The 72,089-nt window shown below is 40.0% G+C and overlaps 1 pseudogene; it reads right to left on the bottom strand.

Annotated features, from left to right (window-relative positions):
* Positions 1–32,382: 32,382 nt before the first annotated feature.
* LOC133758269 (heterogeneous nuclear ribonucleoprotein F-like) lies at positions 32,383–33,602 on the bottom strand (annotated as a pseudogene).
* Positions 33,603–72,089: the final 38,487 nt, after the last annotated feature.

Genomic DNA, 72,089 nt, shown 5'->3' with positions numbered 1-72,089 from the left:
TTAACCCTGTTGTCTCTAAGCTTGCTCTTCTTCTCTGTTTGAATTTTACATGGAAAACTTGGTATACATCAGAAAATAACTCCACCAACCAATGATTGATGGGTTCTTTCCTCCGAGGGTGTAACTAGACTTTAAGAAATCAATACACAAATATCTGTTTAAATATAGTGAGAAATTTCTTTAATAGGAAATGGAGGGTGGTCTGATAAAATATAGCTGAAGGACTCCACCTAACTGAAAGTTCAGGGGAAAATATCTTGAGTAATTATAAACAAATGATCTATGACACTCCAAAATGCAGCTTTGCTTTTTTCCATTTTACTTATATATAGTATATAGTGTATATAGTATGCAGTGTATTTATTATATATAGTACATTTATATACCTATATTATATACATATAGTATGAGGCAACACATTTATCAATCTATTTGTGAATGATTGTTATAGCATGATTAAAATAAGTACACACCAGGTACATTGGACACCATCACAGGGGTGTACACTCACACACCTCCTATGCTCATGTTGCCTATTTGCGTGCGGCGCAGTAGCAATTGATTTTGATCACTCCACATTATTTCTGTAATTCCCCACATCCTTGAAATGAAGAGTAGATCTCTGTTTAGTCATCTAAGTTTCTCCCATGCATTCCTCTAATTCGCAAGACAAAACATCATTGTCCTCCCACTTTTGCTTCAAGAAAGCACCCCCTCCTCTCAGCTCATATATGTCATTGCTCCTGGTGGCTCCTCAACAATAGGTTATGTTCAATAGGTTGTTTCATTATTAATTTTTAGACTCATTTAAAATAAAAATGTGGTTTATTTGCATTGCTATCTCTACCAAGTATCATGGTGGCAGGAACTTTATTCTCAGTTTAACTTTAACCTTGACATCAAGTACAGGATCTTGTACTTAGCAGGTTCCCAGTTAACATTTCATCGATGAATAATTAGACCTTACACTAGTAGGTTTGGGGCTTAGCTGGGTGCCAAATGGGAAGGATAATTTTAAGTCTTTCTTTAGGGCTTCTTTATTTTCCTAACTCAAGTCATATTCTATCATTCCTAGATGCCATCCTTTGCATTCTGTTTATTAGATAACTCTATCAAAATCAGCGGGAAAGAAACTTGTTCTTTTTGAATTTGTTGAGAGTCTGCTTTCCATAATTCATCCCACAAAGATGACTATCTTGCTTTTTCATACTCCCTGTCCTCACACAAGCTTCTTTTTTGGAGGGAAAGGCAAGAAAACAAAATGTGTTGATTAGATTTTCTAGGGGTTGCACAGGGTGTTCTCAACACATATTTTTCCACTAAGTCCACAGCAATTCACAGGTTAGGTATTTTTATTCCTGTTTCAAAGTCAAGAGGATGAAAATGAAATGGTTGTGCTGTTGAGCTCGGAGCTGCTGAGCTAGGGCATGGCAAGGCTGCGGACGTGTTCACTCACAGGGCTTTAAAATCCTTGCTGCTTTACCTTATCCTGACATCTCTCAAACATATTCCTTTGAGGAAGACCTTAGTAACTGTCTTCTTTTTTGTACAGGAGAAAGCTGAGTTACAGGAATGGGAAATTCCTTTGCCTTTTCATAGGTCTTCCCTTGCCTTGTTGAAAAATAGACTCATGGGCTGGCGCCATGGCTCACTAGGCTAATCCTCTAGTCCTGGTTCTAGTCCTGGTCGGGGCACCGGGTTCTGTACTGGTTGCTCCTCTTCCAGTCCAGTTCTCTGCTGTGGTCCTGGAAGGCAGTGGAGGATGGCCCAGGTCGTTGGGCCTTGCATCCGCATGGGAGACCAGAAGGAAGCACCTGGCTCCTGGCTTCAGATCGTGCAGCACGCCAGCCGCAACGCACTTGCCACAGTGGCCACTTAGGGGATGAACCAACGGAAAAAGGAAGACCTTTCTCTCTGTCTCTCTCTCTCTCACTGTCTAACTCTGCCTCTAAAAAAAAGGAAGGAAGGAAGGAAGGAAGGAAGGAAGGAAGGAAGGAAGGAAGGAAGGAAGGAAAAGAAAAGAAAAGAAAAGAAAAGAAAAGAAAAGAAAAGAAAAGAAAAGAAAAGAAAAGAAAAGAAAAGAAAAGAGAAAGAAAGAAAGAAAGAAAGAAAGAAAGAAAGGAAAATAGACTCATGGTGCTTGGGTAGCTAACCCAGTAGAACAGAGGGCTATAGAAAATAATCCCTGAGGTGGCTGACTTAATTTGGTATTTATTTCAAATACAGAAATTTGATGTTAAGAAGGTTCATTCTCTAATCCCAGCCCTATCACTTCTCAGTGGTGAGAAAGGAGTTAAATATATTGAGTACAAATCTCCCCTAAGATTATTATAAAAATTAAATTCAGTAACATATACAACATTTAGTATTTTGTTTGGAACTTGTTTTGCACATCGTATAAGAATACTATTATCTTTATAACTAGGTTTATTAATTGCAGAAGTGTGTGCTATCATTTATAGTAAATACCATAGCTTTGTTCTTGCTTTGCCCCCTATTTCCTGTTGTGTAAATATGTTACCACCGTTCAAATTCCCACGTTCCTATCTAACACTCCATGTAGGTGAGAATTTATAATTCCTACATTCTTGGTATTTCTGAAAATTCCAGTCTTTTCAAAACTGTGCTTTGGAAAAAGAAGCCTTTCTGTTCTTAGGTGCCACTAGCTTCTGACCAAGAGGCTTTATTCTTTTCACTCATAAAATCTAGAACTTATGGGAATATTACCATGGAGAAAATCATGATGTCATTTGTAATAGAAGTGCTTTGAGGTCACACACGTGATCAAGACATTGGCTTTAAGAGTTTCAAGTTGCTAGAATTACTTAGAGTTTCATAAAGGAGACCTATGATCTTAAATGACAGTTTGCCTGTTGAAATACATTATCTCAAGCTGTTGCAAGTATAGTAGTGCAAAAATCTCAGGATCTTTGGAGTCAGGAATACCAGATTTTAAACCCCAGAATTATCACTTATAAGCATGACTTTGGAAAGATAAGCCCTCTACCTTTCAGATTTTTATTCCTAAAAGAGAGATTTTAATAGCACCTTTGCAATATTGTTATGAGTATAACTGTAAGTCAAATATCCAGGGTCTCTCACATGGAGTGAACCTATAAATTATAATTCTGTCTTTCATTATTTGAAGCCAGAGTCCCCTGTGTCTGATCCCAGCTCCACTACTGGGTACCTACGTGCCCAAGTCACTTTACTTATTTGGACTTTAGTATTCTGTATGTAACATGGAGGTAATAATACCTACATTATGAGTCTGACATGCACTTGAAATTAATGATTTTAGGAATAATGTCCAGCATAGGGTAGTGATTCCATGAATGTCTTCTTACCTCTTTCCCTTTCTTTTTAGTTCCTTTTCCCCTTCCCTCTTGACGGCTCCATTTTACCCAGGGATAACTATTAATGTACTGGGATACTGTCTCAAGCATAAGGATGCCTAACTGCAGTAGTGCAGTTACCTCATGTCCCCTTTTCCTAGAATCATAGTCGCCAGAAGCCTGACTTCTCTCCTTCATCTCCATGAACTAAGGTTGTGCTTCCAATAAGAGGAGCATGACATGCCATCAGTTGTCTCCATTGCCATGTCTCTCTCTATGAGAAACCTGAGGGTCTAGGGCCAGTGACTCACTGTCAGCAATGCATTTTCATGAAGTTTCAGATTTGCTGCACTCTGATGGACCTAGGACCATAGGACCTGAGACCTCCTAGGACCTAGGACTTCTTTTACCAGAGTGGCTACAATAGACAAGCATGAACTCGCCATGCTCTGAATCTGACTTGCTAACCACTAATCCACTGCATTCCAGGTGCATCAGAGAGAAATGTTGCTGAATGTGGTCTAGCTTGATTGTATTCTTGTAGTTCATACATTTATTCAAGCATTACTTACAGTGCATCTTCAGTGCTATACACTGGAGTTACAGCAATCAATAACATGACCAATAATCTACACCACAATTGGGTGTGCAGTTGAAGAGTGGAAGAGGGACAGACAATGCACAAGTAAAATTTAAAAAGCAAAACCATCATGAAGTATTATTGGCTCCTACTTGGACTCATGTCATTTAAATCACATAGGATCAGATGGACTTTGTTTCAAAAATCAAATCCTCTATTATTTGCTGTGTGGTTTAGACCTCTCTGAATCTCAATTATCTTGTCTCTAAAACAAGGATTGCTGTCAGGTTTAAACAAAATGCAATATACAGTTTCCTAATATGTGTTTGATGCATTCTTTTAATGTTTTAGGAAACTGAGAGGGCTAATTTTGAATCTCAGTTTTATAAACACACACACACACACACACGTACACGTACACACACATGCACACATACACACACACTTATAGGTAAAGACATAGATATTCATGCTTGCCCTATTCTACCACTAACTCACCACCCATATTCTCCTCATTCTTATTATTTTGCCTTTCTTTGCTTGTAACATTTCTTTTTCCACTTACTAGTCATATGACTTCATGTGTCTTCATTTTCCTTTCAGTTACTCCATATGTAAAATAATACTTCACACAGCTGTAGTAAAGATTAAGTAGCGATACATGCAAGGTACCTGCCCCAATACTGGAAGCATACCAAATGTTGATTTTCTTCTTTTCTCTTTAAGAAATGCCTGCTGCAGTGTTTGTGAAAAATAAATCAACAGAAATCCTATAAGAGTGTAAAAGAGCACTTAGACTATCTCAGAAGAGTATTCACAGTATTCTGTGCCATTATCTTCCAAACTCAAGGTCAACTACTTTCCTCCTAGGACCAAATGCTGAATCAATGACCACTTAAATATTTGATGACACCATTTGAAGTAGTTGTGTTAGTAGAATTCCTGCATGTTTATTAAGTACATGCTGAGGGCAAGGACTCCCAGGAGGGAAACTGAGCTCTGTAAAATCTCTGGCATGAAACTATCATGGTGGACTTTTATGATAATGGAGGTATTATCATATCTGAACAAATTTGCAGTACTAATTTGGCTAAAATATTAGGCAAACAAGCATAAGAGTTATATAACAATCTTTAAAGTACTATTGTTTAAAAATTAATAAGGTTAATATTAAAGGGCTAGAATGTATTTTTCACCATTCATATATTGTTCACAGTTCCCATTTTCTCTAAAAGTAATATAAGCTTTCTTAAATACACCAAATTCTCTAGCATTTTTCATAACTGACAATCGATACTTCCATTTTTAAAATTGGGCTTCCCCCCCCATAACTTCCCTCCCACCTGCAACCCTCCCCTCTCCCGCTCCCTCTCCCCTTCCATTCACATCAAGATTCATTTTCAATTCTCTTTATATACAGAAGATCAATTTAGTATAAAGATTTCAACGGTTTGCATCCACATAGAAACACAAAGTGAAACATACTGTTTGAGTACTAGTTATAGCATCAAATCACAATGTACAGCACATTAAGGACAGAGATCCCACATGAGGAGCAAGTGCACAGTGGCTCCTGTTGTTGACCCAACAAATTGACACTCTAGTTTATGGCGCCAGTAACCACCCTAGGCTGTCGTCATGAGTTGCCAAGGCTATGGAAGCCTTCCAAGTTTGCCGACTCTGATCATATTTAGACAAGGTCATAAAAGACAGAGTGAGGATAGTAACCAATGATCCTAAGAGTGGCATTTACCAGGTTTGAACAATTATACAGCATTAAGTGGGGAAGAGGACCATCAGTACACACAGGTTGGGAGTAGAGCCATTGGTGGTAGAGCAGAGGTTATGATTACACAGGAATGAGGCCCAAGTGCACTAGACAGGGCCTAGAACAAAGGACAGAGTCATTATTAGAGGAGCTAAGAAAGGTGCTGTCTAAGCTACAATTAAGTTTTCTGATTGAGAGGCAAATAGAACCTGACAGAAGGGGCTTGATAATAATCTGTTGGGTTTTAGGCCTTGTAAGTGAAGAGGCCCAGACCTATCTATCTCTTCACATGGGGTATATCCTAAGGGAGGTGTGAACCTCCTAGGGGAAGGCACTCTGTTGACTTTCATTACTTGGCTGGCCTGGGAGGAGAGCTGGCCAGGTAAAGGCAGGGGGCATCTCTAACAAGAAATTTACAGTTCTGCCTTCAATGTTGCTGACCCTACTTGACCATCCCCTCAGCTGCAGTGGTCACTTTGGAAGTTGGGCTTCGTTCCTATTCCGCCACCTTGCCCTAAAATTGGATGCTATTTTCAAAGGAAGGTAATTGGTAGATGTCATTCATTTGCCGTTGAATTATTGACTTCTAGTGGTTTGCAGATGAATGTGTAACAATCATCTTTCATTTCAGTTGGGGAGCTCAGATGCGTAGTGTTTATCAATTTCTGTGGTAAATATATTACCTTTATGCCCAACATTAAGATAACAACTGACCTGCAAAATTGTTTATCTGGTTCCAGTCCACCACTGACTCTGCATGACGTGCTCTGGTAAGTAGTAGGGATGTGGATGTACATGAAGCATTAAGTTCATTCACATTTTTAGTATATTCAGTGAGCTTTTCAGAATATATAAAACACTGAATTTGAAATGGAAAAATCTAGATTTGGTTCTTGCTAATTTTCCTAAATATTATTAACAGTAATAGATATGCATAATCCCAAGTGTTGCAAAAATAATGTTGATATGGTTAATTTCCATTATGTTCAGATTTTTCACATTTTTTAAGGGAAAGGGTTTATTGGGGAACACCTTACAGACCGGAGTGAAGGGGTGGTGAAGGAAAAAGAGAAGGAGACTGTAAGAGAGACAGACAGAGAAGAGGGAGAAGAGAGGAGAGGTGGAGAGAAACCAAGAGAGGCCAAGAGAGCAGGGAGCAGGCCCTTTTAAAACTTTGCCTGAGGGCAGGCAGGGAAGCAGGAGCAAGGAATCTCATTAGGATGGGGGTGGAGCCTGGCTCAGGTAGCTGGGCCATGCGGCCACCTGGCTAAAACTGTGCCAGTTTCCCAACATTCCCCCCTTTTGCTCTTTATAAAGCAGGATTTGTATGGGATTATATTAGTCCCAAAAGTCCAGGAAGGGTAGAGGGACGATGATCTGTCTTTAGAGCTACTTCCTGCTGACACGGAGCGACGAGGTACTCTTCGCTGGCATGGGGTGATGTCTCAAGTCGCTGTCTCCTGGGTGGGGAGCCTATAAATCCTTGTAGCAGCATTTGGTGGACTGCCTGGTTGTTGAAGGCCTTTGTTCGTTCCATTATCACCTGCTATAAACACTTAAACAGACACTGCAGTATAAGAGACAGGGTTCAGAATAGTAACCAATGATCCTAAGAGTAACATTAACCATTTCATATAGGAGAGGAAATGGGGGGTCTCTGGGCCCTTGTGGGGACAGTTTGATGGATGTGGCTTAAAGCTGGTCCCAGCCAAGACTGGGAGAAAAAGGCCACTTAGCTTTTGCAGGTAACTGGGCTTTTCTGTAGAGAAATTCTGAACAATCATACAACATTAAGTGGGGAAGAGGACCATCAGTACACACAGGTTGGGAGTAGAGCCATTGGTGGTAGAGTAGAGGTTATGATTATGAAGGAATGAGGCCCAAGTGCGCTAGACAGGGTCTAGAACAAAGGACGGAGTCATTATTAGAGGAGCTATGAAAGGTGCTAAGCTACAGATAAGTTTTTGATCGAGAGGCAGATAGAACCTGACTGAAGGGGCTTGATAATAATCAGGTGGGCTTTAAAACCTTGTAAATTATGAGGCTCAGACTCATCTATCTCTTCATATAGCCTACATCTTAAGGGAGGTGCGAATCTCCTTGGGGAAGGCGCCCAGGTCAGAGCCACAGATCTTATTGGCTCTAAGCTGAAAAGCCCGTCACTCAGCCCAGCTTCCAAAGTGACCACTGCAACTGAGGAAATATCCAAATAGGGTCAGTAACTTTGCAGGCAGAACTGTATATTTCCTGCTGGAGTTGCCACCTGCCTCTACCTGGCCAGCTCTCCTCCCAGGCCAGGTAGGTAATGGAAGTCAACAGGGTGCCTTCCCCAAGGAGATTCTCGCCTCCCTTAGGATGTAGATTTTTCACATGTTTAAGAATAGGACTGACAAGTTCCAAGATCTTAACACATATGAGTTAAGATAGAACTGTTAAGTACACATAAGAGTAGCTGGAAGTACATTTTTAAGAATATCTATTTGGATCAAAAAAAGTAAATATTTGGATTTTGGTTTCTGAACAAAGAAAACAAAATCAGTCAAGAAAGAGTGATCCAGCTTGTCATGTTTTTTTTAAAATATTTATTTGAAAGAGTTAATGGAGAGAGAGAGAGAGTTTTTCCACCCACTGGCTCACTCCCCAGATGGTCACAGTGGCCAAAGCCAAGCCAAGCTGAATCCAGGAGCCAGGAGCTTCATCCAGGTCCCATGCATGGATGGCAGAGGCCCATATACTTGGGTCAACTTCCGTAGCTTTCCCAAGTCCATAAGCAGGGATTTGAATCTCAAAGGGAAACAGCCAGGACTTGAACCAGTGTCCAGATGGAATGTCAGTGCTGCAGCAGACAACAGCTTAGTCTACTGCATCACAGCACTGGTTATCCATCTTCTTATGATTAAATATTTTACGTGTATCATTCCAATTTTAGTGCATGTGCTGCTAAAGTAAGCATATGGTTAAATATTTTCAACTCAAAAGTAAATATGAATGATGTAGTGATAGGGAATAGGATATTTGTGTGTGGCTATGTGTATCTATTAAAAAATGTAAAACCAAAGTAAATTTTTATTCATCTCCATTCATAAACATAGTACATGAGTATGAAAAGAAAATTTCCAGATACATCCAAAGTACACAGGGAAAAATTGTAAATTATCCATATTCCCAACATCAAGAGATATGACTAAGCATGTTGTTAGCACACAAGGGGCGTTCAACATTCATGTCAAATTCACATTTTGAAAAAGTTATGTATAGTTTTCAAAAATTTTGTATGAAAATAAAATGATCTTAAATTATTAAAAGGGAATACATTGCATGAAAATGTAACCCAAGTGATAGAGTATGAAGTTATTAAACAATGGAAAAAACCCAAATACAGAGAAAGCCTTCCATCAAAAGGAGAAATTAACATACAGATGCTCCTCAGATTTTTTTTTTAAGATTTATTTTATTTATTTGAAAGACAGTGTTACAGAGAGAGATAGAGACAGAGAGAATCTTCCATCCGCTGGTTTATTCCCCAGATGGCTGCAATGGCCAGAGCTGCCCCCATCCGAAGCCAGGAGTCAGGAGCTTCTTCCGGGCCTCCCATGCAGGTGCAGGGACCCAAGGAGTTGGGCGATCTTCCACTGCTATCCCAGGTCACAGCAGAGAGCCGGATCAAAAGAGGAGCAGCTGGGACTAGAACCGGCGCCCATGTGGGATGCCGGCGCTTCATGCCAGGGCGTTAACCCACTGCACCACAGTGCTGGCCCCGCTCCTCAGATTTGGATGGGATGATGTCCCAATAAACTTACCATAGGTTAAAATGTTGTGAGCTAAAAATGCACTGGATACATCTCACCTACCAGACACCACAGCTCAGCATCACAGCATCCTGTGGAGAGTCTATTGTTTCCCTGGAGATGGAGGGACCCTCAGAAGTGACTATAGTAATACAGATCATTAGCCTTCCGGGGGAAATCAACACTTAAAAGAATGGTTTCTGGTGAAAACATATTGCCTAAGTACCATAGTGAAGTTGAAAAATCTCAAGCCTAACCGTCATTGAATTGGAGACCATCTGTACAGATTTAGAGAGAATAAACCCAAGTGAGGCTACAAACACAGGCTGAATGTTTGGATTAAAGAGGACAATTGCAGCATAATTAATATAAACTAATCTTCTGGTGCTTACTGCACACATGAATATTGTTTTACTTCAATTACCTTATTTAACCCCCAGACAATCCATCAAAATGGCAATTAAAAGTTCAACTAAATCGTTTCCTGTTTTGATCCATTTTCTAGATTCAGTAAATTTTCAATAAGAAAATGAAACACTATGTCAACAATGAGTTTTAGAATCTGAAGCTGCTTCTTCTTCTTTTTTTTTTTTTTTAAATTCACAGGCTTTTATTGAGATTCTGCTCCCGGGCGAGGTTCCACGGCCCCAACTGAGCAACAGAGCGGGGGCCGGGGAAGTCGCGCGTCAGAGATTGGGAGAGCTCCTTTTATTAGAATCTGAAGCTTCTTCTAAAGAAGAGAGATTACCCCACTTCTAATCTGAATTTCAACATCCTCCCAAATACTTGGAACACATTAACACCTTAGAAACATTTTCTCACAGTATTTTCTACTTCATTCCTAACACATCAGTTGTTTGGAATGAACTCTGTAAGTTCCTGATTTCTTTCACTTGACTTATTAATGTGCTGAGGATCTGTTAAAATGAGTGTATGCTCAAAATATCTGCCAACCTTAAGTCTTGCTAATTGCTTGGTTTTCAGTTTTATGGTAATAATATTTCAATATATATAAATCAAATTTCATTTAATTAGCATTATAACCTTTTCAGTTCCTCATCTAGTCTATCCTCTCTACTCAGCTCCCATATGTATATCATTAACTTTCTAGTTTTACCTTGTCAGCCTAAACCTTGAAAGTTTAAACTCTGTAGTCTACAGAATTAGTTAGAAAAATTGTCAGGCACAAGTAATCCTATGCATTCAGGTTCTAGTTTCCTTTTCCAACTTTATTCTTCATAACAGACACCCACACACACACACAAACATATGTGCACATATATTCGCTTATGTACATAAAATTATAGGCACAAACACTAGACACACACAAACTTATCTACTTTTGAGCCTTCATACTCTGATCCAATTCCCTATGTTCTCCCCCTTCCTGTGCTCCCACACAAATGGTCATCAAAAATTCATGGAAAATGCATATTATGAAAAATTTATACATGGATTCACTTTTGGAAGAAAAATAAACTTATCTCCTTTTACTAAACATCTCTTAATTCTATTTCCCTTGAACATTTTGGAACACCCTCATAGGTTTTTACTCATTGCACTCCTCACTACAGGAATCACCCTCCATCTCACATTGCCATATTAATCCCATTAATTTAGATTCAGCTCTGAAGTAATCTCAAGCAAGAAGCCTGTTTAGAACTTCCCTCTACCACGGGGCCATCAAAGAAGGAGATACCCTTCTCCGAAGGGAGGAGAGAACCTCCACTTTGACTATGACCCTATCGGAATAAGACCAAAGTCAGCGAACTCTAAAGGCTTCCATAGCCCTGGCAACTCATGACTAGAGCCTAGGGAGATTACTGACGCCATGAACAGGAGTGTCAAATTGTTAAGTCAGCAACAGGAGTCACTGTGTACTTACACCCCATGCGGGATCTGTCCCTAATGTGTCATCTAAAGCCAAGTGATGCTATGACTGGTACTGAAACAGTATTTTTATACTTTGCGTTTCTGTGTGGGCGCAGACTGATGAGGTCTTTGCTAATTATATACTGAATTGATCTTCTGTATATAAAGAGAATTGGAAATGGAAAAAAAAAAAAACAACCTGGTGTCAAAATGGAAATGGCATAGAAAATTAATTATTTTGAAAAAAAAAATTATGTAGGATCTCTGTCTTTAATGTGCTGTACATTGCTATTTAATGCTATAATTAGTAATCCAATGGTAGTTTTTTCACTCGATGTTGCTATATGGGCAAAATGTTGAAACCTTTACCTAATATATACTAAATTGATCTTCTGTATACAAAGAGAATTGAAAATGAATCTTTACATGAATGGAAGGGGAAAGGGAGCGGGAGGGGGGAGGGTTGCGGGCGGGAGGGAAGTTATGGGAGGGGGGAAGCCATTGTAACCCACAAGCTATACTTTGGAAATTTATATTCATTAAATAAAAGTTTAATAAAAAAAAAAAAAAAAAAAAAGAACTTCCCTCTACCACAACATGGACACTGTCACTTTTTCTCCCTCTGAGCTACATTAGCATTTTATCTGAGGTTAACATTGAGCAGATTTCTCATTTGCATTAATTAATTATGGTATGCTGCTGGTATCTATCCCAAACATTCTTCAGGAGAATATTCCATATATAAGTCAATTTTTCACTCACAAAGTGCCTTGTAGATTTCTTGGGAATACAGGTGCACATGTATACACACACAAACACATATATACACCATATGTACATGCATGTATATGCATATGCATGAGCACAAACTTCCCAAAAGTTCTTAGTTAGCCAGTTTTTCTAGTCACAAATTTTCTGTCAAAGTCAAGAACTTCCTTTGGGAAATCTGCAAAGAATTTTTCCTATCTTTTTTTTTTTAAATCACAACTGATGCCTTGAATCAAAATGAAAGTGACAATATGGGATGGTAAATAATAAATAGATGTTTAAAGGACTATAGACTCAAGGCAGGCAGCGGACAGTGACTCAGCTTCTGCTGAGGGAAAAAGGGGTGCTGAGGAAGGCTTTACTTTGGGAATTGGAGGTTGATGTGCCAGACAGTGAGGTGTGGAGAGGGATGAGAAAGAGTGAGAAGCAAAGAGAATTCCAAGAAGATTGGAGAGATGAACTTAAGGCATAAGGAGAGAGTGTTAGAGACTTATTGAGGGTACTCACAGAATTACTTACACACAGTGGTAAGTGCTTCAATTTTAATAGGTTTATGACAATGACGGTTTCCTAATTCTGTGATAAATTCATTACTATGTCAAAACCAGTCAGGAAATTTGAGCAGCATGTCACTAAAAAGTCATTCTGTTGGATTCTGAGTCTCCAGCCCACTTCTGTAACTATTTGCCTTTTACCCAGAGTTGACACTGGCGTTTCTTGAGTGGTAGGTTGTGCACTGAACTCAGCACATTGCATGAATCATTAAAATGAAAGTAAAAGGGGCCAGTGCTGTGGCATAGCAGGTAAAGCTCCCGCCTGCAGTGCTAGCATTCTATAGGGGCACCAGATTGATTAATAATCCTATGATATCAATATAATCAATGCCTTCCCATTGTACAGAATGGAAAAATTAAGGTTAAAAGGGAGCCTGAAATGTGTCTAAACCTCACAGTTAGTGATCTGCAGAACCAGACAACTTCCTTCCTGAAATTGCATTCTACATACTAAACTAATTCCAGGGAAAGCTATAAACGGCTTAAAAATGGATGTGAATTAATAAATATTTGCTCCATGGATGGATGAGTAGATTCTTACTACTGAAGAAAGATGTATAAGCAAAGTCAGGAGCAAGCACAGGAATCATGGGATCTGGTATCAGACACTTACAGAGCTAGTACAAGGGAGGCCGAGCTTCAAAGTGCTGGTAACAAATAAGTCAGACCACATTGCTATTCCACACTGCTGCCAACAGTGTGTAAACTCCATAAGAGCACAGAGGAAGGAGCCACAGAGAAACATAATTGCTGATTTTTTTTTTTAGTTTTGGAGCTCTAAATGTCCACTCACCCTCTATTTTTCTTGTTAAATCTGTTCAAGTGGAAATCTCTTGACAGGTGTAATTAAGATCATTTCAAGAGCAAATAAACACTTGCTTATTTCAAACTCACTTGCTCTGTAGTGTCTCTAGACATTTGCCAAGCTGCATCTCCCCTCTCCCCCCGGCCTCACGTGAGCCCTAAAAGCTACACCAAGTAGCTAGCAGATTATAAATGAATGTATAGTTCTCATGGGGCCAAAACTTGTCACCCTAAGCTCAATGCAGCTTGTGAAGTTAGGGTTGGAGATTGCTCAGAGGTAGGCAAACACCCTCTGTGTATGCTGTTCCCAGCCTACCAAATGTGATGATTTTTACGAAAATAAAACATTGGTGGAGAGGTCAGGACATACTATCTCAGGCACTAGCTTGCCAAGTGACTTGTAGTTAAGACACTTCTCCTATCCAGAAACCAGTTTTCTCATTTGTAATGCACCATAGTTGCTTAAATCGGGGGCTTGAAATAATTTTCATAACCTGAGTTGTCTGGAAGCTGAGATGGTTCAGGCCTCTGTGTTGTGATACATGGGAAGGATAGTAAGAAGGTGGACAGTAGTCTGCTACGGTGAGTTTAGTGTCAAGGAGAAAAAGAGCTTTCAGCTCTGCCACTGACTAGCTGGACTGTTTTGGGCAAGGTCTCTGAGCATCCAGTCCATAAAAGAAAACAGTGTTACCGACATGAAAATAGTGTCATCTATGTGACTGAGCACCGGTAATGAAGAATTAGTAAGTAGATTCAGCTTCTAGCAGTCTCTGGCTAGATGCATGATGCATACCAAGGCATTCCCATCCTTCTTCTCAATAAAATACCAGGAAACAAGCTGCCCCCTCAATTTCTTCAGCAGAGGGTTTCCCAGGGCATCTACTCTCCTCAGCAAGGAAATGTCCCAGGGACCCACTGTGCTTAGAAAAATGGTTGAAAAGGAGAAATAATTTTTAAGAATGGCTCAGAAACCACCACTCAGACTTTCCTTTGTCCCAACCAGGTGGAATCTTTATACTCTTCCACCGAACTTACAGAAGACTTTCTCCTAGAAGTGAGAGAAAAGAAACTTATCATGACAAAGAGTTTATCTCAGAGGAGATTGGGAAGGTTTCCTTAATGAGGTACATTAGATATGACTTCTAGTGTGTAGAGAAATGGAAATTAATGAGCTCAAGTTTCACAAGGTACACGTTGGCCATCAAGCCTTATAATAGAGGATGCCCAGGAGATGAGTAATATTCCGCATGTTGCCTAGTGCAGAAATTTCTAAGGACTCAGATCTATGGACCATGCCAGTAGTACAGGTGATATCCTTGCAGGAGCCTGTTAATCACTCTTCTGTGCTGGGGCAACAGAGGGAAAGGATGACATATGACATAGGCCAGAGAATTGTTGTTTGGAAGTACAAGTGAGGTTCTCCAGGAGAACTTCTGAATTTGCTCATATGAGAGTTAGATGATGAGAGAGACACAGAAACTTAACTCTTTGGAAACAGAAATGAACTTATCCTTTTTTTTCAACCTAATTGTATATGTCTCTCCTACCATCTCCAATATAAGCAAGTCATGATAGCCTAGAAAATACTGAAATTGGCCTATAGGGCTGGTGCTGTAGCACAGTGGGTTAAAGACCCAGCCTGCAGTGCCAGCATCCCATATGGGCACCAGTTTGAGTCCCAGCTGCTCTTCTTCTGATCTAGCTCTCTGCTGCAGCCTGAGAAAGCAGTAGAAGATGGCCCAAGTGCTTGGGTCCCTTCACCCACGTGGGAAACCTGGAGGAAGCTCCTGGCTCCTGGCTTAGTATCAGCTCAACTCTGCCCATTGCGGTCATTTGGGGAGTGAACCAACGGAATGGAAGACCTCTTTCTCTGGCTCTACCTCTCTCTGTATCTTGTCTTTAAAATAAAATAATTCTTAAAAAAAAAAAAGAAATTGGCCTTTAAGCAAAATCTAGGGGAGGATGTAAAAATGATCAATGTGTATCACACAGAAATGGTGGTCAGTGCAAACGCCCTGGGGTCAGGTGGGCCTAGGAAAAGAGGAGGAGTCAGTGGCATCAGCAAGAGAAAGAATTGTGAAACATGATGTCAGACTATGTAGGGTTTCATAAAAAAGCAAAAGCCAATAATAATTTGGGATCTTACTCCTCAAGAATAACTAAAATTTCCTTAGGTAGAATCAAAGTAATTTTATTCTTTTCTAGTTATGTGAACATTCTTTACAGTGATTTTACATGATTTATCTCTATCCTAACATTGTATCTACATGATACAAAGAACATGGTGATGTGTATAGGAATACAGAGACAGAGAGTAATAAATCACAATGTAAACATTAATCAAATACACTACTGTGAAGTCTTTCTTTTTTTCTTTCAAATTTTAGGCTTGGAAACAAAGTGCTTTTATCCTGCGATAATTGAGTGAATGTTTGTATTGCATGATGTTAACATTTATTCTCTGATCCATAGAATCAATGGCCAACATGGATGCTAATTTCAATTCTACCCTTTGTTAGGTGTGTGATGTTGGACACCTTAGACAACTCTGTTAGTCTAATTTTTCATCTTTGAAATGTGAATGTTATGCTCACTTTGAGGCAATATTGTGAGAATTTATTTAATTTTTTTGAAAAGTAATGAGAGAGAAACAGAGAAACAGAGACAAAGAGATAGAAATCCTATCTGCTGGTTCACTGCCCACAGTGGCTGGCATTGGGCCAGGCTAAAGGTCAAAGTCAGAAACTCAATTCAAGTTTCCTACCCACATGTGACAGGGGCCCAAGTACTTGAGCCATCAACTGCTCCTTCCCAGGGTGTGCATGAGCGTAAAGCTAGAGTTAGATGCTGAATTGGACCTTCAAACCCAGGCATTCTGCTATTAGATGCAGATATCCCACGTGCCATCTTAACCTCTATGCAACTCATTTCGTGAGGATTAAGTCTAATAATCAGGTCAAGTGCTTACACAGTTGTGGGTAGCTCCATTTATAGTTTATGTGAGTCTCACTATCACTGTTATTGTAGTAGTAGTCAGGACCCTTAGATTTCTCATGATAGAAAATCAGGTCAAACTGCATAAGCAACAAAAACACCACCATCACCATGTATCATCACAAATGTTCTTCAGACTGTAGAGGATAGGAACACACCTGGGTGAAATGAGAAATCAAAACCAGAGACTTGGTTGGTAGTAGGACTCTTGATAAATTGTCTTTTTCCTCTGTATAAATCTTGTCTAATTGCGCTCTGTTTTTAAGCTAGGTGTCATCTACCCTAAACCTTATCCCATTTCTCGGTTCACACATGCAAGAAAATGGCAAATGGCGGTTTCCAAAATAGTCTCAAGTTAGTGTTTCTGGCACGTCTGTCCTTTACAAGTCCAAAATTCCCAGAACGGCACACATTGGCCCAATCTCTGGGCCACCCAAATGTATCCGGAGAGTGGACTTGCATACAGAAGCTGCAAGGTACGGTAGCTGCTTCAAGAGTATTGATGTGAATGGAAGGTGAGAGGGAGTGGGAGAGGGGAGGGTTGCAGGTGGGAGGGAAGTTATGGGAGGGGGAAGCCATTGTAATCCATAAGCTGTACATTGGAAATTTATATTCATTAAATAAAAGTTTAAAAAAAAGAATATAACAAATGGGAAGGGAAGTAGCCACAAGGGACCAGCAGGAGCAAAGATATCCTTTGAAGAAGGCATACTTATCATAAAATAATAATTGGGGTTGGTGTTGTGACGTAGTTGATTAAGCATCTGCCTGTGGCACTGGCATCCCCTATGACCTCCAGTTTGAGTCCCTACTGCTCCACTTTCCATCCAGCTCCCTGTTGATCACCTGGGGAGGCTATAGAAAGTGGCCCAAGTTCTTGGGCTCCTTCCTGTGCCCACGTGAGAGACCCAGAAGAAGCTCCTGGCTCCTAGCTTTGGATAGGCCCAGCTCTGGCCATTGCAGCCATTTGGGGAGTGAACCAGCAGATGGAATACCTCTATCTCTGTCTCTCCCTCTCTCTGTCTGTATTTATGCCTCTTAAGTAAATAAACAAATCTTAAAAAATAGCAGTTGCTGACTGTAATCACCATGCTTATTTTTACTATCATAATTATCACAATTCTGAAGAGTTTTCTAGTATTTATAGAGTTCTAGGCTCTTAAAAGTTCTAGATTAGAAGGGATTTTTTTAAAAACAAGTGCTGTGTACAATCTGGCACAGAACTATTGCTCGTTGTTCTCAAGAGGCGGATGAATGTGCTTTGTGATGACTTTGTCATGTGCTCATGGTCTGACCAACCACCGCATACTTTGATGACAGGATGCTCTGCCTTTTCTCCATTTGTGCATTTCATGGTAGGTTCCCTGGGAGTTTTATTTAAAGATGACAAGAAATAGCTGCCCATCATCTTTAGTATAATGGTGCTTGATGTGTCTGAAGACTGCTATCAAGTCAATATCTTTGCTTCACTATGACTAAAGAAATTCAGTCATTTCAGATTTCCCTCTAAGTTGAATCATTGCAATTTCTACCCGTCTAACCGCTCTAGTTTCTCCTCTTGGTGATATAAAAGCCTGCCTTGGCCACTACCCCTGATGAAGTCCAAGGCCAAGTTTGACATTTCATTGTTTTTTCAAGGACAGTTCATTCCTAGAATGTTGAAGGGAGGAGAGTTAATAGTGCATAAAGAATTATGAACTCTGCAGCCCCAAACAGCTATTACTGGGCTGACATTGTGTACTGGACACAAATGAAAGTTTCACAGAAATAATTGAAATCTTTATTCTATCATTTTTTATCATGGGCAAGTGATTCAATTCTCTGCCTAATTTCCTTCATCCATGCTGTGGAGATTAGTGTACTAATGGTATTTAGAGGATTAAATGGGGTGATTCATGTAAAGTGCCCAATGAAGTGTCAGATACCAACTAGTTGCCCAATAGAATCTTAGTGCTCTTTCTTTTCTCCTTATCTTAATGGGCTTTATAGGAAACCAAAAGTGATAGCAGTCAGATTAATTAACATGGAATTTCATGTTCTAGTCCCAACCCTCTTTAGTACTTGGAAAAGTTAGCTTATTGTGGCACACTCATCACTAACTTAGGAAAGCTGGAAATAGAAATGACGTTTATTCCCAAAGCCGGTAACATCTCTAAAAATATGTTATATTGCTGACATGAGTACAGTTTGGCAGCTTTCAAAGAGTTAAGAGTTATACATTAGTTATAAAAGCATCACTGAACGGAAGTGGGGATTACCTTGGCAGTTGAGACGCTCATGTCCCACATTGGAGTGCTTGAGTTGGATACACGGATTTGGCTCTTGACTCCAGCTTCTTGCTAATACAGACCTTAGTAGGCAGCAGTGAGGGCCTGGGTAATTGGATTCTTGCAACTCATCTGGGGAACTTGGACGAAGTTCTCAGCTCCCATCTGCAGCCTGGACTAGCTCTGGCCATTGGCGGCATTTAGGGAGTGAAGAAAGGAGATGAACATGCTCTCTTTCTTTCTCTTTCTCTGTCTGTCAAATAATTTAAAAATTAAAAAGAAACCAACATTGAACATAATAGTTTTTTTTTTTTTTTTTTGACAGGCAGAGTGGACAGTGAGAGAGAGAGATAGAGAGAAAGGTCTTCCTTTTGCCGTTGGTTCACCCTCCAATGGCTGCCGCGGTAGCGCGCTGCGGCCGGCGCACCGCGCTGTTCCGATGGCAGGAGCCAGGTGCTTATCCTGGTCTCCCATGGGGTGCAGGGCCCAAGCACTTGGGCCATCCTCCACTGCACTCCCTGGCCACAGCAGAGAGCTGGCCTGGAAGAGGGGCAACTGGGACAGGATCGGTGCCCCGACCGGGACTAGAACCCGCATAATAGTTTTTTTTAAAAAAAAGATTTATTTATTTATTTGAAAGGCAGAGTTACAGGGAGACAGAGGCAGAGAGAGAGAGAGAGAGATATTCCATCTTCTGGTTCACTCCCCAAATGATCACAATGGCCAGAGCTGAGCCAATCTGAAGCCAGGAGCCAGGTGCTTCTTCCTGGTCTCCCACATAAGTGCAAGAACCCAGGCACTTGGGCCATCTTTTACTGCCTTCCCAGGCCATAGGAGAGAGCTGGATCAGAAGTGGAACAGTCAGGGCTCGAACTGGCACCCATAAGGGAAGCCGGCACTGCAGGCAGCGGCTTTATCCACTACACCACAGTGCCAGCCCCTGAACATAATAATTTTAATTCACAGAGTAACGTTTGCTGCATCTTTGGTTGTGTTAAACATGTCTTCCAAAGCAACTCAGCTTTAGGTTTTCAGTTTTTTTTTCTTTTGCTATTTTTAAACTAATATAAAGAGAACAATTTCATGTATTTCAAAGATGCACTTCTAAGAACATAAGGTTACTTCCCTCCTTCTTTCTCTCCTTCCTTCCTTCTTTTTTTCTTTTAATTTTTGTGATGACATACTTTAAGTTTACTTTATAATTGCAGGCTTAATATTCCACTCAATATGATGTTCAACAAGTAAAAATGTAGAAAGATTACTGTTCCACAGGAATATAGTCCAGGGCTCTAAGCATAATGGTCTCTAGTTTCTGTTTGTTTCTTGTGCTCTGTTGAGGGACAGAGGTGGGGACTGAGAAAAGAGTGGGAACTGAGTCACAAATATGAGGAGGTTGCCTTCAGTTCTGGGAAAGAGATGTCAAAGCTGAGTGCCCCAGTGAACATTGCTAATGAGAACACTCGGGCCAAGATTCAGAACCTTAGGCAGGGCAACATAATAGAAGCAGAAAGCCCTGAGATTAACTGTCAGAGCTGGAGTGTCTAACAAATCTGGCTCAGAATTCTGTCTGTGTTATTACTTCTAAAATGGAGATGATAACTCTTATATAGAAGTGCTGTGAAAGCATTAAATAAGATAATGCATGAAAATATCTAAGATAAGGTTATTACGCTGTCAACTGTGGCTTGTATTATTGTCAGAATCAATAGCAGGAGCTCGGTAGGATGATACTTAAAGAAAACCACGAGATATATACTGCATACCCCACCCTCCTCCGGTTCCTTCCTATTGGAGGAGGTTCTTGACGTCAATAAGCTAAGTGATCTATGTCATTGTTTTGAGTATAGACAAAAGAAACTTTACTATATTTGCTTTTTAGGAGGAATTTAATGGATGATTATTTTGGCAGCACAGTTGGTCCTCGACTGATACAAACTGGCCGTTTAACTTAGCAGTATTACTAAATGAGCTTGCCTTCCTCAAACATATGCCAAAACTGGAAGACAGAGACAGTCTTGAAGTCTGGGGTTAAGATTTTGTCACAGACAATCTGTGAAATTGAAAAAGAACAGTGAGATATTCAAGCATTCATGAAATCAGCCTATTTAACTATATAAGAATTAAAAACTTCCATTAAGTGACAAAATAAGAACAAATAAGATAAATGACAAGTTCCGAAAACTATATTCAATAAAAACTTGGAACTTTTGAACTAACAATTAAAAAAGCAACACCAAATTCTAAGATCCCAATAGATGCTTAGGCAGAGCACATGAAGAAATGCGACCCAGCTAAGAAAACATAGGAGAAAATATACTCTTGGAAATATTTATGGGAGATATGAAACATAAAACCACAGTGCTGCTTTAGCTATTACTTACCACCTCATCCCCAAAATAATTGTGCTCGATGCTAATGACAGAGAGGTGAGCATAATGGCCTCAAACTTTGTGGGTAGTCTTTTGCATTTCTACAAGTATGGGGAAAAGCCAGTGTGTCTCAGGAGCTGCAGCTGGAACACAGACCTATACAAAGAATCCAAAATTCAAAAAAAAAGAAAAATATCCATTTTTAAAAATGTGTGTGTTTGTATGTATTTTTTTAAAGCAGAATTATAGAGAGATTTATTTCATCTGCTGATTTACTCCTCAAATGGTTACAACCGCCAGGGCTGAGCCAGGCAGGAAACAGGAGAGCCTGGAACACCATCCAGGCCTCCCACACGGGGGACAGGAGCCCAGGTATTCGAAATTTTTTCTTTTCTCATATTCCTTGATTTTTCAGAGTTTTTTGATAAAATTGATCATCATCTCCTTTCTGGATTCTTTTGGATTCCCTTGACACCACTCTGAAATTTCTCCTGCCCTGCTGACCATTCTCAAGTTTTTTGCTAGCTCATTTTCATTTCTTTGACCTCAGAATACTGGAGTACTGCAGACATAAGTCTCTGGAACCTATTGTCTTTGCTTTTTGTGATTTCTCCTAAAATGGGATCACACAGTAAAATGGCTTGAGATGTCATCTTTACATTTGAAGTCCCGCCTTTCCACCGAGCTCCAGACTTGGATATCTACTTATTCGCCATCTTCACATGCATATTCAGCATGCATCCCAAACACAAGATGACTCAATCAAAATGTTCTTTTCAGATATTTTGTTGCCGCCTACTTCTGTTATGGAAAAGCTATTAACTCTAAACAATGCATAATCAAGACACTTCTTTATTTACTGAGTGCTTTCACAACTATTTTCATTCGATCTTCACAAAAATCATATACGCAGGACAGGTATCAATATGTACATTCTAGTAGACAGAAGTCATACACTTATGTAAAGGCTGATCAAAACTAAGCATCATACTTCCCAATAAGCTGGTCTAGATACACATTCATGGAGACAAAGACATGTGGATTTCATGAGTAGGTATTTCGGTTTTCTCAGGATGTTTATTGTCTACTCTGGCTAGTCCTACCAAATATTGCTACTCACTTTCCTCTTCCCCGATTTTATCAATTGTTGTCTTCCCTTTTTTGGAAAGTGCACCCCTAACCACTTCCTTGCTCAAGTTGGAGACTCAGAGTGTTTTTCCCTCCATCTGCAGGTTCTGTCATCTTTAGCCTCCTGAATAAGTGTGATTCTCCTGTCTCTGTATAATCACATTAATACATACTATTACAATTTCTTTCCAGAACCACTGCTGTAACATTGAAATGCTCTTTCTACTTCCACTTTTGCCCATCTCAGGCATTGCTGAGTTCTTTATAAGCAATGTGATTTTATTTAAAAAATTGTTTTGGGGCTGGCGCCGTGGCACACTAGGTTAATCCTCCATCTGCGGTGCCGGCATCCCATTTGGGCACTGGATTCTAGTCCTGGTTGCTCCTCTTCCAGTCCAGCTCTCTGCTATGGCCGGGGAAGGCAGTGGAGGATGGCCCAAGTGGTTGGGCCCCTGCCCCCACGTGGGAGACCAGGAGGAAGCACCTGGCTCCTGGCTTTGGATCAGCGCAGCTCTGGCAGTTGCAGCCATTTGGGGAGTGAACCAACGGAAGGAAGACCTTTCTCTTTGTCTCTCCGTCACTGTCTGTAACTCTACCTGTCAAATAAATAAATAAAATCTTTAAAACATTGTTTTGATCCTGTTACTCTATTTTAAGGTTCTACAATGACCTTCCATTGGCTTTTAGGGTCAATCACAAGTGTGATGCAAGGATAACTTGGCTTTCTTGACTGAACTTATCTTTCACTAGCTTTCCTCTTGACATCCATTGTTCTGCACTGCAGGCTCCAGACTGAGCTCATTCAAACCATACAATCTTGGTGCTGCTGCTTTTCCACTGGGGACACTTCAGTTCTAAACTGAGTGATCCTAAAATCTCTGTGATCTATATCAAGGTTCAATTACCATCTTTTTAATTATGCCCTTCCTGACACTCCCTCAACTTGTTTTTTTCTCTCACTAGATCAATTTCTTTGTTATCATCCCATTTACATCTCACTTTCTGCAGTCATTGATTATTTTTGTTGAGTTGTTTATTGTCTTCCTACATACCTCAAGAATGCAAACCATGTGGACGCGAGTTCTTTTGATCATCACTATGTCCTCAACATCTCAATGAGTGCTCCACACACAGTAGAGTCAGTATTCAATAGGTTGTAACTGCTCAATGGCTCTATATTGCATAACTATGGGATTTTCCTCCAAACTTCTCATTATTTGTATGCTAATTTTAGAGTTAAAAATAAACTTCCATGTATAGATTAAAAATGTGTAAGTATAACAAAATATTTTAAAATTTTATTAAAGAAGGCATTGCCACCACATTATTTAGCTGATCCCTACTCTTGTGTGTCTGAATTATTTAAGTTCCTTGCAACTCAGTTATCAATCTGCAAAATTTGGCTAGTAATTTCATTAGCTTTGTATACATTTATGAATTGTCATTGAGAGTCAAATGAAAAAATGTGCATAAATTTCATATTGAGTTGTTCAAAGCTTCAGAAATAACTCAAGTTTTTTGTGTTTTTTTAACCTTTATTATTTTGTTTCGTTTTTTCTAGTCTCCATTCTTCCAGAGGGCATATAAATTAGGGAAATTCCTGAGAGTCCTCAGACTGAACTAAGGTGGGTGGGAAAGTTGGAGAGACTGGCTACAATTATAAAATCAAATGCTATTCAATTTTCAAATGGCCCATCTCCTTTATCTGAGGTTATCTTTTCCTTGATTTCAGTGAAAAATCCCAAGCCTGGAAGAATGTCTGACTTGAGCGCTAGATACATTATGCACTTTACCTCCTATTCTTTCACTTTGCTCCTGGATTTATTTCACTACATATGTAATCAAAACAACAGCAGCTTCTGCCAGCAGCATTTATAACCACCCAGAGAGACGTCAAATGGTTGTGCAGCCAGAGAAGATGTTTGACAGAACCATGAATCAAAATGACTATTGGCCAAATTACCAGTGTAGCTTCCTATGGTTCCTTAGAGATGATTCTGCGCAGGCCCAAAAGGAAAGAGGCTTCAGGAAAACCATAAAACTGCAGTTTACCCCGAAAGGCCAAATGTGGAGTCTGGAGTGTGCATTTTAGCTCCGACTTTTACCAGTTGTGTGACCTTGGGAGATACAGAGTGACTATAAAGTGTAACTGAAATAATACCTGTGAAAATGCTTTGTAAGCTATAGCATGCTAAATAAATTAATATGTTGTCAGAAACAATCTGATTTACCAAATTGATATGTCAAAGAAAATAAGCTCTTTTTGGCTGTACATGTTTGGGAAATCCGTTTATCTGAGTCAAACTAAGTATCTTCTTCTGTAAAATTATGCAGAGCAGGACCCAGCCATCTCTAAGTTTACCTCCAGTTTTTCCTTTTTTTCTAAGGGTTCAATGGGAGAAACATTAGTTTGGTGTACCATCTTCCAGTAGGTGGGGCTATTCAGCACCAAATTTTCTCAGAATTGACTTTTTATCATTTTTTTAAATGAAAAGGATTACCCAGCGTTGATTTTTTTAAAATATAGAGCATTTCACATATTGGATATACTAGTTTTGAAACCATAAAAATACAAAAAAAAAAAAGAGGAAAATTTTCTTAATGTAGGCCATGAATACAAGTTAGTTAATCAAATTCTCTCACTGTTTGGAACCCCTGAACATTTGTGTGGACCATAGGATGTTTACTGAAATGCAGGTATAATCTATGCTAGAGGAAAGGGGAGGGAATTTTTTCCTCTCTTGGTAAGTTTTATATTTATCTAAATAAATGGGCATGCTTCATAATTTTCATTAGGAATTTTCCTAAAGCTCTCATCTATGTGGATGAAATGGTATGAAAGCTAGGAATGGGGATAGTAACAGTTAAAGAATGCCTACAGTTTGAGTATTTTATCTACAATTGCTATAGCAATTGTTGGAGTTAAATATTCTCACTTATATTGTTAAGATGACAAACTCTAGGCTGAAGATTTGCCCCTAAAAAAAGTATACAAAATCTCAATCCACCCTGACTATTCATAAAAGAAAAAAAAAATCTGTAGATCCAGAGTGGTATTCCACGCCACTTTGTCTGTAACATCCTGAATGTACAAAAAGTAAAAACCATGAGACTTGTGGTTCTGGCGAGATGCCATGAGCAGTAAATGAAGGAAGCTGGTACAGGATGGTTTGCCAGAGGCGTGGCTCAATGAAAAGTGAAGACAAGATGATAGGAGACAGGCCATAAAAGGTATCTGAAAGGACATCCTTGTACTGTCAAGTCAGGTCTTTGCTGTTATTACTGATCAGTGGCCAAGAGGTAAGGATCGGACTGACTTTACACGCCAATCAATCATGAACACCTTAGCCAGAAGAAATCTCAGACTCCATCTAAACTTATGATAAATAGTGAGGCTAAATAGAAAGAGTTTGAGCTCTGGATTTGGATTTTATCTTCCAGGTAATGTGACTCTACACAGATAATTAAAGTTTGGAATTTTGAAAAATTGTGGTACCTACTACCTGATTTTGAGGAAAGAGCTAAATAAGATCAATGAGATCAAAGCAAAAAGATGTGATGGGAATGCTTTAATTCTTACTATTGATATTTATTATTTCTGATAGCAAAACTTAAGAAATACGATATGATCTACAGCTAGCCTGGTGACCATTTGCTCACAGGGTAGAAACACTAGGTAGCAATGGAATCAGCACCTTCATTTCCTAGCTGGGGTTGGGAAGAATAGGAAGAGGGTGAAAAGGAAAGAAGCAGATGCGAGATGGATAAAGCCCCCTTCCAAATTCCATTTATTTTCTATTCACCCTGCATTACCACAGTCCCTGCTTCCCAGGTCAATGGTGATCCAACAGATGGTGCTGTCTGCTGCTGATTGTCATAGCCTTCAACTCAGAAATGGCTAGATGCTCCAGCTCTCTTCCACTGAGGCTGTTCAGCCCTGGTTGGACAGGGTTGTTCAGAAACTTCAAAGTAAGCAGTTTCTACAATCATTGTATTTTTAGTCATGCATTGTGTTGCAAATGCAAGTAATTGCAAACTATAAACTAACAGCAAATCAATTTAAATCATTGTTATTTCCAAAGATTTTGCTTGCAAAACATGCTTCTGACTCCCTCTACATTTTAAATTCTGTTTAGGATACTCTTTTATCTAGCTAGACTCCTCTGAGAGTATCAACTTTATACACAGTGTTTTTGTTACGTAAGTTCTGTCTCATTGGTTTACGTGTATGTGGATGAACTGCTATTTGATGTCTTTCTGTGTGCCATGGGTGCCATCACTGCTGTCTCTCCTAGCAGTGGGGATTTATCACTCTGTGTTGGCCATGACAGAGTAGAAGTAGGCATAAATATAGTATAGCTTTTAGAGTTGGGAAATAACATCTCAAGCTCTAAGACTCAATTGCAGAACACACAGTTTTCAGTGAATTTACATGTTGCACAAATGCCTGCCACATTTACTTTAGGCTAACTTCCTCTGAAGGCTTTAACAGGTGTCACCATTACTGTCATGGCTGATGCTGTACTGTCACTGGCTTACATGGGAACTCAGCACCTGAAGAGAAAGACAGGTGACCACAAATTCCCCTTTTTCCTGGTAATGCAAATAATTTGGCAGAGTTTGAGGCAAGAACAGAATATTTTAATGTCTGTTTATATTTAGATAACGGTGGCTATGGCTCCATTTCATGACAAGAAGACCAAATGTCAGCATATATAATGTTCTTTATCCTGCATTAGCAAAGTGTTATTAGCCCAAGAGAATGAAACTCCAACATGCAGGGTCATAGCAAAAAAGTATCTTTTTTCATTCACATCAAGACAGGTGGCCTTCTGCCATCTTTTAATTCTACCATATATTAAACTTAGCCACCGAGGTAATCGTGGTAGTCAATGGGTAGTATAAGAGGCATATGGCTGTTCCTGTCCTTGGACAGAACATGACAGTTGTCATGGTGCAATGAACAGAGCTAGTGACATGGTTCCAACTTCAGTGCAGGGGGAAACGAAAGGCAGCACATATGACATTTGATGATCATTTTATCTGCACCACCATCTGAATCCCTTTACATCAGATTTATTCACAAGGGAATATCATCATCTTCATAAGTTGTTTCCTAATTTCTAAAAAAAAAAAATAAGTAAAGCATATACAAGGATGTCTATCTCACAATGTTGAATGAAATGAAGTTTGAAAAGCTTAACCTAGAACCTGGTACAAAATAGATATTCCATATGTACTATCTCTAGTGCTACATCCTTGATGGGAATTCAGTTGATATATTTCTATTGCATATGATTGAACACATAACACGAAATTGAGAAGAATTCGCAATACAATTATTTATTTTGAGCTTAAGTCATTTATTCTATAGTGAAATTAGTGTGGATGCCAATGTTGCTATTTGCTCTTCAATTTACCTGCTTATTCTTAAAGGGTGCTGTTGTCATTGACCAAGATCTGTGGGTCTCACATCCTAGGGGATGTCCCTGAAAGCCAAAGTTGAGAGCCACTACCACTGCTTGCTTCCTAGCCTTCTCACATTCATACTCTTTCTCTGAATTTCACCCAAATAATATACAAGAACATGCTCATTACCTCTAATTTTCTGCTACCCATTTTCACCATCTTCATCTCCACCTTCATCAATAGCATTTTTTTGTACAGAACATGTTTCTGAAAATTGCGAGTCTCCATTTTTATTAAGACCACTAGAATACCCAGTTCTCGCTTATAAATTGATGAAGAATTTCACAAGCATCATGTATAGTGAAAAAAGCCACACACAGAAAGACAAATGATGTATGTTGTTCCTTATATGTGAGGCTACTGTTAAGAAAAAAAAAAAAAAAAAAACTCAATTGGATCCTAGAATGTTGATCACCCGAGGCTGAGAAGGATAAAGTAGTTACGGGTAAAGAAACAAAGAAAGCTGGGTGTTGTTCATTAATTGTGACAAATATACTTCTATGAGATGTAAAGGAGGAAAGGAGTGGGAGATATATGGGGACTCTTTGCATTACTACTCCATAATTTTAGTTTTATTAATTTAAAAATAGTTTTGTTAGTTTAAAACTATTTAAAAAGGATTTCAGAAGCAAAGATTTTTATTCTCATTTTGTAATGAGGAAGCTAAAACTGAGAGATAGTATGATTTATGCAAGGTCACAGAGCTAGCAAGGAGAAGAATATAGTCAATACAGTCTTGACTTCTAGTTTCCTGTGCCTTTGCTGCCATATCACGAGTCTCTTAAAGTTGGGATCCCTGGCTTTGAAAAAAGAAGTTGCGGCTGGCGCCATGGCTTAACAGGCTAATCCTCTGCCTTACGGCGCCGGCACACTGGGTTCTAGTCCCGGTTGGGGCGCCGGATTCTATCCCGGTTGCCCCTCTTCCAGGCCCGCTCTCTGCTATGGCCCGGGAAGGCAGTGGAGGATGGCCCAAGTGCTTGGGCCCTGCACCCACATGGGAGACCAGGAGAAGCACCTGGCTCCTGGCTTCGGATCAGCGAGATGCGCAATTGGAGGGTGAACCAACGGCAAAAAGGGAGACCTTTCTCTCTGTCTCTCTCTCACTATCCACTCTGCCTGTCAAAAAAAAAAAAAAAAAAAAGTAAGTTGCAATGGCTTGCAAAGGGTGACTAGCATCAGATGAGCAAGTGAGGCATTTCCTAAGGCAAATCAGTGTGGCCTCATAAGGATTGAATCTGTATTTTTTACAATTGCCTTAATAGTCAGCTAATAATTTGCTTTGAGTGGTTTGCTAGAGACATTAAATGAACAAAGTAACTGAACTGACCATTTATGCACTGCTTCTTTTGTTCATTAAGGGTGGCCTTTGTGAAATGAATTTGCTTAACTGCAAATAACTTCATCCCTAAGTGCTTCAGATCCAGGCAGTCTCAAGAGCTGAGCAAAGCAGGTACCTCCACCATACTTAATGCATGTGTTCCCCAAGGGATGTCCAAGGGACCCAAAATAAATACACTGTCCTAGATCCCAATCTGATTTGAACGCTCCTAAGAGAGGATGTGTCTGGCAACTTTCTGAATGTTGAATTCTCCAGGGGTCAGCACAACTTAGAAGGTTCAGCTTCTACCTTAATTATCAGTGGTCCACTAAAGCTTAGATTTAAATGTGCTAGCATATAAATAGGCTAGAGAGAATTAAAAATCAAGGGGAAGTTCTTTGAGGAGAAGGATGAGGAGCAGTTGGTCAATAGATGCAAAATTATAGTTAAAAAGTAGGAATGGGGCCGGCTCCGTGGCTTACTTACTTGGTTAATCCTCTGCCTGTGGCGCCAGAATCCCATATGGGCTCTGCTTCTAGTCCCGGCTGCTCCTCTTTCAGTCCATCTCTCTGCTGTGGCCTGGGAAAGCAATGGAGGATAGCCCAAGTGCTTGGGCCCTGCACCCACATGGGAGACCAGGAGGAAGCACCTGGCTCCTGGCTTCAGAGCGGTGCAGGTCCAGCCGTAGCGGCCATTTAGGGGGTGAACCAACAGAAGGAAGACCTTTCTCTCTGTCTCTCTCTCCCACTGTCTATGACACTACCTGTCAAATAAAAAAAAAAAAAGTAGGAATAAGTTCAGGTTTTTCATTGCACAATGGGGTGATTACAGTTAACAGTAATGTATATTCCAAAGTAGCTAGGCAAGAGGATTATTTTTTAAAACTTTCGACTTTAATTTCTTGATAGTTTTCCTTTTTTTCAATTTTATTTAAGGAAAACGAACTTTATGCATTTCATGTATACTAATTTAGGAACATAGTGATTCTTCCCACCTGATCATCCCTCTGCCCATATTCCCACTCTTGACAAGAGGATCTTGCATGTTCTCAACACAAAGAAATGATAAAGATTTGAGATGATGGATACACTAATTACCTTGACTTGATCATTACATAATACATATATCACATTGTATCCTACAAATAAATATAATTAGTATGTGTTAAAAATACAAAATTTTAAATAGAGGTGTTATTTATTATAATAATCAATACATACCAAATCTAAAAGCAATAAATTTTGTAGATACTACGTCCTGAAAAAGAAAATGCAAAACTCCCTACTCCTTGAGTATATGGGAAGCACGCAGTGAATTCTTTTAACAATGTACAGTTGAAAATAAGGGGAAATAAACAATTTGACAGTGGAGAAGTTTTAATAATACTATGTCATCCAGGTGATCAAAGTCAACATTAATAAGTAACTCATTAACACTGCATGCTCCTTATATGTGATGAAAATGGTGCTTGATCACTTAGGCCTTCCTTCTCAAACCCAAAACCTCAGTGTAATCATGACAAAGCCACAGACAATTCCCAGTAGAGTGGGATTCCACCAAATGCCTGACTACTCCTCCTCAAAACTGTCAAGGTCATCAAACACAAGGAAAGCAGGAGAAAATATCACAACCATGAGGAACCTAAGGACACATGACCATTGTGACATGAGCCCCAGATGGGATCCTAGAGCAAAAAAATCATTAGATAAAAACTAAGGAAATATGGATATACTATGAATGCTAGTTATTAATAGGTTAATAGAGGATAATTAATTATAACAAATGTACTACACTAATGTAAAATATTTGTGATAGGGAACTTGGAAATATATAAATGAGTGTCAGAGTGGAAGTTGTATGGGAAATCTAGATCAACTGCTCCATTTTTCTGTAACCTAAAACTTTCCTAAAAGTTAAACTCTATTTCTAAAATATAAAAATAATAATAGTAAGAGTTCTTACATGGCCCCGGGCATTGTTCTGATCATTTATTTTTTGTGTGACAACTCAGTTAAATATGCACAAAACTGTATAAACTAGGTGCTACTTACATCCCCATTTCATAAATGAGAAAAGGGAAGCACAGACAGAATCAGTCTGGCAAATCCACACTGGCAGGAAACGCCGAGGCGAGGGTTGGAACTCAGAGACACTGTCCTCAGTTTCCGAGTCTTAACCACTAGACAATGCTCCTCTAAAATCTATTTTCTTGTTTGTCCATCCTAGGCCCACCTTGAAGGACCTCTCTGAAGTCAACTTTGATCTAAACAAAAACTCAGTTTACCTAAATAGTGGAAATTTAGTTTTTTCTTCACTGGAATTAATTATCAATTTTTTCAGTTTCACTTATGGCTACTTTTCTTCTGTATTAACTTCTTCATACACTTTCCACACAAATTCCTCTATAACAACCCATGAGATTTGGATTGTGTTGACCTCACTCTCAGTTTCAGGATCAGACCCTGACTGGACTCATTGAAGCAACCAGGAACACCACCCCTGGCTCTGACTACTGTGATTGGCTGCTGAAAGCCATGTGATACCATCATGGCAGTGAGAAACTAAAGAAATCATGTGGGATTACTGAGTGACCTTCTCTTCTTCCCTGGATGTGGTGAAGTAAGCATATCAGGCTTGTTGCTGTGGCCTTATTGTTACTTTGAAGGGAACAATTCTGGAAAAAAAAATTGACATCTGAGAGATGACAGAGGAAGGTGATCCAGAGAAACTGACTTCTGCAGGTATACAGATCAATCAATTCTCTTTTCTTTGTTAATAAATTTTTTTGTGAAAAGGTCTTTATTTTAAGAAAAAAATTTGGTTAGCAAAAAATTTAAGTTTTACTTGGGAAAATACACCTCCAAAGGAAATCACAGTACAAAGAAACTATTGTCAAGGCATCACTAATTCTTACAGTATTAGTATTGTGTCTCAATTCTCAAAACTAACTTTTAAAAAGCTTAAACATAACCTAAAAGATTTTAAATGAAAATAAAAATTAGAATGAACAAGCATGAGAGATATTTCTTTTTGAGTCAGGGATCTTGAGTTTTCCAAGAGTCCATCTCCCCAAGGCATTCACTGTGGTGTGGTGTAAAAGATCCACAATTAACATACTTAAACTACTTTAACATCACTCTGAAGGGTACTACTAAAAAGTTAATAGAGAAAAGCAGAAAGCAGTTCTAGTTTACTCAATATCGTTTGCTAGAAGAAAAGTTTGCATGACAAAACACTACAGAGGTAAATTTTTAATCCAGATTTCACAAACTCCTGGTACAAACTGAGGCCCCCAGCTTCCTCTAACTGTTTTTCACTGCATGCTGGCTGCTATGAAAATTTGAAATAACTCAAATGCTTCAACAAAACTAGTCATCTCCGCCCATGCTGTTCGGACTGTCATAGCCATCGCCGTAACAGCTACTCACTGACTGGCTCTCTAGGCCACTGTAGGTGTCCGGGGCCACGGACACTCCCATGCCCTGCATCACCTGGCTACTGTAGGCCCCATTGCTGGCTCCTGTTGTGGAGTTCAAGAAGAATTCTATGTATCTGTGCTGCACATTGGCCCCATCTTTCAACACCGCTTCTTCGTGGGTGGCGAACTCCACACCAGCTTCACCCATCACTCTTCCATCTGGGCCAATCTCAATATGGACTCTCCCCAGGTTAAGTAGAGAGAAGAAGTTGTCACTGTCGTTCTCGGTCACTTTGTATGCCAGCCCTCTCATGCGGATGCAATGGCCAGTGGTGTTCTGCACTGCAAACTCACTGTCTCCGTTTCTGTGGTCCTACATTCCCTAGACAGTAGCTGAGGTCAGTGGTGAAGCTGTAGCCATCACTGAGGCCGCTGCACCCCTCATAGCCCTAGCCCCATAGCTGGTGCTGTAGGCATCAGGCAGTATTCTCTCCAGGCCTGCCTGCTTCACAGTGCCAATGTACCTCCAGGCTGTGCCAGGCCGGTCATAGGGCCCCGGGGTCACTAAACAGACATGAACTTCAGAGGAGGCTCTGAGGATGACCTCACTTCTTCCTGACTGCTCTCGAACACTTCAATATATCTGTGCCCTATCCCTATCCCTATCCCTAGCGCCTTATCTGGTAGCTCCTGTAAACTGCAGGCAATCTGCAGGAAGGCCTCCCCTGTCATATTGCTCTCAGGGTCCTGTTTGGCAAGATTTCCAACCCTGAGAAAAACTGTACAGTTTCTTCCTTTGTGCATCCAAATGGGAGTCCTCGAAGCCACATGAAGCCATCTATCATTAGCTGTGTCAGCGCTGTTTGGACTGCTGTGCTTCAACACCCAATCCATCTCGTTTCTGTGAGACTTGAGCACCTCAATGTACCATTGCTCCATGCTTTCCCTGTCTTTTTTCAGGACTATTTTGACATCATCTTCTGATTCAAGTTCAACAAATGCCTCACCACACTGTCTGGTTTCTCTAGTGCAGATAAAATGACTACCTGCAGCCCCATCACGAATCGTGCAGTTAGACGAGAAGTTCTGCACATCCTAAAAAGAGCAGGACCAGGGCAGGAGATGGAGCTTGGCCACAAAGCCTCCAGTTCCCTGGGGACTGAGTATCATGGACAGGGCAGATGTCACACAAACTTGGGTGCACATTGTCAGTTTATGACTTATGTTATCACCAAAGACACTTGTGGTAGGTAATCAACTGTCCACCGAGGAGGGTAGGACTGGTTTCTATTTTCATTCAGAAAAAGAATCCCAAATTCCTCCTGAGGCTTGGAGACGGAGAGGGCTCCATGGAAACTGCAGGTGCAGGTTTTTGTTGTTAACCTTGTGCTCTGAGTTTCCATGCTTTCACGCACGTCTGCCATCTCAGCCGTCACTCGAAGCACCTCTTCAGTAAATTTGATTTGAGATTTTTGACATCAACATGAGGAGTTCTGGCTGCTGAACCATTTCTCTGTGGACCCTCATTCCCACGAAGTCTGATTTTCCTATGGGTGACTCCTTTCTGTAGGTGAGATCAATTTTTCAAGTCCTGTTTCATCCATGTGTGGTCCCCTCCCCATCTCCCTTTCACTGGGCTTTGTTTTTCATGTGTCCAAGATCTAAAGACCACTGCAAGATCTAATTCAAACGCATTATTATTACACAGATTTGGGGTTCCTCATTTGGTTTTGGCCTCTTTTCTTTCCTTGTACTCAAATCTCAACACTTTCTTTATCCATGAGCCTCCTTTATCTTCACCTTCCCCCACCTAACTTCAAATATATTTTTATTTCCAAAAGAGGATGTAAAATTCATCCCCCACAAAATGTTTTTCTATTGCTCTATCCCAAGTACCACTGAGTGCTTCCAACAGCCATGCAGATCCTCAAACCATAAATTGGGCCTCATTTTTTACATTTCCCTCTTCTCCATGTACCCAATGTATTACCATACTGACTTCATTATGTTTCTTGAATCTCTCTCAGATTCATCAGCTTTTGTCTATTCACCCAGTGTCCTCATTTATTTCTTTAAGGACTTGAAGCAATAACCTCTTAACTCATATTCTGGCTCTAAGCATTGAGAATTATGAATTCATAGATACTTGAGACTTGGGGAGATCTCAGAAATATTCTTTTTGTATCCTGAGTTAGAATCTTAGATATACTTGCTACCTACCACTGTATCACTTCTGGTGCTCAAAGCCCTCTATCCTACATATCTTGTCCATAGCTCCAGCCTCTTCCCTCCTTGGGCTTGTAGATACCTGAACTACTATTACTTACATCTCACCAAATATAATTGGTAAATTTTGACTTCTGGCTGTTTTTCTTCTTTTCACCTCTCTCTGGAAAATTTATACATCCCCTTTATTATCTGACTACAAACACTTTTTCATAATTCTGTTCAAAGTCTGCCTCCTATAAATTTTTCTTGATGCTTCCTTTTCCTTTATGCACAAACTTTGTGCAGAGAATTGTTTTTTCCAACTACATGCCTCCTGTGGACTCTATGGATTACCTTCACAGTGGGAGCCAGCCCTGGTGCTCTGACCCAGTTGCATTTGTGGGGAGCTGGATCAGAAGTAGGGAAGCCAGGACTGGAACTGGCACTTAGACATGAGATACTAGCACTGTAGGATGGTGGCTTAACCCACTGTATGACCACAACAGCCTCCACATCCAGAGTTTCTGATTCAGTAGATTAGAGTGGAGCTTGAACGTGTGCATGGCTAAAAAGTTCTAAGGTGATGCTGATACTACACCACAGTACCATGATCACTTATGCTCTCATATGTGGATACTGCTCTTGAGGATCCTGTGTTTTGATTAAAGGGTAAAAATAAAACATTGTGAATCATGGACACCTCATGGTTTTCTTTAGTAACTCAAGGGCAAGTGAATGGACCAGGCATCATTGCCCAGGCTGTGTAGGTTACTTAGGATGGAACTTTATTTATTCAACCATCAATATAATGTTTCTTGCGTACTGCTATATGACAGATATTATGATTGATAGAGGGACAAAAATATGAAATAATGTGCACTCCAACCTGCAAACATCTCAGTCTAGACAAGGATACAGAAGCATAAATGATTGGGTATGGTGAATGTTTCTAGGTAGGGTGACAGCAGTCTGTAGAGTCCACAGAGGAGGCACATATTTGAAAGAAACCAACTCTATGCGTAAAGTTCAGGCATAAAGAAAAAATAAGTATCAAGAAGAACTTTAGAGACTGGGACTGTAGCATAGCGGGTAAAGCTGCTGCATGCAGTGCCAGCATCCCATATGGATGCAGGTTTGAGTCTCGGCTACTCTACTTCCGATACAGCTCTCTGCTATGGCCTGAAAGCGGTAGAGGATGGCCCAAGTCCTTGGGCCCCTGCACCCGTGTGGGAGACCCAGAAGAAGCTCCTGGCTCCTGGCTTTGAATCAGCGTGGCTCCTGGCTTTGGATTGATGCAGCTCCGGTGGTTGTGGCCAAGTGGGGAGTGAACCAGAGGATGGAAGACCTCTCTTTCTCTGCCTCTCCTTCTCTCTCCGTGTAACTCTGCCTTTCAAATAAAAAAAAAATCTTACAAAAAAAGAACTTTATAGTGAAGCAGAGAAAACAGAGACAGTAAGACAAGGAAAGGAGAAAAGATCTTCAGTTAAACTACATGGAAAATCTCCAAATCATCCCTCTGAAGGGAGGAAGGTTTACTCATAGAGCACTAGCCCTTGTGTCTATTTTCCTAGTGCCTTGCTGTCCTCCCAGTCTGTATTATTCTGGCTTGCAAGCAAATGGACTGCTATGGGTGTGGAACCTAGAGGTGTCAAGCAGATAAAGGGCAGAGATCAACACAAGTTGCCACAAGAATCAGTGCACTTCTTTCAAGACTCCCACTAAGTCAGCATGAAATTATAAGGAGTTGTTTTCCAGGAGAAAACCAAGATATAATTACCAGAAGAGGGAAGATCCAGGCAGACAAAGTGATAGAATGTGACCTCAGGAAAAGGGATCAGAAATGGAGAAGAGAGGCTTACTGAAAGTGCTGGGGGAGATCTGCAGGGTACAGTTGATCCACGTAGGGAAAATCGTGGAAAACTTCGTGGAGATGTTGGTTTTTGCTCACCAAATGTACTTTCCTGACCCAACGTATCAAAATTTACCTTTCTGGCCTCTCATCATCAGGCAACAAGGGTGTGAATGACTTATGCTAGATTTGATGATCACAGCGTAATTCAAAGATAATTTAAGTGAACTTAACAAATCCTTAGTGTTGTGTGTTTGCTTAGATATAGTCGATGCTATTTCCAGGTGAATAATTGCTAATTTAATCATTGCTGAGAAAATAACATCGCACTCAAATTCCTGCATGAAAAAAGGTGCAAATGACTAGACAGACTCAGGTTTCCATGGCAACATATTGCTCTCAAGGATCAAGTAGAATATTAACATAGTGGTTCATTAGGTGCAACCAGTTTATGTTTAAATTTATTACATATGTAATGCACCAGTAATGTAATCCATCATTTAGATCTCTAATATACACTCTAGAATAGTGAGTCTTATTTTCTCAAGACATTTTGCTTTGTGGAAAATTATATCAGACTTGTGACTGTATCATCACATCCCTTTGCCTCTACTTAACTAATTCTCTCTATATATCTCTCTCTATCTCTATCTCTGTCATAGATGTTTTCCTTGCACCTACAAAGCCAGTAAAAATACAAGAAGGGAGGAACTCTTACTGGTGCTCACTGCAATGTTCAGTGAGCCTGACATTCTGAGGCTTCTGGGATGTGCCATGTCATTACTGCGTTCCCCTGCATCCAAATACCTTCATTTGCATCTTTTTGAGAATGTTCTTTGCTTTTTATTCTGCAAGCCATTGATTGAATTATATCCTGTTCCTAGAAGGTTCTCACATCACTCCTTAGCTTGTTGAGAGTTCACCTAGTCATGAATTGCCACTTAAAATGTTCCATTCATTGTTCTCTCAGACCTCCTTCAAAGATCTGGTCAGAAATCTCTGGCCCTTTTTCTTCATGATACAAGTCTGTATTTGCACTTTGATGATCCTGTTAGGTGGATTCTTTGGCCCCAAGGTTGATCAGAGTCAGAGCTGCTTGTTTCTTTCCTCCTTCCTTAAAATGCACAGCATGAAATAAAACAGACCTGCCTGTGAATTGTATTTTCTCATCTTCTAATCACCTATGTTTCCTTGAGCTATAGTTAGAACCTTTCTAAATCTCAACTGTATTATCTATAAAATGGACTTACTAATGGTTTTTATTTGGTGGGGTTCCTATACGGGTAGAATGAAGTGCTAATTGATGATGAAGATGGCAATGTCAATGGAGAGTATGACATGACTACACTGGTTTAGATATTCTGGAATAATGAAAAATATTTAGATTGTATACATGGTGAACATAGTGTGGTACGCAGTGCATTAATGCCTCAAAGAATGAGTGTATTTGTTAAAATTCATTAAGCATTTGTTAATTCCTCTTATATGCTTCCCTCTGAGAGTAAAGATAAATAAAGTGGGTGCTTAAAATCCTGCAGTGGGGGTGGGCATTGTTGTGTGGTAGGTTATGATGCCACTTGGGACACACTGGAATCCTGGTTTGAGGGCCCGGCATCCAGCCCTGTCTCTTTTGATCCAGTTTCCTGATAATGCATCTGGGAGGCAGCAGATGATGACCCAAGTGCTTGGATCCCTGCTACCCACATGGAAGACTCAGAAGGAGCTCCTGTCTCCTGACTTTGGCCGGACCCTGTCCGAGCTGTTGTGAAGAATGAAACAGTAGATGGAAGATTCTCTCTCTCTCTCTCTGCTTTTCAAATGAATAAAAATGAATAAATAAGCATTAAAAATGTCTGCAATTATGCACCAATCTTTCAAAATTAAATTCTGTTTTCCAGCTTGGTATGCAAGTGGATTGAATCCTGCTAGCATCTGTAGAATTTCCTTCTAAAGATTTTTCCTACATTTTGCCATTCTTCCACTCTTCCTTTTCTCAGCTGAAGTTTTCTTTTTTCTGGAATATTCTTCTTTGTCTTCCTCACACTCTAAGCATTAATATCCCTCATGATTTTGCTCAAAGATTGTGATTGACCTCCTCTAGCAGTTTCTGTGATCCAACCTCCTCTAAGGATTAGCTGGAACACAAACAAGTCTTCACAGTTTGCTTATATAACTTCTGTACATATGAATCACTTCACTTTTCTCCTGGATTTTAATTGATGTAACTTATTTAATTTTCAATGCAAACAAATTAGAATTAGTTCTTTATTTCCATAGCCTCAACATTTAGCACAGTGTCTGAGTCTTAATATTAACAGAGTAATAAAGAAGCACATAAATGGAGTAGTAGATATTAGTGTTCATTGGTGAATGTGACATATTAGATTAGTGCTCAGAAAATATTTATTCTCACCCTCCTCACCTTCATGGGAGAAAATAGTAGACTTGCCCAGATGGCTTTAGTTATAGGTTTGCATGTTACAAGAAGACTGGAAATGTGATTGTATGACCTGATTCTTTCCTTACTTTTGAATTCTTCCATGAAGATAGTGTGGCTTTGGTAGTCATCATATCAAAGGAAAAAAAAAGATGCAGGGAAAATCTATATTTACCTAGACTGAGATTGTCACATCTTTAGAGTTTCTATTATCAAAACAGTAAAAAAACAAACATAAGCAAAATAAAGGTGCTGGTAAGAGTGTGGAGAAATTGGAATCCCTACATACTATCGGTTGGAATGTAAGATGGCATTGTTCTTACAGAAAACTATTTCAAGACTTGACAAATGTTATAACAAGAAATACCACATAACCCAGAAATATTACTTGTGGACATTTAGTCAAAATAATTAAATTAGGAGTTTGGAAGGATATTTGCATTCATATGTTCAGTGCAATACTATTTACACGTTAAGACATGGAAACAACCTAAATTTCCATTGATGGATGAATAAAAACAATGTAGTACACAAATGCAACAGGATATCACTGTGCATTTAAAAAGAAGAAAAACCTCCCATAGTTGATGAAATGGATGAAGATTGTGAAATAAACCAGCTACAGAAGAAAGTATACTGCATTGATCCCACTTTTATGTAGTTTCTTTTGAAAGTCAAGAGTTACACACACACACACACAGAGAGAGAGAGAGAGAGAGAGAGAGAGAGAGAGAGGTCTTCCATCTGCTGGTTCACGCCTCAATTGGATGCAATGGCTGGAGCTGAGCTGACCCGAAGCCAGGAGCCAGGAGCTTCTTCTAGATCTGCCACACGAGTGCAGGGGCCCAAGGTCTTGGGCCTTCTTCTACTGCTTTCCCAGGCCATAGCAGAGAGCTGGATGGATGTGGCACAGCCGGGAATCAAAACAGTGCCCATGTGGGATGCCAGCACTGCAGATGGTAGTTTTACCCACTATGTTACAGTGCTGGCCCCATATGTAGTTTCTAAAATAGTTCAGTTTAGTTGTCAGAATAGAATAGAGTGAAATATTGGTTTCCAGAGACTGGAATGAGGAGGGTGAAGAGTTGCTAGTCCATGGGTATATAACTTTTCAGTTATGCATGGTGATTAAGTTCGAAGATCCCATGCACAATATTATGCCACATATATATTGCATAATATTATGCACAATATTATGAACATCACTGTATTGTATGTGCAAAATTTTAAGAGGGTAGATCTCATGTTAAAAGAGGAATAAATTAAATTATCCCAATCTCATATGCATAGCCACATGATGGGCTAAAAGAGATATAGACTGCTGAAGGTATAAAAATATCCCTGGTTTCTGTCTCTCTATAGGGAGGAATCAGGCTGGAAAATTTGCTCAAATACGGAGAAAGCATGTCCTTAGATCTCTTCTTAAGAGGCAGCAAAAGAGCAGGATTTTCACAGTGTAGAACCATGAGCTGTTGAGAAAAGACAATTGTTCAGAATGAGATCTAATCAAAGAACAGCTTACCAGGCAATACTTGCCTGGTGAGACTTCACAGTTGTCCAAAGTCACTTACTGACATGATAAGTACTTCCTATCCCTTTCCTTCTCAAAAGTGTTCCACTTAATGCTGTATAATTGTTCAAACCTGGTAAATGCCATTCTTAGGATCATTGGTTACTATCCTCACTCTGTCTTTTATGACCTTGTCTACATATGATCAGAGTCGGCAAACTTGGAAGGCTTCCATAGCCTTGGCAACTCATGACGACAGCCTAGGGTGGTTACTGGCGCCATAAACTAGAGTGTCAATTTGTTGGGTCAACAACAGGAGCCACTGTGCACTTGCTCCTCATGTGGGATCTCTGTCCTTAATGTGCTGTACATTTTGATTTAATGCTATAACTAGTACTCAAACAGTATGTTTCACTTTGTGTTTCTATGTGGGTGCAAACTGTTGAAATCTTTATACTAAATTGATCTTCTGTATATAAAGAGAATTGAAAATGAATCTTGATGCAAATGGAAGGGGGAAGGGAGTGGGAGAGGGGAGGGTTGCAGGTGGGAGGGAAGTTATGGGAGGGGGAAGCCATTGTAATCCATAAGCTGTACACTGGAAATTTATATTCATTAAATAAAAGTTAAAAAAAAAAAGTGTTCCAATACCGTGTGCTGGAAAAAAGAAGGAAAATCTACATGTCTTTGTGTTCATTAGTCACTCTATCACAAGATGCTCAAACTGAAATTAAATAGTTAAATAGTCTTATGGATTGAATAGGATTTGGCTCCAGAAATTCACAGAGGCATTTAACCTCCAAATTCTTATATTAACAGTTGATGGAGTAAGGATAGAGACTTGATCTAATTATGATGTTCGAGTGGTGGGCCTGATGTGAGGACTTTGGTCACTGGGGCTCACTCCCAGAAGATGCTATGCATGACAGGGTTGGTGTAAGCCCAGCCATGCTTCCAATGTCTCTTTCTGCTCAGTGTATCACCATGTGCTTATTCCTCCACCATTGCAAGCCGTTACCAGATGCCATACTGGTGGGGCTTCCGATCTTGAACTGGAAACCAAAAAGTGTAAGCTGAAATAAACCTTTTCCTTTCCAAGATGCTTGTTTTATGTATTTTGGTTAAGTCATTGGAAAGCTGAATAATATATAGAGAATATATGGTTTTGGATTTGAATATGATGTCCATATTGGATGAAATTTGGGAGAGATCTTAGTGTGGGTCAGAGTATTTGGCAGTGTGAATATTTATTATTTTTGTGGATATTGTGCCACCTTACTCAGATCTCCCTTATGCAGGACCAAAGTATGCAGTTCCCTAAAGTCAGGATCATTACCTGCTAATAGCTCACAACTGAGGATTTTCTAGAGTTGGTATTACCTTACACAACAAACTCCCCAAGTCTGCAACCCCTTCCTCTTGAGACAGCCTACACCATTTGAACTGGGGGAAATTCGGAAGGGCTATTCCAGACCCAGACCTCCACATTGAAATCCCATTTGCTTTGCATCACATTTTATCATTTCCTTCTGCCTAGCCTGCTTATTTTATTCTTACAAGTGTTCCTGAGAGCACTGTAAGTAAAGTTCTCCTAAGAAAATATCCATAGCATAGTTAATTTCCAGAAAATATGACCAAAGAGAGTTGGATCTTAGAAAATAGAATTTAAAATGAAATTTTATTTATTTGAAAAGTAGAGTTACAGTGTGTGTGTGTGCATGTATGTGTGTGTATGACGGGGGGGAGGGGGTGGTTTGATCTTCCATCCGATGATTTACTCCCAAATGGCTGCAACAAACAAGGCTGGGACAGGCCAAAGCCAGGAGCCAGAATTCCATTCAGGTCTCCCATATAAGTGGCAGGGGCAAGTACTTGGGACATTTTCTGTTGCTTTCCAAGATTCAGTAAAAGGGAGCTTGATTGGAAGTGGAGCACCTGGGGCATGAACTGGTACCCATATGGAATGGCAGCTTTGCAGCTGGTTATTTAACCCACTGTGCCACAGTGGTAGCCCTAAAGGGAGATTTTTTTTTTAAACTGGCTTACTTGTCTACTGACTGATAATGAAGATCCAATCACTATTGATAGGTGGGATGTGGATGACCCTTGGAAAGCTGTAGTGGCGCAATTCAATTGTTATATTGGAATTTGTTTGTGGTAGGAAGGAATGTACTGGCATTTCAGAAATTTAGTGAATAGTAGTACACTCTGAGTGGAAACAGATAAAGGTTGAACACACACACACACACACACACAAAAAGACCATACTTACAGGCAGAGAGAAATTGTTGAACTGGTTCATCTAATTATGAAGGAAGAAATATCAGATTATCAATAGTATGGAGGTCTTACAAAGATTCATGTGGGTGGACTTATGAGAGTAGGTATATATTGCATCACATTTTGAAGCATCCCAGAGAGTAGCATCATGTAAGAAATGCTAAATAACAAGAAGAGTGGTAACTTGGCTAGTTGGATCAGCTAACCTGATTCTGTTTAAGTTTGCATTTTCTACCTTAAGGGCTTCAGTCAGTAATGTTTTGCTAGCAATTATGGATTGCTTGGGCCACTAACATGAGAAACTGCATGATATCACATCGGACCTGGGACATTCATTTAGAACAAAAAAGGTGGACAGTGGGTACTTGCTCCACTGGTCACATCACATACTGTACATCACCTGAAAACCACTGGTCTTATGGTAGCTGAGGCACTATCCTGGAGAGATTACCCTATGATAGTGGGGCACCATCCTCAAGGAAGCAGCATCAACTTCAGTGATCATTATATGGTACAGCATCCACAAAATTTATAATATACAGAGTCATAGACTGAAGACTGAGATGCTAGTGGGCTGTATGTTGGGCCACAAATGGGTACTTCAGGAATTTGTGCTCCCAGTCTCAGCAGCTCTGAGTCCTGTAAGACTAGAGATCCTGATTCTCTAGTACCCAATGAGTATTCCATTGAGATGGAATGCCTCCATCTGAGGGTACAAAAATGAACTCATTAAACATTATGCAATGAATGTAGCCTAATAACTACAAGTTCAATGACAAGAGACCATCACGTAAATAGTCTCTGTTCTGACAGAAGTAATTAACCCTGATCATCAGGAGGAGGTAGTCATGTTGCTAGACAATGGTAAGTAGGAAGAAATAATCACCAAATTAATTCACAGATCTACCTCTTACCCAACCGTGACTGTGAATTGAGAAGTCAGCCTCCACAGCTTGGGACTAGAATGGCTATGCACTCAGAACCCTAGGAGATGAGTGTGTCTGGGTCACTGGGGTAGGCAAGCATCCTACAGCAGCAGAAGTGTTAGAAGAGAATGTGGAAATCTGAAAGAGATCTAGAAGGAGGTAAAAGACAGGACTTGCTGCTTGTAGACAAGCTATAGTTGTAGGAGCAATAGTATATCCTAGAAAGGGACATGATTCTCAAGGATCTGTTCCCAGTTGGAAAAACTTAACAGAATCAAATGGTTGTGACTGGTGCAAGGGGTGTTCCTCTGCACTACCCAGGTTCTTCCAAGCAGGAGACACTCATTCTCCCAATTAGTTGGAATATTTTCTGTGTATAGCTCATGGCTGAATCCCTTCCCAGGAGTTTTTCTGTTTAGGGAAGCTGCCTCACCTAAGTAGGTATTCACCTCCTCCTGGGCAGCTCTAAACCAAGTGCCTTGTCAGTTCAGTGGTACAAAATGTAGCTTTTACCTCTCAATTTTGGGCCATAGAAACTTAAGAGGTCTTTTTGCTATAAGTTGAATGCTTTTGTGTAATTCTGGAGGGGGTGGGTGGGTGGTGGTGGTGATGGTCATATTGTCTTTCTTCCTAATCCTGCTTCTCACTTCTCTCATAGCTGTTGTTTCTGAGATCAACACTTCCAACCAACTGTTCACATGCAAATCCATGCATCAGACATTTTCACATAGAGATAAGAGGGGAATTGTTACAGATTATTCCTGTCTTCAGCAAGTAGTCTCCCTTTCTGCACTACTTTCTTGGAAAGTGTGTGCTTCCTTATCCCATATGGGTTTTGCCAAATGACTTGCTTTAGACAATGGAACATTCATGGACATGGTGTAAACTAATAATTCACATCTTTTATGTCTTTATTCTGGTTAGTTAATCCATGGGAAATTAGAAAAACTTGGAGTAGACCTAGGCCCAACATGAGCTTAGAACTAACCTAAGTCTAGTTTAAGTTAATAAAACTATAGTTGTAGGGGCCGGCGCCGTGGCTCAACAGGCTAATCCTCCGCCTTGCGGCGCTGGCACACCGGGTTCTAGTCCCGGTCGGGGCTCTGGATTCTGTCCCGGTTGCCCCTCTTCCAGGCCAGCTCTCTGCTGTGGCCAGGGAGTGCAGAGGAGGATGGCCCAAGTACTTGGGCCCTGTACCCCATGGGAGACCAGGAGAAGCACCTGGCTCCTGCCATCGGAACAGCGCGGTATGCCGGCCGCAGCGCACCTACCGCGGCGGCCATTGGAGGGTGAACCAACGGCAAAGGAAGACCTTTCTCTCTGTCTCTCTCACTGTCCACTCTGCCTGTCTAAAAAAAAAAAAAAAAAAAAAAAAAACTAGAGTTGTAGGAGCAAGATGCAAGAGCAAGAAATAATTACTGTATCCCCGAATGTTGTGATGATTTGCTAACTCCATTTCATCTGTAGTGATGAATGCTCAGTGTTTCCAATTCTCCATGCTGGACACATGACAGAGTAGTTGTCCTCTGCTCCGTGCTGTGTGGAACAATATGACTGACTCCAGGAAGTGAATTGTGGGGAGACAGCCATGTTAAGTCTAGGATACACATTTATCCACTGTCCTGAAATCCTTTAGAATTACCTCTTATCCTTGGCACAGTGATTGACAACCCTCACAATGGTAGTGACTTTACTTGCTGTGTTTCAATAAACATAACCAACAGAATCCTCTCCTGACTCACGATAGCAGTGTACTATGAAAAATAAACTTTTGGCATTTTAATCCTCTCAGCTTTGTCCTGTTTTGTTATAGTAGAATAATCCAGGCTGTCTTGACTGGTAAAATAAATGAATGCTTGAATGATCAGAAGAGCACAAGGTCCCCTGAATACATGAAAGATAGGGCTTCTGACCTCCACTGACCATTGTGGGAAAAAACAATCCATCATGACTCAGCTTATATTCCACGTTCTCAAGTAAGCCTTCACCTGGTGATGATGTGATGACACAGGAAGATCCACATTCCAGGAATACTTGTAAGTGCTTTATATATATACATTGATTCATTTTATTTTTGCAACAAATTCATTATATGGGTGTTATTTTCTTTGTTTTGCAGAAGAGGAACCCTAGACATGAGGGGGTTGTCTTAGTTGGTTTTATACTGCCATAGCAAACAATCTGAGACTGGATAATTTATAAAACACAAAGATCTGAAGGCTGGGAAGTCTGAAATCAAGATATCAGCAGCCTGATTGCTCCATGAGAGCTGCTCTCTCTGCTTCCAAGATCAACTGTTATCATGGTGTTCTCTGGAAGGGAGAATGCTGTATACTCACTTTGTAAAGAGGGGTAGGGTAAGCAAGCCAAGCATGAAACTTCATTTATGAGGCTTAACCCCATCTAAGAGAGGAGGGACCTAATCACCCTTAAGCACTCCACTATCACATCAACCATTAAATTCCAACATCTGAATTTTGGAAGGAACACATTCAAAATAGCTTGGATCAAGTCACTTCTAAGTCACACCACTAATGATTGACAGAGCCATGATTTGAGCACAGACCACATGACTATATAATCTGCATAGTTTATAAATTTGTCTGATATTTATAATTTCATTTAATTCTCATAATCAAATGTTATGATAAATGCTTTTCTCATTTATAGAGGAATCAAACTGAGTCTTAGATTAAATCACTTACCTGATTTCATATGATTAGTATATCATATCAGTTGCTGCACAGGTCACTATCACAAAACTTAGTGATTTCATTCAACAGCAATCAACTCTGCTTATGAGTCTCTCTACTATTTGAATCCACAAGGATATCAAGAACTATGAAGGGTCTCAGATTTTACATTACTTGTAAAGTAGCAAGTCAATCTGCCAGAGTTTCCTGGTTACTGGCAGAAGATATGAACTTGCTTTCCTCAAATGGAGATGAAAGACTTCATTTCACATAGTACAGAAAGCAGCATGGCTCTCCAGCTTGCATTAGTTCCCCTCTCTCCAAGTCTCACAGAGACTATGTTGAAATGCCTACATAGTGGTTTTGCACTGCAGTGGAGGAATCCTAAGCTTATGGAACATGGATTTTCTAAAAAGGCGAACAAACAAACGTGCCTGCTGCTATGGAGGGAGACTAGATCTTCTAAGGCTGTTCACTATGTAAGCATCTTTTAAGTTCAACTTGCATTGCATTTGAAACTATAGTCAAGTTGCCACTTGCGATACCTGCATCCCATGTCAGTGCCTGGGTTCAAACCCTGGCTTGATTTCCAATTCCAGCTTCTTGCTAGTGTACACCCTGAGAGGCAACAGGAGATGGATCAAGTGCTGGGTTCCTTGTCACTGACACGGGAGACCTATGTGGAATTCCAGTCTCCTGGCTTCACCTTTCCTCAGCTCTTGTTCCTGTGGGCATTTGGAGACATGAACCAGTGCATAGAGGATCTCTCTCCCTGTGAATATGTCTCCCTGCCTTTCAAATAAAAATCAATAAATATGGCAGGCACCGCTGCTCACTAGGCTAATCCTCCGCCTGCCACGCCGGTACCCCGGGTTCTAGTCCTGATTGGGACGCCAGATTCTGTCCCGGTTGCTCCTCTTCCAGTCCAGCTCCCTGCTGTGGCCCGGGAAGGCAGTGGAGGATGGCCCAAGTACTTGGGCCCTGCACCCGCATGGGAGACCAGGAGGAAGCACCTGACTCTTGGCTTCGAATCAGTGTAGCGCACCAGCCGTGGAGGCCATTTGGGGGGTGAACCAACGGAAGGAAGACCTTTCTCTCTGTCTCTCTCTCTCTCTCACTGTCTAACTCTGCCTGTCAAAAAAATCAATAAATACAAAATTTTAAAAGAAACAAGAGTATTTAAAAAATAAAATAAATAAAGTTTAGTCTAGACTAAAATGACATTTGGGCCCTCACAATCAAGGTGAGGAGAAATGTGACAGACCACAAAAAAACTCACCTTACACAGGGACTGCTTGTTCCTATTCCATTTAGAATTGCCTTAGGTCCCTTGACTGAAGGGGAGTTGACATTGGCTGCTGGGTGGGAGTTCAGCAGAATAGTAGAACCATGGCCTAGCTTCCTCCCAAGTTTTATCACTGCATTGGCTATGTAAGTTCTCTCATGCCTTGTGACTGGGTTATGTGCTAGCCTTAAAAGTCACAAAACACCATTTCTATTGTACACACAAATTAACACAAATTTAATCTTCTGATGAGAGAATTATCAAAATCACTATGCATGAGGAACATACAGGGTTGGAAATATTGGGTCATTTTTAAAAAACACAATCTACCATAACATCCTTTCATGTAATGGCCATGAGCATTGAGCATCTATTATATGGAAGGAACTGAACTGAGTGGTTAACATTCAGGGAAGATTGACAAGGTCACTGTCGTGAGTTCTGAATATAACGCAAGGAATGCAGGCACAAACTGAACTATATGTTCCATGACAGATAAATATAGAATGACACAGATAGGGCCGACGCCATGGCTCACTTGGTTAATCCTCTGCCTCCGGCACCGGCATCCCATGTAGGCACCGGGTTCTAGTCCCGGTTGCTCCTCTTCCAGTCCAGCTCCCTACTGTGGCCCAGGAGAGCAGTGGAGGATGGTCCAAGTGCTTGGGCTCCTGCACCCGCATGGGAGACCAGGAAGAAGCACCTGGTTCCTGGCTTTGGATAGGTGCAGTGCCAGCTGTAGTGGCCATTTGGGGAGTGAACTAACGGAAGAAAGACCTCTCTCTCTCTCTCTCTCTCTCTCTCTCTCTCTCACTGTCTATAACTCTACTGTCAAATAAAAAAAAAAGAAGAAGAAGAATAACACAGATATACAGTGCAGGGACATGGATTAAAAGGTCTACTGTTCTGATTATAAAACCAGTGCCTGTCCTTAGGGTTTTATCATTGACTTTTGGTACTCAGGGCATCTGATACTGCCTTTAGTTGGGCACATGTCTACACGAGCTCAACACTAATCCATTTCTTGATCACTAAGCACTTAATATATGATGTATCATTTTTGTTATGATAAAACCCAAGGAGTAACACTGCACCACTTAAAAATAAAGTTTCATAATGCATAATAATATGACTAAAACCCCAATACTCATAGGTGGTAGACCTTGTATTAATTCTCAAATGTTTCAGTTTCCAATATCTGTCCCTGTAACCACTATTTGACCATGCCATATGTAGTTTATGTAGATTTTATGTCACAATAGCTGAAGTATTAGTGCATGAATATCCACAACCCCACTACTCTGCCCTTTAAAAGAAAGAGTTCCATTTTGTTTTTATTATATGTGGACTTTATTATGGAATTGATCAAAGTACTGAATAGGGCTGGAAATCAAGCTAGGCCAGATTGATTTGCATTAGAAAGGACAGAGGACATGCTAGATAAATATTAGAAGATGAAGGAAATAGACAGAAGAGAGCATAATATAACCAAAGGTCTTCCCCAGCCCTGCCTGTTGTGGGCATGTGGGCAGTGAACCAGTGGATGAAAGGCAAATTATGTGAATTATGTTTAGAGAATTTTACAAAGTTATAAGAGGAGATTGAAATGCAATAGGAGGGAAGATATTAGATCATTTTTACTGTGATCCTGCTTATGAAATCTTTTCTTGACTTTTTTAAAAAAGAAATTATCACAAATATTTAATTTTTTCCAGGTTGTTTGGAAGCCAAATTTGAGTGTCTTCTTTTTATTTAATGTGACACCATTCAGAAACGCAAGGACCACAAACAGTTCCATTTTGTTGGGGTTATATTTGTACCCTAGCCTTCAGATCATTAAGCACCCATCAAGTCACTTCTATGCGAAAGTTATAGTGCTGGTTGTAGCGATAAAGAAAAATCAATCTTTTTAGTAAGTTTTTTGTCTGTTGTGGTGAAACTGACACCAGCAACTGCAGTATATGTAGTGGTTGAGGAAAACCAGGGAGCTTGTAGGGGCAGAGAGGGTGGGTTCACAACCCAAACTGTAGAGGTGGTTGAGTATGGGAGTTGCTGGAGAAACAGATGCATAGTTCCTAGTTCTTTAACATATTCAAAACTTTTAGCATATCTCAATTGCACTAAAACGTAAAGGGAGATATAATTCAGAAAAGGATGTGAAGATTAGAAGGGAACTTATGTAGTTAACTTGATGTCAGAGTACCTTAAGCAAGAAGGAAGATTTAGTTCATTAGCCACTCAGTCTAGCTGAGGAAATTGGGACATGCCTCTCATGCAGAGATTCCACAGCACAGCAATGGAGAGACGCCAGGTTCATCAGGTTCATATTAATAAGCTTGTCTCTGTAAGGCTTCAAATGGAAGCAAGGTTTCCTCTATGTACACTGTGCAACAATCCTTGAGCACTACGGTAAGGTGTAGATGTGAGCTGATCTGCCATCTGTGATGCTTTATGGGATACCTCTTTAAAATAACTAGGTGTTTGGCCTACTGGTTAAAATGCCCACATCCCACCTCTGAGTACCTGGGTTGAATCTTGACTCAAGCTCCTAACTCCCACTTCCCGAAAATGCAAATCCTGGGAGGCCACAGTGATGACTCAAGTAATTGGGTTCCTGCCATCTACATGAGAAACCTGGATTGAAATTCTTTTGTTGATTGTGTGCTTACTGAAGAACAACCAAGAATTGTATACATTTGGTACATCTAGAGTTTTGTGTGGATACTAGCACTGGTAGAGAGAAAATGACCTTCCATCTTGTGAAATGAGTATTTTCTTCATAACTGTTCCTATGATGTAAGCAAAGGAAAAATGGCTCAGCCAGGGAAGTTCCCTCAGCTACAGTAAAGTGTTGATATTGGATTCAAACCCTTGGATCCCATATTCTGAAGCCCATATATTTTCCACAATGACATATTATCTCAATATGCTTCTTCAAATTTACTTGAATAAAAATGTATGCTTTAATATCTTTCCTTTTAATCAGTTGGGCTTGTTAGTCCACTTCTTTTCTATGTGATACAAAAATAATCAGTATTGATATAAACTCTATGGATGACATGGAAAAAACTCTATTATGTATGAAACTAAAAAAAAAGACAGATATGCAGATATGTCAATTGTGGTTGTGCTTCTACATAATGCAGTGTTTGGTAGAGTGTGTCTGAAATCCTGAAGGTTACTTATAACAATGATAACTATATTTATCTTTGAATGTCAGAATCACAGGTATCTTTTTTATCTTATTTTCCTTTATGAATTATTTATGGTGGGGGTAGGGGGCGTGATCAGCATATTTCCCTTTTATAAAGAGATTAAATAATACAGTTATTTCATTTTGTAAAATAAAAAGTCTCTAGAACATTTGGTACCTTGTGATTTGGATTTCAGTGCTCTTAGAAAAGCTGGGGATTAGGTGCAATGACAAAAGCTGCTTAAAGTGTAGCAAATTCGAGCTGGGTGACAGGGCACCCCTGGCTCTGATAGATCATTGTTCACGCCCACCTGTGTCCAATTAGAGGAGAAAAATAGAACTTTCATTTACTGATTCTATTCCCAACTCTCTGCAAGAGCCAGGGCTGGGTCAGGAGCTAGAAATTCAATCCAGGTCTCCTTACCTGAGTCATCAGTGCTGCCTCCCAGGGTGTGCGTTATCAGCAAGCTGCAGTCAGGAGTGGAGCTGAGACTTGAACCCAGGCTGTCTGATATAGAAAAGTGGGTGTTCCAAGAGGTAGCTCAACCACTGTGCCCAATGCCCACCCCCAGGAGCGATTTTTGATGAGCTCTGGTCTCAGCTTCAACAACATATTTCCAACAATTTAGAAAGTTCTTTTCTCTGATCTCTAATAACTCAAACACCCTTTGTACAAAAAAGAAGGTCAGGCATTGTTTCTCTTTCCTTTTTTCCAATATGTAGGGCAAGGAAGCGAGGTTCAGAGCAGTTGTTAGTTACTGAGTCACACACTGAGCTGAGTGATAGAATGGCAAGGAGTCACCAAAGGCTGTGAATCATCACACTATTGCATTTGCCACTCGTTTTTTCTTCTCCAGGTCCCCAAATGGAATTAGACCATCCCTCTTCTAATAAATATTGCACATACTCTAACGTTAATAAAGCATTTGCTTACATGCATCTCCTTGAGGGACGATAACATTTCAATTCCATAGCGCTTAACTCAGTCTCTGTCATGCAGCACTTTTTCAATATATATTTATGGAATGAGTGCATTTCTTGTGTTCTGGAGACCTAGAATACAAAACCAATTATGAAAAGAGATAAAGAAAAAAGATGGTGCCTTCATTAACATTATGGAGCCCAAGGAGGAGATGGGGGTGAGGATTGGGCCCTGGACTCTCACCTAATCTCTAAATCGTTGCAATATCTATCTCTATTCTGATATGCCAGAGTAGGCTTGTGTCAACTCACAATATCTTATCCTTAAAAATTTTTAAAACTTATTTGACAGGTAGAGTTATAGACAATGAGAGAGAGAGAGAGACAGAGAAAAAGGTCTTCCTTCCGTTAGTTCACTCCCCAAATGGCCACTACAGCCGGCCGGTGCTGTGCAGATCTGAAGCTAGGAGCCAGGTGCTTCTTCCTGGTCTCCCATGTGGGAACAGGGGCCCAAGCACTTGGACCATCTTCCACTGCCTTGCCAGGCCACAGCAGAGAGCTGGACTGGTAGAGAAGCAACTGGAACTAGAACCCAGTGCCCATATGGGATGTTGGTGCTGCAGGCGGAGGATTAACCCACTGCACCACTACACTGGCCCCCTCATCCTTAAAATTTTAAGGAATTTTTTGAGCATTCGGTTCACATTGGTAACTTAAAATTGACCATTCTGGAAAAATTCTACAAATTATGGTTTTTGTTCTTCAGTTCTTGGGCTGAAGCACTCAGTATTGTGTTTCTCTCTTCATATCATTGGCCTGGTTCCCTCTCCCCGTAGCAAGCTGACACACCAGGAGTATAGGGGTGACAGCTTTGGGGACAAGTGACTTGTGCTGGTTTTCTCATAGGTTTAAATAAAACAAGGAAAGGATTTTAATCCTGCCTTTCAGCTCCTGTGTCAATGCTTTGTCTTCAGCACAACCATCATAGCAGGACTTACACATCCTCATGAAGAGCGACTCTACCCTGCCTGCATTCGTGTTGCCCTCTGCAGTAGCAGACAGCCCAGCTGCTTGCCTCCACTTCAACATGGATTGGGGGTGGGGACAGGGACAGCCACAAAACAGCTGGCTGCTCTGAGAAATATGAAGGTGACAATGATGGTGGTGATTGCAGTTCTATGTGCTGGGCCCTGTGCTGAGTATTTTCATGTACAATAGGACTTAATCCTCTTGGCAATCCTGAAATATCTGTAATAAAAAGAATCTGTTAAGCAAGTATTTTGTGTGCTAGTCCTCCAAGGATAAGAGGTCGAGATGACTCATGAACAGCTAATCACAGAACATTAGAGTCCACTTAAACTATACGTCAGCAATAATAGCAGCAAGAAAAGCCGTGGTAGTAGATTATGACTCACTTTTTACTATGTGACAGGCATCTTTTATTGTCTCACCTATCTCTCCTCCGTGAGTGGGCTCTCATTATTATCTCCGTTTTAGAGAGTAGGAAATTGAGCATGAAGAAGTCTAAGACTGGTTTTCCAAGACCACACAATGCTACTGATATTTGGTAAATAAGTAAAAGAAACCTAGAAAGAGGTAAAGTCCTCCAAGCTGCACAGCTACCAGTGATGGAGATGATATTTCATCCTCGATTTTTCAGCTTCAGAGAAAGGATTCTCTTAATAGCAAAGATAATGGAGCCTATGGTGAAAAACTGTCTTACTACTTTGGTGATGGGAGGAAATGACCTAAATGTCATTAATTTCCTTCCATGGACAGTAAGTCAAGTCAGACAGTCAGAGTCACAAAACCAATGATGTTGAGTGCAAGCGCCCAGCCTCTGGCCCGAGGCTCCTCCTCACACCCCTAGACACTCTCTATTGCTTTCCCATTGGACACTTGACATAGGCTATCATTTCTTGGACATAGAGTTGCTAAGAATTTGGAGTCCTGCATTAGGATCTGTGGTCTCTAGTCACCTACTGCTTGGTCTTAGGTCTCCTTTTATTCCCTCCCTGAATTTCCATTTCCTCCTGGTGAACTGGTATATATTAGGGGACACACTTAATGATCCTTAAGGTGCCTTTCAGAACCAACATTATTCTAAGTTTAGCTGAGGAAATAGAGTTTTCAGAGAGAGTCACACTCTATAGCTTTAGATGGGGTAGAGCTTTATAGCATGAGATTTGGCAGAATTAAGAAATCAGCTTAGCATCACCAAGTAGGCTGTAAATGGAACAATACAGGAGAATCCTCAGAGAGAGAGTAATTAAATCAGAAGCAGATTACAGTTCTCTTAAAAGAGATGTCAGCAAAAGTGATGACATGTCTCACGGCTTCTAAGAGACCTCAAAGGTTTGCAGGTAAGGAAAATGGTCTAGACCACAGGGCATGGATGGGATAATACTACAGAGAATTCAATGCAAAAGAAAATACAGAACAAGGTCACATCAATACAATGAAATGATATTAGAAAACACTAACATCAGGAGAACAGGTCTTTCATCAAGTTTTCTCAACTGTCTGGAACAAGTGAAAAATACAGAAAACCCTCACGGCCTTTGCTAACCGCCATCTCAGTAACTGTACCAGAATTTCAATGTCATCCAAGTGTTTTATATTCCAGTTTACAGTAGAGTGGAACTACTGCTTTAGAACTTTGGCAACACTTTTCTGGGGGTGATTATGGTAGTACCCTAGATTTATTCTAATATGGAGAAAAGTTAGTACTGAGAAATTAAATAAAATCAAAGGCTTTGACTGGGGTCTTGAATTTAGCCATCCCTAAAGCCATACTCCCTCTTTCAGGGATAGTCAGCATTCTTCTATGAAGACTTAAGCCTGCTGGGCTAGTTGCCTTTCATTTGCAAGTCAGAAGAGTGCCAGTACCTAACATAAACTCAAGATTCCATGTGAGTACGTACACATAGCACCTGCATTTTGAAAATCTAGGAAAATATAGCATTCCCTTGGTAACAAACACTGCATTGTTCATCTCTTCCTTTGTAAATACAATTACACAATGAAAAGAGCCAGAAATCCTTGGAGAAATTGCTGATTTCCAGGCTTGTAGCAAGTAAAGTAACAGATAAGCCTGGGATTATCTTTTTCCGGACATCAAGAAAAAAGGACCAGTGGACCATGTCCAAAGCATATAGGAGCAGAGGCAAAGGGGTCCCAACGCCCAATTTGGGGAAGTTTAAGTGCCCAAAAGGAGAAGCATTATAATTTACTGTAGTGGGTTTATTTTTTAATTCATTAATCTGTAATGGAATGAGAAGAGGAGAGGGAGAGAGAAAGGCAACTAAAAGAGAAAAAAAAAAAACTCTTCTATACAGAAAAATGTAAGTTTAAATCTGTAGAGCTAATCACAAAAATAGAAAAACTATTTGTTTTGTTGATTTAATTGTTTATTTGTTGATTTATTTATCAGTTTATTTATTTGAAAGGAAGAGAGAGAAGCAGAAACAGAGATAGAGTTCCCAGCTGATGGGTCAATCCCCAAATGTCAAGTGTGGACTGTATGAAAGCCCAGAATCGCAGACCCACTTCAGGTCTCTCATATGAGTTGCAACAACCCAATCATTTGAACCGTCACTGGTTCCTCCTAGGATCTGCTTTATAAAGAAGGTAGAGTCAGGAGCCAGGTTTAAATAGTCAATCCAGGCTCTCTGATATAAAATGCATGAGTCTTACTCTTTTTAAGATTTATTTATTTATTTAAAAGCCTGTGAGATGGAGAGTAAAGGGGGGGGGGGAGAGAGATACGAGAGAGATTTTCTATCTACTGGTTTACTCCCCAAATGGTCAGGATTGGGTCAAGCCAAAGCCAGGAGCCAGGAACTCCATCCTGGTCTCCCATGTGAGTAACAAGTGTCCAAGCACTTGGGCCACACTCTGCTGTTTTCCTAGGCACATTAGCAGAGAAATGGGTTAGAAGCAGAGCAGCCAGGACTTGGACTGGCATTACCATATGGGGTGAAGTTTGCACTGGCCTCAGCGCATGGGTCTTAATACCTTAACTCCTAGGCTATGTGCCTGCCCTAATAGTTGTTTCCATTGATTTAGGCAAAGATAATCAATGAAAGTAGGACCTATTTATACTCTCAACACTTCTGACATCAAATGTGTGTGTTTTTTCCATATCAACAACCAATTTTCCTCCCAATTTTCCCCTTGAAAATTGGTAGTCCAGTGATTCAATTCAGTTCTGAAGTTAATTACATAGATTTAATATAGATTTCATAGGTGTAGAGTCAGTCCCCTAAAACTACCCCAATTTCGGATGAAATTACAAATCCTATGGTTTCTCAGAGTTCTGAGTGATCAGAGATCAATCAGGGATTCTCATAACTCTCCTTTAGTCTGATCATTTGTAGAATAGTTTACAGAACTCAGGTAGGTACATCATTTGCATTTACTATTTTATAATAAAAAATATAACATAGGAACAATCACGTGGAACAGATGCAGAAGGAAAGGCAGAGATATTTTGTGTCTTGTCTGGGTTCATCACCCTCCAAGAACCCACAAGTTTATGGAATGCATGCTTTAAGGTTTTTAAGGAAGGGCCATTATATGGTTGTGATGATCAAGTCACTGGTCATTGATTATGAAATCAATATTCAGTCCCTGTGTCCTCAATGTCGTTTGGGGATGGAATCTGAAAGTTCCAACTTTCAAATCATGCTTTTCTCTATCACTGCCTTTCAAATAAAATATTTTTTTTAAAAAAAGAACCAGGTACCAAGATGGAGAGCGGCAAGATGGCGGAATAGGAAGGGACAAGACAAAATACATATTTCTTTTTTGTCACAATATCACAAGGATCAAAAGCCATTAAATAAAATGTTTTAGGAAATCCAGGTATCTCATGATGCCAAAACAAACAAACAAACAAAAAAACCCTTTCAGCATTCCCAGTAGCCCTGTAAATGCCTAACAGCAGAAGGAAATATGTACCTTCCCATGCAAAGATCAGTTGGCTAGGACCTCAACCAAATGATCCAACTTTATCTTAGTAATAGCTGGGAAAATGTAAATATATATGCTTACGTATATGAATATAGGCAAAGCGAGTATGCTAAAGTATCAATTTTTGATGATTGCTTGACAGTATAAGAGCATTCATTATACAAGTCCAAAGCTTGACATACATTTTCTGTAAAAGGTAAATGCTACCTTTATAAGTAGTAGCCTGTACTATCTCCAGATGGTAAATGTACCTTTTCATGATTTGTGGGCCATTGTGTCTCTGATGCAGCTACTGCTGTTTAGTGACAAAAACAGTTACAGATGACGCATTCAGGAAAGATCATGGCTGAATTTGGCCCTTAGGCATAGTTTGCCAATTCTACTCTCTTAATTGTGTGATGTCTCATTATTTGAAGTTTGAAAGCAAATAGGAACTTGACGTTCATCTTCAGAGTGCTTATCAAGAATGAAGTATGCAATATACACAATCAAGTAGTGATGGACAGGGTTCAGAGGGCTTCCTGTGATCCATGCTGAGGGTCTTGGTCTTCGAGCCAGGGAAAATGTTCTATATTCTCCTTTCAGCTGTCTGTTTGAGTTCCAGATCATTCTGGAATTTCACATTTGCATCCTCCTTAGATTCTTTGGCTTCTTTAAATGTCATTGTTGATTCTTGTTTGCTTCCACATGCCTCTGGTACATATTTACCACAACTCAAAAATCCCCAAACTTACTCAAGTCTGCATTTATTGATTTCCCGAGTTAGTCACTATGTGAAAAAGAAGAAAAGGCCTTGACAATATAAGAACTGATTGTAGGTGATTACTTCATTCCTAAAGGCCTTATCTCAATGTTCTGCTCTTTAGTAAGACTTATCTACTTTGACAGCTGGGGACCCTGGGACCTCCCTTTGCGTGACATGAGCTTCAAGTGTACAAGTTGCTATTAAGGGAGTTCATTGGTTTGGAAAAGAGAACCCTCAGAGGTCTCAGGTGAATAGACAGGAAGTGTTAAATTGCTGCCCCTTCAGTATCAATTAGCATTCAAGCAGTGTTATCTAAGTAAGCTATACTGAGAGAAAGTGAGGGTGTTTTGATTGGTTAAGCTACTGTTTCAACGATCTCCATGCACCCCTGCTTGCACAGTGCCTCCACGCGTGCTTTCTCTGGGCCACCTTATCAAACAGCAAGCTTAGGACAGAGTCAGCTTCATCTGGCAATTAGGCTGCAGACAACTTACTCATCTGTCCGATATTTTCAAGTAAAATCATGCTTTCCATTCAAGGGTTCACTCTTGGATAGGTGGCATTTCTGACATGACTGAATGTTTGAATGCTATCGTTGATACTAGATTGGGAATTGAGAGATCAGAGCTCTACTCATGGCTATGCAGCTTACGCTCCCTTAATGTTTTTCTAAGAGTTATTTGTTAGAAAGGCAGAGTCTCTCTTTCTCTCTTTGTATGGGGGGGGGGGGGGCTTGTGGATGTGTTTGTGCATGAGAGTCAGAGAGAGAGATTTTGCAACCTGTGGTTTTACTCTCCAAATGGCTACAATAGCCTAGTCTGGGCCAGGACAAAGTCAGAAACCAGGAACTCCATCCTGGTCTCCCGCATGGGTGTAGGGACCCAAGTATTTGGCCATTTTCTCCTGCTTTTCCATGCACATTGGTAGGAAGATGGATCAGAAGAGGAATAGCCATGACCCTAAAACACATTTCCACTTTGCAAGATGCGGCTTAACTAGCAGCGACACAATGCTGACCCCATTCTCCCTTGATTTTGGAAAGTCACTCCCCTTTCCTGAAGAGATGATTTGTTAGTTGGTAGACCTGATGACTTTCATTTAGAACTTCTGTTTTCCTAAAGTCTTGTAACAGGTCCATTTTGGTTTTTCCTTCTAGTCATACAGGTAATTTAACATACCTCAAGATAGGAATCAATCTCCAGAGGAAGAATTTGCTACTAAAACTATGCATTAGCAGATAGAAGGGGCTGGCACTATGGTACAGTTGGTTTTGCCACCATCTGCAGTATCAGCATGCCATGCCATACGGGAGCTGGTTCTAGTCCTGTCTGCTATGCTTCCAATCCAGCTCCCAGCTAATGGCCTGGGAAAGCAGCAGAAGAGGCCCAAGTCCTTGGGCCTTGCACTCACATGGAGACCCAGAAGAAGCTCCTGGCTTTGGTCTGGCCTAATCCTGGCTGTTGCAGCTGTTTGGGAAGTGACCCAGCAGATAAAAGACCTCTTTTTCTCTGTCTCCTCTATCTCTGACTTCAAAATAAATAAATATTTTAAAAAACGGATGAGCAAAACAGAGACTAAAGTGAATACATGACATACATATACCTGCAGAATTACCTTCTGAGAACAGATACATCAGAACTGGAGTAAGTGTCCTGTCATTACCGCACTCAGAAGAGTCAAAAGCAAGAAAGAAAACTAACCCAGTTTATTCCTTTTTTAAAGAAAAAGACTTATTTATTTATTTGAAAGGCAGAGTTACACAGAAAGAGAAGGAAAGGCAGAGAGAGAGAGGTCTTCCATCCACTAGTTCACTCCCCAGTTGGCCACAACAGCCAGAGCTGCAAGGACCTGAAGCGAGCAGTTTCTTCCAGGACTCCCACACTGGTTCAGGGGCCCAAGGAATTGGGCCATCTTCTGCTGCTTTCCCCATTGCAGAGACCTGGATCCAAAGTGGAGCAACTGGGATTCAAGCTGGCACCCATGTGGGATGACAGCAGTGCAGGCAGCTGCTTTACCTGTTTATACCTTAACCTGTGACACATCTTTCAAAAATTTTACCTTAATGTGGACTATGCACTCTTTTCTTACTCTTTTGCTTTGTTCCCTATTCATTTTTATTTTTCTTTCATTTAAAAAATATTTATTATTTATTTGAAAGTCTGAGGTCAGAGTTCCAGAGAGGGAGAGACAGAGAGAGGTCTTTCATCTGCTGGTTTACTCCCCAGATGGCCACAATGGCAGGAGCTGAACAAAGCCAATGCCAGGAACATTTTCTGGGTCTCCCACATGGGTGGCAGGGGCCCCCTCCACTGCTTTCCCAGGTGCATTAGCAGGAAGCTGGATTGAAAGTGGTCCAGCTAGGACATGAACTGGTGCCCGTAAGGGATATTGGCGTTGTAGAGAGCGGCTTTATCCATTACACCAAAGCACTGCTCCACCCTGTCCCATTTTAAACGGAGCAAAGACAGATGGGACTCTCTCAAATATCATTGAATTTCCACTGTAGGTATCTAGTAAGTACCTGTTGAATCAAGTACAATTAAATGAAATCAATGGAGTTTTCCATTTGTGAGTAGGCTGTCAGAATCATTAGAATCATTGGCCTAGCTGTGATAGAAAGAGATACAGTTAGGATTTGAACTTAAGTCTTCTGAACTCCAGTCTATGTTCATCATAATAATCAGTTCTGCTTATAGATTTATTACTTAGCACATTCAAATTAACAAACTGGAAGGACTTCAGGCTGTACAGAGAAGACCCCTGGTTTACTCCCCTGTCACCATCAAGAAGCCCTTCAGAAACCTGAATGGCACCAACGAATCTTCCATACTAAAAGATTTTCACCACATGAGTGTAAGGCTCCAATCATTATTATTATTTTTTTGGACAGGCAGAGTTACACAGTGAGAAAGAGAGAGACAGAGAGAAAGGTCTTCCTTCCGTTGGTTCACCCCCCAAATGGCCGCTATGGCCGGCATGCTGTGGCTGGCGCCACGCCGATCCAAAGCCAGGAGCCAGGTGCTTCCTCCTGGTCTCCCAAGTGGGTGTAGGGCCCAAGCACTTGGGCCATCCTCCACGGCCTTCCTGAGGCCACATCAGAGAGCTGGACTGGAAGAGGAGCAACTAGGACAGAACCCAGGGTGCTGGGGCTGCAGGTGGAAGATTAGCCTAGTGAGCCACTGCGCCGGCCTCCAATCATTCTTAAAAATGCTAATAACCTTGGGAGATCTCAAGTGTAGATTATCAGACATCCAGCCTTTAATTTAAAAGAAATATCTTGTTCCAGTTGCACATGTTCCTTTTCAGAGTTTAAATACCAATCACTATGGAGAAACAGATGGGGAATGAGAATCAGGAATAAGGGGGAATTAGGACATGTAAAGCGATCTGACAGTTTTTGCAGAGACAGCACAGTCACTGTCCCTCCCAGCACCCTCTTCCTGTTGTTAGGTAGGAAAACTCAGCACATCACTAATTTGTGCATTACTCCACTCTTCAGGACAGAAACACCATCAAGACTCAAAGGAAATAAACCCAAATTGATAACTAGAGGATTGCTATTCTAGGATTTGCGGTTCTGTCCAGCAAACCCAATTTACTTTTTTAAACCATAGATAGGAGAACATTAGAGATACACATACAAACGCATATGTGAAATTAAATTATTTAGACCAAAAGAAAATGTGCATTTCAAAGGAAAGCATGTATGTGAAGTTCTTAGAGTAGTCAAATTCAGAGAGACAGAAAGTAGAATAGAGGTTACCAGCAGCTGGGAAGAGTATATAATACAGAGATACTGTTTAATGAGTACAGAGATTCTACTTGTAGTGATGTAAATGTTTGAGGCATAGATCAGTGAAGGTTTTTCAACATTGTGAGTATATTTGATACCATTACATATTACACTTACAAGTTGCTAAATTGATAGATATTATGTCCATTTTATTACAATCAAAGAAGTGAAATACTTCAAGATTAAAAAAATACTATTATTATTCTGTCATTAGATGATATGCCAACTCCTTGTCTGGGGACAGGTGTTGCAGAGTGTAGTTTAGGAGTAGAGGGGGAGAGGAGATTTGATTGATGCCCCCACTTAGGCTGTCAAAATAGGGAAGGGTTGTTCACCTAGTAAAACATCAGGATGGAGCTAAGGAATCAAAAGAAAATGGGTTTACTGCAGAGATAGTTGAATGGAGATTAATTCTCTGTACCCACATGCAATGAATCTCTTAAGTTTGCCTCTGCATCAACAAAAGAATGATTCAGCTTACTTTGGCACATGTAATTTTCATCTTCTGTTCTAAATATCATTTATCGCTGGCAATTTAACACATAACTCACTGAGTCACTTCAAGTGCAAGACTTCTTATAGAAGGGATCAACAATCTCTCCTGTATCTTATATTTCTTATATTTCACCTAACACACTGTGACTACTCCAGTCCCAGAAGCCTTATGGCATTGAAGATATGTGAAGAGAGCCCTGGCATCTTCTAAGCACTGGAGGAAAGAAGGCATTGGGTGGAAGTATAACTCTATCTATTCCAGGTACCCTTTTATGACTGTCACACTTTTCCAGAGTCCCCTTAGCTCTTTCTCTAGCACTTATTATTACTTTCAGTTGCATATATTTGCTTGTTTGCTGTCTTTTTCTTTACCTAGACTGTGCTTTAAATGAGAAGACAAGCTTTGTGTTGTTCACTGCTCCTCTTGAAGCATACTTTGCCAGCCCAAAATAAGTAGACTATAAATATTTGGTGAAAGAATAATTCCAAAACCACATTCTTAAAAGTCAACTTTCTGAAACTTCCTCCAACACCTTCCTCCTCCACAAAATGAAAAATATGTCTGAGTCAGAGAGTTTCATGTAGCACTACCTACTAACTTTTATTATAGCAGATAAACATACTACAAGAAACACATTTGTTCACTTGCATGTCTTTTCATTGCATTCTCAACTATTCAAACATTTTCAGTGAATAATTTTTGAAGGAATGAAGTAAAGTAAAATAGGATTTGGCACGTGAACTTTACCCAAGAGTGGACACTAAAAATAAATTTGTGGCAGAATGTAATGCTTCTCTTCTGTTATTATCCATTAAATTCAAGAAAGTACATTGGTTCTGATTTGTTGTCCTAGTTACTTAAGCTTTTTGCTTCCAGCAGAGAGATGTCTAGATTAAAAGATAAAGGTTGAGATAAAGATGGATTGTAGAGTTCTAAAAATAGCTGTTATTGTCTTTTGGATAGTTCTATTATAGTAGGATTCTAAATTAATCCTAGAGTACTAAAATTAAATGGTCAGTCATATGAAAGGTGACACAAAGGCCATATTAAACATTTGATCTTCATAAACTAGTTCATATTGTTCATGGAAATTCAAGAATATATGGATAAAAGAAACACAAACACTTATAAAAAGCATTTTATCATTTAAAGAAATTTGTTCTTCTCTAATTATCAGAGAAATGCTTGAACTTGGAATTTAGAAAGTATAGAGATTAAATATATAGTCACGTGTATGTATATATATCACAAAACATAATATGAACATATATTAGTATAGTTTAATATTTTATGCATTTAACTTTCCCTATGCAAGTTCCTTCATTTCAAAAATATTCTCTAAAAATGCAGTAATTTTTAATTTTTACTACCTTATTACAGGGAGTTTATATTCAAACAGATTGCAAAAATGGGTGTAAATCTCTATCTTTTTTGGTGTTCCAACTATTTTTCCTTTTTGGAAAAAAAAGATTTATTTATTGATTTGAAAGGCACAGTTACAGAAAGAGAGATGGAGAGAGAGAGAGAGAGGAAGATCTACCATTTGAGAGAGATCTTCCATCTGCTGGTTCACTCCCCAAATGACCTGAAAGCCAAGGCTGGACAAGATCAAAGCCAAGAACCAGGAGCTTCATTTGGGTCTCCAACATGGATTGCAGGGGCCCAAGTACTTGGGCCATCTTCTGCTGCTTTCCCAGGAACATTAGCAGGGAAGTGTATTGGAAAGTGGAGCAGTTGGCACGGGAACCAGGACCCATATGGCCCCCCAACTATTTATCAGTGTTACTATGAATCTCTCTTATTAAGGGATCTGTTCTATTTCTCTATGTGTATGTATGATTTGCGTTGACTAACAGAATTTAGTGTATGTAACTCTACTGGCTCAGAGTCTGTGAAACCCCAAACTGTACATACTTTTTCTCTGTCCTTGAAATCCTAGCAAACCATTGGGTAAGCAAGTCTTTTGTATTCTTCTGGTTATGGTTGTATAGGATTGGATGGGAAACGTGGGGCCCAGTTTCTTGGTTGCTCCAGCTGACTGCCATTAAACACTTGGACAGTGAGCTGCCCAGGTAAACCAGCTGGTCACAGATGAACAAGCAAGCCCAGTGGGACAGAGAAGAATCAACTGACTCATACACAGTGTTTTGCAATGGTTGTTCATCTGCTTCACTAACATTTTGTTTCACTCTCTCTTTTTTCTTTTTTAGGAATAGTATTAGTTTTTCTTATGATGTAAAATATACATCATGTAAGATTTACTGCTTAATCCTTTTAACTGTACAATTCAGTGGAATTAAGGACATCCAGAATGTTGTGCAAACTTTACAACTATTTCCAGAATTTCCCATGATCACAAACAGAAATTCTATACTCGTTAAGTAATCACTCAGTTCTGGCTTACCCCCAGCCCCAGGTAACCTCTATTCTACTTTCTCCCACTATGAATTTGACTACTCTGGGCATCTCACATCTGTCAAATCATACTACAGTCGCTCTTCTGTGTATGACCTAACTCATTTAGCATGTTTTCCAAGTTCTTCCACATTGTAGTGTGGGTCAGAATGTCATTTCTCTTTATGAATGAATAATAATCCAGAGCATGTATCTAGCATATTTTATTTATTCATTTATTTACTGAAGGACATTTGGGTTGTTTCTATATTTTGGTTGTGTAAATAATCCTGCTATGAACATTGGTGTGTAAGAATCTGTTTGTGTGCCTATGTTCAATTATTTTGGGATGACTACCTAGAGGTAGAATTGCTGGGTCAAATGGTAAATCTATGTTTAACATTTTGAAGAACTGTCAAATTGTTTTCCACAGTGGTTACACCAGTTCACATGAGTTCTAAATTCTTTTCATTCTTGTTAATACTCAATATTTTCTGGTGCTCTGATAGTATTCATAGTAGTGAATGTGAAGTGGCATTTCATTATGGCTTGGATTTGTGTTTTTATAGTGGCAACACTACAGGTGTTGAGCCTATTTTCATGTGATTATTGACCATTTGTTTAACTTCATGAGAAAGTCTATCAAGACCTTTGTCCACTTTTTATTCGAATTTTCTTTTGTCAATGAGTTGTAGAATTTTTTGTATAATATAATATCAATTACTTAGCCAATTTTCTTTTCAAATATTTCTTCTATTTTGTTACTTGTCTTGACAGTGTCCTTTGATGCTCAATTCCTTTTCTTCTTCTTTTGACAGAGCCCATTTCATCTATTTATTGTTATTTGTAGATTTGGTGTCATACTTAAGATACCATCCCTAATGTAAGGGCATGAAGATTTTTGTCCATGTTCTCTTCTAAGAGTGTTATGGTTTTACTATCAAATTCAGATGTGACTTTCCTAAACTACTTTTGTGAAATGTGTATGTCTTATTTTGTTTGTCATTAAAGTGTATGTTCCATTATTTCTGTGATCACCCTATGGTTGAAAAATATGTCCGTACATGTCAGGCTCCAAAGAGGGAAAGGATATAAGTGAGGTCCTATGTCCTCAGATTTTCTGATAGATGCTAATTGGAGATCTGATTGTGCTTAGAGGACAAAAACAAAGGTCAGCACCTGGACAGCTATCCCAAGACACTGCCCCAAGAACGTAAAACCATAATCCAAATTCTTAAGGGAGCAAAAGTCTTCACTATCCTCCCCAGCACCAGATAGCAACAGCAAAATGTAGTATGATCCACACAGACCTGGAGGGGCTGAAGAAAGGGAGATGGTGGTTGTTTCCAGCAGGATTAAAAAGCCTGGTGTCTTCAGGGCAAGAAAGTTTTCCAGAGATCCAATCTAGTTGATTCTAATATGTTTTCTAGTTCACTGCTTGATCTGATGGAGAGTTTTATTGCTCCAGGACAATGGTAGACTTCCCTATACTGCCATAGTCTGACATCACTTCCCTCTCAGTATTTTTTAAAATTTTTTAGAGTCATTTTTTTATTTAGTAAATATAAATTCCCCCCATAATTTCCCTCCCACTTACACCTCCCCATCTCCTGCTCCCTCTCCCATTCCATTCACATCGATTCATTTTCAATTATCTTCATATACAGAAGATTGATTTAATAAAAATTAAATAAAGATTTCATCAGTTTGCACCCACACAGAAACACAAAGTGTAAAAATACTGTTTCAGTACTAGTTATAGCATTACTTCACATTGGACAACACATTAAGGACAGATACCACATGAGAAGTAAGTACACAGTGACTCCTGTTGTTGACTTAACAATTTGACACTCTTGTTTATGGCATCAGTAATCTCCCTAGGCTCTAGTCATGAGTTGCCAAGGCTATGGAAGCCTTTTGAGTTCACCGACTTCGATCTTATTCCGACAGGGTCATAGTCAAAGTGGAAGTTCTCTCCTCCCTTCAGAGAAAGGTACCTTTTTCTTTGATGGACCCATTATTTCCACTGGGATCTCACTTGCAGAGATCTTTCATTTAGGTCTTCTTCTTCTTTTTTTTTTTTTTCCCAGAGTGTCTTGGCTTTCTATGCCTAAAATACTCTCATGGGCTCTTCAGCCATATCTGAATGCCTTAAGTGCTGATTCTGAGGCCAGAGTGCTGTTTAGGACATCTGCCATTCTATGAGTCTGCTGTGTATCCTGCTTCCCATGTTGGATCGTTCTCTCCCTTTTTTATTCTATCAGTTAGTATTAGCAGACACTAGCCTTGTTTGTGTGATCCCTTTGACTCTTAGACCTATCAGTGTGATCAATTGTGAACTGAAATTGATCACTTGGACTAGTGAGATGGGATTGGTACATGCCACCTTGATGGGATTGTATTGGGATCCCCTGGCACATTTCTAAATCTACCGTTTGGGGCAAGTCCAATTGGGCATGTCCCAAATTGTACATCTCCTCCCTCTCTTATTCCCACTCTTATATTTAACAGGGATCACTTTTCAGTTAAAATTTCAACACCTAAGAATCATTGTGTGTTAATTACAGAGTTCAACCAATAGCACTAGAACAAAAAAAAAATACTAAAATGGATAAAGTATTACATTGTACATCAACAGTCAGCACAAGAGCTGATCAAGTCACTGTTTCTCATAGTTTCCATTTCACTTCAACAGGTTTCCCCTTTGGTGCTCAGTTAGTTGTTGCCGATCAGGGAGAACATATGATATTTGTCCCTTTGGGACTGGCTTAATTCACTCAGCATAATGTTTTCCAGATTCCTCCATCTTGTTGCAAATGACCGGATTTCATTGTTTTTGACTGCTGATGCATTTCTGATCCAGCTTCCTGCCAATGTGCCTGGGAAAGTAGAGAGAGATGGTCCAAGTCCTTGGGATCCTGGACTCATGTGGGAGACCTGAAAAAAGCTCCTGGCTCCTGGCTTTACATTGGCCCACTCTGGCCATTGCTGCCACGTGAGGGGTGAATCAGCAGATAGAAGATCTCTGTCTCTCTCTCTCTCTGCCTCTTTTTCTCTATGAACTCTGCCTTTCAAATAAATAAATAAATCTTTAAAAAAATTACAAGATAGGGAGCAGGGGTGGTGGGTGGTAGGAGGAGGTCTGGTCTGATGAACTCACAAAGGAGCTGCAAGCCTCTGTTTTTTTGGCCAGGAACTGAGGTTTGTGCATTCCTTCTGTTTTGTGCTCTGGTTATCTCCAAACAAGTTGAGATAAGGAACAAGGTAGTGTACCTCAGGACATGGGCAAGCAGTAAGCTAGCAGCCAAGGCCTGAAGCATAAATGATCCAGGACTCGAACTGGTGCCCATATGGGATGATGGCTCTGCAGTTGGAGGCTTTACTGGCTATGTCAAAGTGCCAGTCTCCCTTGCAGCCTTTTAAAAATACACTTACTCAGGAGTAAAATAGTTCTTGATATCCAGAGGTCTGCTCCCCCCACATCTGTCAGCAAATTAAATGTCCACTTTCCTTCACCCCCAAAACTTTTCCTTTTTATTTTGCTTTGGCACCAGGAACAGGATTTGGACCCTGCACCACACTTTAACTCCTAGAGCTACATTCCACTCCAACTCAATCTACTTCCTGAGCTGGGATGCTCTCCCTCTCCCTGACCCTCTTAATGACTTTTGGAATTGAAGGCTATACTAGAATTTATCTCTACTTTTATGAAACTCACTGGTGCTATAAACATCAGTATTTTCTCACTAAAAGCAATATTTCGGGGCAGAGCCAAGATGGTGGAATAGTGAGGGCGCGCACTGATAGTCTGGGAAAAGATAGTTCAATAAAAGTGGAGTTACTGTAGTCTCAGGAAAAGGCTCGGGAAAAAAATTGCAGACAAAACTCTTCCGGATCTAGTGAATGTGACACGGAGGACCTTTGGGGAGAACAAGGATGTTCACATTGGAAAGGCACCAAATAAATGAGCTTTCAACGCATCTCAAGGATCTAGAAAAACTGCAGCAAACCAGACCCAAATCTAGTACGAGAAGAGAAATAATTAAAATTAGAGAAGAAATCAACAGGATTGAAACCAAAAAAATTACAAAAAATCAGCCAAGTGAAGAGTTTTTTTTTGAAAAAATGAATACAATTGACACACCATTGGCTCAACTAACTAAAAAAAGAAAAGACCCAAATCAATAAAATCAGAGATGAAAAAGGAAATGTAACAACAGACACCACAGAAATAAAAAGAATCATCAGAAATTACTACAAAGAGTTGCATGCCAGCAAACAGGGAAATCTATCAGAAATGGATAGATTCCTAGACATACTCAATCTACCTAAATTGAACCAGGAAGACACAGAAAACCTAAACAGACCCATAACTGAGACAGAAATTCAAACAGTAATAAAGGCCCTCCCAACAAAGAAAAGCCCAGGACCAGATGGATTCACTGCTGAATTCTGCCAGACATTTAAAGAAGAACTAACTCTAAGTCTTCTCAAGCTATTCAGAACAATCGAAAAAGGGAATCCTCCCAAATTCTTTCTATGAAGCCAACATCACCATAATTCTTAAGCCAGAGAAAGATGCAACATTGAAAGAAAATTACAGACCAATATCCCTGATGAACATAGGTGCAAAAATCCTCAATAAAATGCTCGCCAATAGAATACAGCAACACATCAGAAAGATCATCCACCCAGACCAGGTAGGATTTATCCCTGGTATGCAGGGATGGTTCAATGTTCACAAATCATCAATGTGATACACCACATTAACAGATTGCAGAAGAAAAACCATATGATTCTCTCAATAGACGCAGAGAAAGCATTTGATAAAATACAACACCCTTTCATGATGAAAACTCTAAGCAAACTGGGTATGGAAGGAACATTCCTCAATACAATCAAAGCAATTTATGAAAAACCCACAGCCAGCATCCTATTGAATGGGGAAAACTTGGAAGCATTTCCACTGAGATCTGGTACCAGACAGGGATGCCCACTCTCACCACTGCTATTCAATATAGTTCTGAAAAATTTAGCCAGAGCTATTAGGCAAGAAAAAGAGATTAAAGGGATACAAATTGGGAAGGAAGAAGTCAAACTATTCCTCTTTGCAGAAGACATGATTCTTTATTTAGGGGATCCAAAGAACTCTACTAAGCGACTATTGGAACTCATAGAAAAGTTTGGCAAAGTAGCAGGATATAAAATCAATCCACAAAAATCAACAGCCTTTGTATACACAGGCAATGCCACAGCTGAGGAAGAACTGCTAAGATCAATCCCATTCACAATAGCTACAAAAACAATCAAATACCTTGGAATAAACTTAACCAAGGATGTTAAACATCTCTACGATGAAAATTACAAAATCTTAAAGGAAGAAATAGAAGAGGATACCAAAAAATGGAGAAATCTTCCATGCTCATGGATTGGAAGAATCAACATCATCAAAATGTCCATTCTCCCAAAAGCAATTTATAGATTCAATACGATACTAATCAAGTTACCAAAGACATTCTTCTCAGCTCTAGAAAAAATAATGCTGAAATTTATATGGAGATGCAAGAGACCTCGAATAGCTAAAGCAATCTTGTACAACAAAAACAAAGCCGGAGGCATCACAATACCAGATTTCAGGACATACTACAGGGCATTTGTAATCAAAACAGCATGGTACTGGTACAGAAACAGATGCATAGACCAATGGAACAGAATAAAAACACCAGAAATCAATCCAAATATCTACAGCCAACTTATATTTGATCAAGGATCTAAAACCAATTCCTTGAACAAGGACAGTCTATTCAATAAATGGTGCTGGGAAAACTGGATTTCCACATGCAGAAGCAGGAAGCAAGACCCCTACTTTACACCTTACACAAAAATCCACTCAACATGGATTAAAAACCTAAATCTACAACCTGACACCATCAAATTATTAGAGAGCATTGGAGAAACCCTGCATGATATAGGTTCAGCAAAGACTTCCTGGAAAAGACCCTGGAGGCACAGGCAGTCAAAGCCAAAATTACCCATTGGGATTGCATCAAATTGAGAAGTTTCTGTACTGCAAAAGAAACATTCAGGAAAGTGAAGAGGCAACTGACAGAATGGGAAAAATATTTGCAAACTATGTAACAGATAAAGGGTTGATAACCAGAATATACAAAGATATCAAGAAACTCCACAACAACAAAACAAACAACCCACTTAAGAGATGGGCCAAGGACCTCAATAGACATTTTTCCAAAGAGGAAATCCAAATGGCCAACAGACACATGAAAAAATGTTCAAGATCACTAGCAATCAGGGAAATGCAAATCAAAACCACAATGAGGTTTCACTTCACCGTAGTGAGAATGGCTCACATTCAGAAATCCACCAACAACAGATGCTGGAGAGGATGTGGGGAAAAAGGGACACTAACCTACTGTTGGTGGGAATGCAAACTGGTCAAGCCACTATGGAAGTCAGTCTGGAGATTCCTCAGGAACCTGAATATAACCCTGCCATACAACCCAGCCATCCCACTCCTTGGAATTTACCCAAAGGAAATTAAATTGGCAAACAAAAAGCTATCTGCACCTTAATGTTTATTGCTGCTCAATTCACAATAGCTAAGACCTGGAATCAACCCAAATGCGCATCAACAGTAGACTGGATAAAGAAATTATGGGATATGTACTCTATAGAATACTATACAGCAGTAAGAAACAATGAAACCCGGTCATTTGCAACAAAATGGAGGATTCTGGAAAACATGCTGAGTGAAATAAGCCAATCCAAAATGGACAAATATCATATGTTCTCCCTGATCGGTGACAACTAACGGAACACCTAAAAGGGAACCTGTTATTGCGAAATGGACACTATGAGAAATGGTGACTTGATCAGCCCTTGCCCTGACCTTTGATGAACAACTTAATACGTCATCCCTCTTAGTATTTTTTTTTTGTCTGTTCTACTTAATACTAATGGTTTATCTGTAATTAATACACGGTTATTCTTAAGTGTTGAAATTTAACTGAAAAGTGATCCCTGTTAAATATAAGAGTGGGAATAAGAGAAGGAAGAGATGTACAATTTGGGACATGCTCAAGCTGACTTGCCCCAAATGGTGGAGTTAGAAACATACCAGGGGATTCCAATTCAATCCCATCAAGATTGCATGTACCAATGCCATCTCACTATCCCATTTGATCGATTTCTGTTCACAATAGATCACAATGATAGGACTAAGAATCAAAGGGATCACATAAACAAGACTAGCGTCTGAAAATACTAACCGATAGAACTAAAAAGGGAGAGAATGATCCAACATGGGAAGCGGGATACACAGCTGACTCATAGAGTGGCAAATATCCTAAACAGCACTCTGGTCTCAGAATCAGCACTTAAGGCATTCGGATGCGGCTGAAAAGCCCATGAAAGTATTTCAGGCATGGAAAGCCAAGATACTCTGGAAAAAAAAATGACCTAAATGAAAGATCTCTGCGAGTGAGATCCCTGTGGAAAGAACAGGTCATCAAAGAAGGAGGTACCTTTCTCTGAAGGGAGGAGAGAACTTCCACTCTGACTATGACCTTTTCTAAATATGATCAGAGTCAGCCAACTCAAAAGGCCTACATAGCCTTGGCAACTCATGATAAGAGCCTAGGGTGATTACTGATGCCATAAATAAGAGTGTCAAATTGTTAAGTCAACAATAGGAGTCACTGTTTACTTACTCCTCATGTAGGATCTCTGTCCTTAATGTGCTGTACATTGTGATTTAATGCTATAACTAGTACTCAAAGTATTTTTCACTTTGTGTTTCTGTGTGGGTTCAAAGTGATGAAATCTTTACTTAATATATACTGAACTGATCTTCTGTATATAAAGAGAATTGAAAATGAATCTTGATGTGAATGGAAGGGAAGAGGGAGTGGGAAAGGGGTGGGTTGCGAGTAG

This window comes from Lepus europaeus, chromosome 4 (genome assembly GCF_033115175.1).
Source record: "Lepus europaeus isolate LE1 chromosome 4, mLepTim1.pri, whole genome shotgun sequence".
Taxonomy (NCBI): domain Eukaryota; kingdom Metazoa; phylum Chordata; class Mammalia; order Lagomorpha; family Leporidae; genus Lepus; species Lepus europaeus.
This window is presented reverse-complemented; position numbering and strand designations above follow the sequence as displayed.